General features: G+C 32.9%; 1 protein-coding gene across 6 annotated transcripts; it reads right to left on the reverse strand.

Annotated features, from left to right (window-relative positions):
- Nucleotides 1–13,358: 13,358 nt before the first annotated feature.
- Nucleotides 13,359–36,910, reverse strand: LOC101490785 (uncharacterized). Of its 6 annotated transcripts, XM_012719733.3 has the most exons (20): nt 36,769–36,910; nt 36,446–36,537; nt 35,979–36,344; nt 34,647–34,895; nt 29,767–29,957; nt 29,506–29,677; nt 28,873–29,010; nt 28,605–28,794; nt 27,805–27,950; nt 26,498–26,674; nt 26,214–26,324; nt 18,724–18,843; nt 18,122–18,278; nt 17,155–17,318; nt 16,948–17,034; nt 16,037–16,365; nt 15,729–15,810; nt 15,404–15,543; nt 14,654–14,927; nt 13,359–14,012 (listed from the first exon to the last, which is right to left on the reverse strand). In XM_012719733.3, the coding sequence occupies exons 3-20, from the start codon at nt 36,267–36,269 to the stop codon at nt 13,677–13,679; spliced, it is 3,354 nt and encodes a 1,117-aa protein (XP_012575187.1). In that variant the 5' UTR covers nt 36,270–36,344; nt 36,446–36,537; nt 36,769–36,910; the 3' UTR covers nt 13,359–13,676. The 6 variants fall into 6 exon arrangements, with proteins under 6 accessions (XP_012575187.1, XP_027186182.1, XP_004514117.1 ...); XM_027330381.2 differs by having other exon boundaries at nt 18,128–18,278; nt 35,979–36,537; XM_004514060.4 differs by having other exon boundaries at nt 14,654–14,924; nt 35,979–36,537.
- Nucleotides 36,911–72,089: the final 35,179 nt, after the last annotated feature.

Below are 72,089 nucleotides of genomic sequence, written 5' to 3' on the forward strand. Positions count from 1 at the left end.
AAAAAATACAAGGATACCCGAACCCATTATATATAATTTTCTTTACGATTAAATAGACTTTAGACATTATAACAAATTTATACACCAGTCAAAATATTTCCAATCCAAATTACTCGTGACCCTTGATATGAATGTATTCCAATATAAAGTTTTTACTTCGGTCCAAATTATTAGGTTATCTGCTACTATTCAAAAAAAATTAGGCACAATTATTCTTGTGATCCCTTAACTTAATTTTATATAACACTTCAATTTTTTATCTTTTTTTTCTTCGAATTGATTCTTTATTTAATTTTATTACAAAAATTGAAAAATATAAAGAATGAAAATATGAGTTTATTTGAAGATTTGAGTTATAAATTTGATGAAATTTGCATTATATTGAAGATGATAATTAATTTTATGAGTTTTGTTTGAAAATTTTGATGAAGTTTTATAAAAAAAAAAAATGATAACATTCTTAACAATTTTTATAACATAAAAGATCAAATTATTTACTTAAAATTAAAAAAAGAACTAAATCGAGAAAAAAAAATACTGTACTAAACTGCCATATGAAATTAAATTAAAGGACCGCATGAACAATTATGTCAAAAAATTATTTTGTTACACATACCCCACAACACACCACACCACACTCCAAATAAAATCTTTGACCTGGTAATCCTTTCTGCCTTTCACCACCATTCCTTGTTAAAAAACAAAATTATCAACCATATCCACTCCCCACACACTAAACACACCCAACCAATCGTAAATTGAGTGCCAAATATTACATGAGAAATAACAATAAAAAAAGACGTGACTTACTTATTTCAAAAACAAAACTTGAACAATTATCTCCATTAATAATCTCTAGCCTCAACAAAGCTTCCTTAAATCCAACAACATTCTTCACACAAAAACAATTATTTTTTATGGAATTGTTGTTTGTCAAATTTTGTAGTGCCTTAGTTACAATAGGATTACCACCTACATGGTTTAAGAAGTAGAGGTAAGCATATAGAATAGAAAAAGTTTCCAAATAATTTTCTCCAAATCCACTTATCATTACCGTCACTTGAATGTACCACCTCATGTAATAACAAAAACAAATGACTTAAAAATTTCTCTTTAAATTCCGTCAACTGACGAATCCACAATCAAATTTCTTAGTATTCCAATTAGGACAAATACAAAAATGTGTTCAATATGGAGACCAATGGTGAATCTTATGAAAAATGTCTAACTTCTTAGGGTGATTTTGATAAACTCAATATTAAATAATTTGTCAGTGTATTTTTTTCTCCTTCTTCAAAGCACCAAAAAAACACTCTCATAAGTTTGCAATGAAATTTTCTATAAAATGGTGCAAATGATACTCATAAAATTTGTCAGTTCGAATGAAATAATATTTGTTTACCAAAAGAGAAAAGTGTTTAAAGATCTTTAATGTGAATTTTTTTAGCTAAATGGAAGTGGCGTTGCCTTTCTAACACATGCGTCGTGCCCCTTAGTTTGATTTGTTATATATCTTATAAATATATCATTTATTATATCTGAGATGGTCTTATTGATTCTTAGTTTGATTCTTAGTTTGATTCTTTGTGATAAAGAGATTTGCTAAATTCAAATCTCATTGATTTTGTTTTAAAGTTGAGCAAGATAGCTAGACTTTAGGAGGATAAATAATTTTATTTGAATATATTTTTGTGATTTTGTCTAGAATGAAATACCGCTTTTAAATAAATAAAAAATTTACTTGTTTTATGAAAAAAACTTGAATCATATTACCTATGATTCCAATCCATATCCGGAATTCATTTCTAACCCGACCCATTAACTAGTAACTAGATTCAATAAATTTTGATAGAATAATATAACACATACAAATAGAATTTTTGTCTTAAAAATCTTAAACTATAATTAGATAATAAGAAGAAATTACGTTCTAAACATCTTGAAATTTTTCTAAAATAACATAATACTCACAATCTCGATAATAAAATGATATTTAAAGAATTAAAAATCATTATAAATATTTTAATAATTCAATCAAAATTAAAATTTATAATATTAAATTATTTAATAACATTTAATTATTTTCATAATGTCTGCATAATTTATAAAATAATATTAATTTTAGTTATTATTGTTACATCTATTAAGACATATTGTTCTAACTTTGAAATTAGAGTTTTGTACCTCCCCCCCCCCCTCGGAAAATATCATATTGCCCGTAATATTATCTATAAAAATCCTCAAAAAAATTCCCTTCTCTTTTTTTCACCAATTTTCTTTGAAAGTTTGAATTGTCCGAATCACATATTTGCAAACATTCGAACCTTTGAAATATTCGAAATTCAAAAGTAAGATAAACTTCAAAACTTTAAAATTTTCAAAAGATTCATTTTTCAAATCTTTGAAAGTCTCCATGAACATGAAACTTTAAAAGATTATTTTATCCCAAAATTTTGAAACTTTCAAAATGCAGAAACCTTCGAAACTTTCTAACAATCTGAAAGTTTCGAATTGTAAAATTCAGAAACATGAAGTTTTTCAGTTTCGAAACTTTGAAATTCATGAAAAGTTCAGAAATTGTTTCGAAAGTTTGGTATTTAATGAAACTTCTGAAACAAGCTTTGAAAGTTTGGGAACAATACGAAAGTTCAGAAATGCATTTTTTTTAGTAATAAATAGTAATAAATTTATAGTAATAAATAATAACAAATTTATAGTAATAAATTTATAGTAATAGATTAATAGTAATAAATTTCATACCTAATTACAAAAATAGTAATAAATTTAATGAATAATAATATTATATATTTATTTTTAAAATAAAATTTTAATTATAAAAGACAACATGTATTTTTTGAAATAAATTGAAAATTCCGAAAGTTATGAATTTTTTGAAATTTTCGAAATTGAATTACTTCAAAAATTTGGAAATTTCGAAAGTTATGTGTTTCGAAAGATTGAAAATTTCGACCATTGCGTTTCGAAAGTTTTGATGATTTCTGGAAAAACACACTTCGAAACTTTCAAAAGTTTCATAACATCCTGGAAAATTACATTTGGGAACTTCGACATTTATCAAAAGTTTCAAAATTTGTTAAAATTTCTAAAAATTTAAGTTTCGAAAGTTTCATTTTCAAAAAAACTTTCGAAAATATCAACAAAATTCACTTGTTTATATTTCGAAAGTTTAAAATTTTTGAATGTTTAGCAAGATTTTGTAATTTTCGAAAGTGGAGGTGAGAAATAAAGTGGTAAATTTTTTTTAATGGTTTTATACATAGTAAAAACTGACAATATGGTATTTTTCATTAAGATGGAGGGGTGGGACGTATAGGTGGGGGTGCACGGTACAAAACTCTTGAAATTATTAAAATCCTATTAACCCCATTGGAGAGATTGAGAGTTTCTGATTTGAAAGTAATTTTTTAAAATAAAACATGTTTGTTTAAAACAAGGTTGAAATTGTTTTTTAACTTAATTTGAAATCGTATTAAAACTAAAAACAATATAAGAAGGTTTTTGTTTCTGATTTTACGCTCACTTCAATCGACTCCTACTATTCCATCTTTCCTTTCACCGAAAACTCCAAAACCATCCTGAAGTTGCCATCACCCAAGACCACCGACCTTCCACATAACGGGAACGTTTTCCGGTAACCCGACACTGTCCTTCTTTCTTTATCAATCGTTTAGTTTTGGTTCATTTCTTATTTATTCTCCTTTTATGTTGTTTCAATCGTTGTTTTTCATTATTATTTTGAACATTTTAGTTTTGTTTTGATTGTTTTTTTGGTGTGTTGTTTCATTGAATTATTGTTCTTCTATTATGTCGATTTTTTTCAAACATCATGCCTATTTTATGAAGGAGAAGGGGTTGTTTTCAAAAATTGTGACCTGATGTTTTTCTCTTATTTGAGATTGATTTTAATGTTATTTTTGCATTGTAGCCTTGAAATCGCAACCTCCAAATGATTTTTTAAAAGAAACAAGGAAATACTTGTCGCACAAGGCTACAATCAACAAAAGGACATTGATTACACTGAGACATTTGCTCTAGTGGACACATTAGAAGCTATTCGTATTCTACTTTCTTTTGCTGCAAATAATAACATTATATTATTTCAAATGGATGTTAAAAGTGCTTTTCTAAATGGTTATATAAGTGATGAAGTCTATGTTAAATATCCCTCAGGTTTTGAAAGTTCTTATTTTCCAAATCATATTTTTAAACTTAAGAAATCTTTGTATGGTCTAAAACAAGCACCTAGGGTATGGTATGATAGACTCGGTAACTTCTTGCTTAAAAATAACTTTGAAAGAGGACAAGTAGATAATACACTTTTTAGAATATCCATAGGAGATAACATTCTTACTATTCAAATTTATGTTGATGACATTATTTTTGGATCTACTAATGAGTATGATGGGAGAACTTATGTTCTTCTTAGGGATACAAATTCAGCAAAGTAAAAATGGTATATACATTCATCAAACTAAATATACTAAAGATTTTCTTAGGAAGTTTAAGATGATTGATTTCAATCCTATCGCTACACCAATGCACCCTACTTGTTCACTTGAAAAAGATGATTCAAGCGAAAAAGTTGACCAAAAAACCTATAGAGGAATGATAGGATCCCTACCTGACCGCATCCAGACCTGACATCACGTTTAGTGTATGTGTATGTGCCACATTTCAATCTAACCATAGAGAATCACATTTAACTGCTATTAACAAAATCTTTAGATACCTAAAAGGCACTACCAACCTTACCTTGTTCTACAAGAAATCTAATACGTACAAACTTAGTGGATACTATGATTCTGATTATGTTGGAGATAAACTTTGAGAAAGAGCACTAGTGGCAACTGCACATTTTTAGGTGATAACTTAATATCTTGGTCAAGTAAGAGACAAAACACAATTGCAATGTCAACAACAGAGGTTGAATACATTTCAGCAGCTGGTTGCAATTCTCAACTACTTTGGATGAAACATCAACTTGAAGACTACAAAATCCTAAAATCAAATATTCCCATCTACGGCGACAACACTTCTTCCATTTGTCTAACCAAAAACTCTATCTTACGTTCTAGAGCTAAACACATATAGATCAAACACCACTTCATTATGGACTTTGCTCAAAAAGGGGTATTAAACATTCAGTTTGTAGACACTGAACATCAATGGATTGACATTTTTCCCAAACTACTGCATGAAGATAGGTTTGATTTCATCAAGAAAAACCTAAATCTTACCTTCATACTTGACTGATGTTGTGATCACTTCAAAGTAGTTTAGTTTTACACTAGATATTATATTTTCTTGTATTATGTTATATTTATGTTATTCCAAAAAAAAAAAAGGAGAGAGACAAAGTTTCACTTTCAAGTTCTTTTGTTTGATGACAAAAGGTGGAGAAATATATTTGATAATGTGGGGAGAAAAAGATACTAAGACTTAGGGGGAGCCCTAAGTTTGGGGGAGTCAAAGAAATATAAAGAAACATTATTATAAAAAATACAAATTTTGTCATCACAAAAAGGGGAAGATTTTTAGAACCAAGTTGGTTTTACATTTAGAGTTTTGATGTTAGCAAAAGTATTTTATGAAAACAATATATTTGACTTCGAAGAGTATGAAAGAAGATTCATGTTTTTGAAGAAAATCTAAAATAAGATTTTATTCAAATTTATAATTGAAGAAAATTTAAAATAAAATTCGATTCAAATTTATAATTGATGAAAATCTAAAACAAGATTTGATTCATATTTATAATTGAAGAAAATCCTTGACCAAGTTTAAAAGAAGATATGGTAAAGATTTGAAGAATATTTGATCAACATTTGATGAAGATTTAAAGAAGATTTTATTTGAAGAATGTACAAAGTCAATCTACACAAAATAGGAACATAATCAATATGAAGACTTTACAAACTCAATCTACACAAAATAGGAACAAAATCAATCTAAAGAATTTATAAACTCAATCTGAACAAGATACAATTCTGAATTAAAAAAAGACTAAATTGAAGCCTAAATTTTTACTATAAATAGACACTCAAGGTTGAAGGAAAATAGCATTGAAAAGCAGAAAATAGTAGAACTCAAGTTCAAAGTTCTCAATTCTTCTTAGAGTTCAAAGAGAGAAACATTTGTTCAGGTTAAAAATATTTTCTGAGTGTTCTTTTCTTAGAGTGTGAGAGTTATTATTATTATCAACTTTGTTAGAAGCAACTACTCAAGTTCCAATCTTTTGTATTCAACCCGATAGTGGTTTAGTTCCTTCTTCAATTTTGAGTTGTCAAGTTGTTAGGAGAAGACTTGACTTGTAGGGTCAAGGTGGTTAGTTCCTCAAAAGTTTGGGGTTGCCAGGTTGTTTGAGAAGACTGACTTGAAGGGTCAGGTGCTTTGTATTTCATGATATTTGAATTAGTGGATTAAAGCCTTCTAAATGAGGGAACTAGATGTAGCCAAGTTAGTGGTGAACCAGGATAAATATTTGTGTCAAATTATTTATGCATTCATCGCTTGTTATCTCTGAATCCAATTGTTTATACTTCAAGTAAGTCACCAAAACCAAACCAGTTTTTTATTTATTTATAAATTATCAAAAAGTTGTCACATTTGGCAAACACAATTCAACCTCCCTTCTCATGTTTGCACCTTCAGTTGTTCCCTCACTAAGTATTTGTGACTTACCTCTTCTTGTTGTTTATTTTTTCAGATTCATAGGCAGTTGAATAGCAAGCTGTTAGTAGATTCAAGTTTCGATCATTTTTTTTTGTAGGTCTCTTTGATCGATGATCTTTTTTTTGTAAAGTCTATTGATTCATAATGTAATTTGCAGCTATTTTGAGTCTAGAAATTCTTTTGGAAGATGTACTAATATTTAGATTATGCTCTTTGAATTATGACTGAATTGAGAGTTTAAACAAGAATTTTACAAATTTGGAAATGTTGAAGTTGTGGAGGATACTTTGTCGAAATTTCGAGAAAAATTATATATATATATATTTAAATAGTTATTGAGAATAATTTAGTTGTTTAATTGTTTAGTTAATAGGTTTATCAGACTAGGAGTATATCTTGTGCGCCAGTCACGGCGTTTAGTTTTTGGGTCGTGACAGTTTGCAACTACATTTCTCACTCTTCAAAGGTTGATAAACAAAAGAATAACCTAAGAAGGATGTTTGCATGAGAAAAGTGGGTGTACACAAATGCATCAAAAGATCCTAAGGAAAAAGGACATATAGTATTATTAAGAGTGGGTGTACACAAATGCATCAAACGATCCTAAGGAAAAAAGACATATAGTATTATTATCAATGTATCATTTTGGAAGGATGTTATTTTCCCTCTCAAGGTGATGGGGTCGTTGGTGCATGTTTTAAGACTGGTTGATAACGAGAAAAAACCGACAATGAGTTACATACATGAGGCAATGGATAGGGCGAAGGAGTATATTACAACAACGTTCAATGAAAGTGAGAATAAATACTCTGAAATTTATGCAACTATAGATAATAGATGGGAGTGTCAACTTCATTGTCTATTGCATGCAGCAAGACATTTCCTTAACCCCCATCACTTCTACAGTAACCCAAATGTTGGAAAAGATCCGAAAGTGACACATGGACTTTATGCTTGCATTATGTAGCTGTCTAAAGATTATGATGATAATGATGAAGCTTTAAAGGAGATTATAGAAAAGTACATGGCATGTTTGGTATATCTTATGCAATTAGAATGAGGTTTACTGTGTCCCTTGATAAGTTAAAGTATAATGTTTTATTAATTTAAAACAACATTATCGTGTATGGAAACTGTTGAATAAGAGAAAATGAGAGAGACATATGGTGAAACCGTGTGTCTGAACTACACAACGGAGTCTGTTTTATATAGGCTCAAGGCAATAAATACAAAATTAAATATGGGAGATATTATCCCTATTTACATGATATGTAATAAATATAAATATATTTTCAACACTCCCCCTCAAGCTGGAGCATATAAATCATATGCACCAAGCTTGTTACATATATAACTGATTCGAGGACCTCTCAGAGACTTAGTGAATACATCTGCCAATTGATCATTGGAATTAACAAAACTAGTGGTGATGTCGCCTGATTCGATCTTCTCCCTTACAAAGTGACAATCTATCTCAATATGCTTGGTCCTCTCATGAAAAACTGGATTAGAGGCAATGTGCAATGCTGCTTGATTATCACATATTAATGTCATTTGTGTTGCCTCTTCAAATTGAAGCTCTTTGAGTAACTGTTTCAACCAAATGAGCTCACAAGTCACTAATGCCATAGCCCTGTATTCAGCTTCAGCGCTAGATCTTGCAACTACACTTTGTTTCTTACTCTTCCAAGATATTAAGTTTCCTCCAACAAGTACACAATACCCAGAAGTGGATCGCCTATCAATGGGTGAGCCTGCCCAATCGGCATCTGAATAACCAACTATCTGAGTATGTCCTCTGTTTTCATAAATTAGACCCTTTCCTGGAGCACCTTTAATGTATTTCAAGATTCGTATCACAGCATCCCAGTGTTCTTGACAAGGAGAATTTAAGAATTGACTTACCACACTGACTGCAAAAGAAATGTCTGGACGGGTGACTGTGAGGTAGTTTAATTTACCAACCAATCTTCTGTATCTCCCTGAATCTAAAAATGGCTCCCCATGATTAGGTAGAAGTTTGACGTTTGGATCCATAGGAGTGTCAACCGGTTTGGCATTCAACAAACCTGTCTCTTCAAGAATATCCATAGCATATTTTCTTTGTGAAATTACTAAGCCGTCCTTAGATTGGGCTACCTCAATACCCAAGAAGTAGCGGAGCTTGCCAAGATCTTTAGTTTGAAACTGATGAGATAAATGTTGTTTCAATTGGAGTATGCCCTGTTGATCACTACCAGTTATGACAATATCATCTACATAGACAATCAAGTAAATGCACCCTTGGGTTGAGTGACGATAAAAAAGAGAATGATCAGCTTCACTTCGAATCATGCCAAATTGTTGCACTACTGTGCTAAATCTACCAAACCAAGCTCGAGGAGACTGTTTAAGACCATAGAGAGACCTCTGAAGTCGACAAACCATGGTAGAGGACTCCCCCTGAGCAACAAACCCAGGTGGTTGCTCCATATACACTTCTTCTTCAAGGTCACCATGCAAAAAAGCATTTTTAATGTCAAGTTGATGTAGAGACCAATGTCTGATGGCTGCAATAGAGAGGAGTAGTCTAACAGAGGCCATCTTAGCCACAGGGGAGAAAGTATCACTGTAATCGAGGCCAAAAACTTGAGTGTACCCTTTTGCTACCAAACGAGCTTTAAAACGATCAATCTTACCATCAGGACCAACTTTCACCGTATAAAGCCAACGACATCCTACTAAAGACTTTCCCGACGGTAAAGGAACCAATTCCCATGTACCACTACTCTGAAGTGCACACATCTCGTCAATCATTGCTTGTCTCCACTCTGGGTGAGATAAAGCTTCACCTGGAGATTTAGGAATAGAAACAGAAGACAGGGAAGACAAACAAGTATAATGCAAAGGAGAAAGACGATGGTAACTCAAGCCAATGTAATGAGGGGATGGGTTACGAGTAGGACGTATACCTTTACGAATAGCAATAGGAATATCAAGGGTCGGATCCGATAAAGAAGGAGGTGGCGGTGAAGGAGCGTCTGGAGTGACCTCGGTATCAAGAACAGGTGTAGGGACATGTACAACCGATGGTGGTTGACGACGACGATATGTCTGAAGAGGTTGTACAGTTGGAGGATCAACAAGAGGAGTCTCAAGTGGGACAGTGGGAGGGGCCACAGGAGGTGTCTCAGGTGGGGCATACGTAATAGGCTCTAATGGTAAAAGAGAAGGTGAAATAGACTTTGGTAGGTCCAGAGGAATAGTTGCAGACAAAGGATCAGGAAGCGACTCATAGTATGTAACAGACTCAAAAAATGTGACATCAACCGATATGAGATATCGTCGAAGAGTAGGAGAATAACAACGATAACCTTTTTGGGACCGATGATAACCCAGAAAGACACATTTTAATGATCGAGCTGAAAGTTTGTCAAGACCAGGAGTGAGATTGTGGACAAAACATGTAGATCCGAAGACCCGAGGAGGAAGTGAGTGAAGAGGGGTACCAGGAAAGAGGATCGAGTGAGGGACTTTGTTATCAAGAGCAGACGAAGGCATGCGATTTATAAGATAGCACGCCGTTAGAACAGCATCGCCCCAAAAGCGAGATGGTACATTACCATGAAGAAGGAGAGTACGAGTGGTTTCAATAAGGTGCCGATTTTTGCGTTCGGCTACCCCATTTTGTTGAGGTGTATGAGCACAAGATGTTTGATGAAGAATGCCGTTAGAGGTCATAAAATTTTGAAATTGATGGGACAAATATTCACGGGCATTATCACTGCGCAAAGTGCGAATGGATACACCAAATTGAGTTTTAATTTCCTTATAAAATTGTTCAAAAATAGAAAATAATTCAGACCTATTTTTCATTAAAAATAACCACGTACAACGGGAAAAATCATCGATAAAGGTAACAAAATATCTAGACTCAAGTGTGGAAATAGTACGAGAGGGACCCCAAACATCTGAGTGAACTAAAGCAAATGGGGAGGAAGCTCGTTTATTAGCTCGATCAGTGAAATGACTACGAGTGTGTTTCCCTAATTGACACGACTCACAATTTAAGCTAGATATTTTGGTTAGATTAGGTACTAATTGTTGAAGTTTGGGAAGACTCGGATGACCTAACTGAGCATGTATAGTAAGAGGAGAATATGTGGTAGGGCACGCTGTTGATGGGTTTGAGAGATAATAAAGACCATTAGACTCACATCCGACACCAATTTGTCGTCCTGATATTCGGTCTTGCAAAGTAACATTGCAATTAGTAAATGTGACAACACAGTCATGAGAACGAGTCAATCGACTGATAGAAATTAAATTAAATGGGCATCCAGGCACATAAAGGACAGATTTAACTAACAGAGTAGGGAGGATTTGGACAGTGCCAATCCCTTGAGACTGTGTTTGGGAACCATTGGCTGAGACTATCCTAGGTAAATAACCAGATGTTGTGAGAGAGGAGAAAAGAGTCTTATTACCAGTAATGTGATCAAATGCACCAGAATCGAGAATCCATGGGCTATGAGAAGGTGAGATGCAAATAGGTGAATTACCACTTTGTGCGGCGGAAACAGCGGAACTCGAGTTCTGACAATACTCTCTCCACCGAAGAAAATCTTTATAAGTAGCCATAATCAATAAGTAGTTACCTAAAAACCAGCAGCGAAACAGTGGCAGAATATGGTTTTTTTTTTTTTTTCGATGAACAGTACCGCGCGATGAATAGTGCGTGCGATGAACAGTGTCGCGCGATGAACAGTGGACTGATTTGCTGGAGAAAAAAAAATGAACGAAAAAGCGACAAAGAAAGGGTAAACCGGAATTGAGACACGGTTTACCGAAAAAAAAATCTCACCGAAGGACAGTGGGTCCCGGGGTAATCACGGTATAGGGTTGTCTCTCTTAATAGGCTCTAGATACCATGTTGAATAAGAGAAAATGAGAGAGACATATGGTGAAACCGTGTGTCTGAACTACACAACGGAGTCTGTTTTATATAGGCTCAAGGCAATAAATACAAAATTAAATATGGGAGATATTATCCCTATTTACATGATATGTAATAAATATAAATATATTTTCAACAGAAACCATGATCCAAATTTGCAAGCTATTGCAATCAAAATATTAAGTCTAACATGCAACTCTTCAAGATGTGAACGCAATTGGACTACATTTGAGCAAGTAAGTAAATGTCAATTGGTTTTCTTATATAATTGGATGTAGTGAATGTATTAATTATTTTCTTTTAAAATTGTAATATAGATTCATTCTAAGAAGAGAAACAAACTTGAACACCAAAGGCTACAAGACTTGGTTTTTGTGAAGTACAACCAAGCTCTTAAAGGCCGCTTTGATAACATGGATTTAACCGATCCCATTCTCCTCAATATTGATGAGTGTTATGATTCACTTGAAAAAGAATTGGGTAAAAGCAGTGTATTTGCAATTGGGTTGATCTTGGGAGAAGTTGGCTTGACTTGGGAACCTATTGTGATGCAGCTTGGGTTAATGAATCTGCAAGACTTACTAAACACCAATCAAGACTCGCTGCAACTATGGCTAATGGAGATAAGGAGGTGGAAGAAGAGTTTGAATCAAGTGGTGAACAAGATAATGTTGATGTGGTTGAAATTATAAGTGAAGATGAGAAAAATGATTTTGCATGATTCAAATTGTTTTTTAATTTAGTAGAACTTGGTTACTTTTACAACTTATTTTTTATTACTATTAGATATTGATTTTGATGTTACATTTTGGTTAAGAAATATGAAGTACTATGATTTATCCCTTTTTCCGATGATTACCAGATCTAATTCTTTTCATTATAAAATTCGTTTGTTGTTTCAGATTCAAACTTTAGTTCATTTCCAAGTGTGGATGACCGTAAGCAATACATATTTGTTATATTGCACATTTTTCTTCATGATGTTGTTCACCGATTTATTCACACAATATTGACTATGGAATTGATGATAGATTCATTTTATCTAAAAATGAATAGAGTTATTATGTTAACTATTATACCAAAATCAGAAAATATAAGAATTAAAATAATGAAATGGTGAAAGAAAGAAAAACTGTAACGAGGAAAAATAATTTAATTCGTGAAGAAGAAAAATCCTATAACCACAAGAAGAAGAAACCAAACTAAATGGGGTTGCACCAAGACAAGCTTCCTCAAGAAGAAAAACAAGTTTCAGCAAAATAAAAAAGAACATGTAAGAGGAAAAAAGAAAAGAGCACATGAACGAAAAATTGTAATAGTGCTGACCGCATCGCAGCAAACAGTAAAGGCAGCACAGTGTTGTGGTGTGTTATTATAACAACATTATTTATTATTAACATCTTTTAGAAACCAAGTTTTATAAGACTTGATTTTGATTTACTTGTATGTACTAAGACTAGGGTGATAGATGCATGGTTGTATCCTATTGCATTGACATTGTTGGCTATTAAGGTGATAACGGAGACTAATTTGAACTTTACACAATTAAGTTGAAAGTTACAAACAAACTTAATTAATTCTTTTAATGAGTGAAACTGTCTTATAAATATCCTAACTTACTGTTTCAAAAAAATTAAATAATAACTTACAGTAGTTTGTGATTGTTTTTCGTTTTATTATTAGTTCGTTTCCAAAGTAATTCACATCAAATGTATGATCACTTCAACAGTAAGAAAAAACCTTTCATCACATTCAGACAATTGCAAAACAATATTCTCGTTAATATGTGAAAAGGCCTAGTTGGCTAAATAAAAACACCCTAAGCCTAACCATCTAAATGTTATTACGACAGTTCCCAATGCTGGGTAACACATTACACAGGAAAACAAGTTCGTATTACATGAAATATCAATTAAATATGTGACAGTAATGACCTATGGTGGAACACCATCTCCGTGGTACACATCACTCATCAACAAAACTATTACACATAGTTTACACATGGCATCCTATTATCTGATTCTACAAAATGTGGTTTCTGAAAGTTTCAGTGCCGGTGAGAATGCTTTCGGCCTCTGTAAGTAACCTCTTTCTTTTCCCCGCTACTTCTTCTTTGAATCATTCTTAAAGCAAAGGAAATGCCACCCACAGCAGCCATAGCATAAAATGCTATGTCCGGAGCCAAAGCTAGACCAGAAAGATAGGACCAGTATCCAGCTATGAGATATACAAAGGATAGTCTAACATTGCAGAAAGGGACCCCGGGAAGAGACAAGAAGAACGAATTGAACTCGGGCTTTGAGTTGCAGATGCCATGAAGTATGACACCAATGCAAAGTAGTGAATCCAAGAACCATGGGAGGCTCTCACCCATGGCTAGTCTCTACAAAATTGATTATTAAAAATTTTAAAAACAAAAGAGAGAATCTAGATATTGCAATCATAAAGGACCTCTATTTTCCATGCAATATTAAAAATCATAAAAAAGGAGTTTAAACTTTTCACATATAGCTTGTGTTCAACAATAAAATGCATACATAATTCATACCCAAAATTATGAAAAATGCTATGCAAGTCATCATCAAAGGATTGCAATTTGTCTTTTCAATAGGGAAAAGGCATTACCGAAATAAAAAGAAAGGGAAAGTAAGGTCTCATTATTTTGTAAAACATTGTGTTTTCAATATTTACTTTGTTTATCAATGGTTGGAATGACATGTTATTAAAATTTTCTTTTTAATTGTGATAAGAGAGAAGATGGAAGTTAACTAGAGAGCGCATTTTCGAAAACAATGATGACATTTTTCAGAATTTTTAGATATATTCAATCTATTTTTAAAGTGAACTTTCAAAAAATTTCATAATTTCTTCTCTAATATTTCTTTTAATCATGTTTCTTTACGAGTGTCAGTATCTAAGTATCTAACCACAGAGAGAAACCAAATCATACGTTGAAGAGAGAAGCCCATACATAAAATCCTGAGTTTTAGAATGTTAATTTGAAAAAATTGATGTATCTTATACCTGGAACCAAGCTATGACAGATGGGGCAAACATCATTGTTGCAAGAAGATGCAATATCACCAAACCATGGCGATGGTGAAACACATCTAATTGTGCTTCCCCAAAACTTTTTGATAAATCTGGACTGTTGGAGTTTTCTTCTGAAGGAAAAGTCCGGTTAAAACTACCATCAAAATTGTACTTCAGTCTTTCAGACACCTTGTAATCATCACTGTTACAATCGAAAGTTTCATTATTTTGTTCATTACTGCGACATGATGCTGCCAGGAAACTGCTACAAAAACAAGAAAATTCAGTGTCAAAGTGGTCATACATAATACATGTTCAAGACATACAAACAGGAATTTCCACTAAACCCTGAGCTTTTAACACTACTATAGTTAGCTTGGCAATTTCCTACAATCATGCTAGCTAAATTAAAATTTTCATATGCAAATTGACTAATCCATTCTTCATTCCTCAAAGAATAAAATGATATTAAAACATTTTGAACTAATACTGCAATAGAACAGAAGAAGTACAGTGGCACAGGAAACAGAAAAGAACTAAGCAGTAAATAACAGATTCTCTAAACTACCAACACATAGAAAACAAGTACAAGAAAAAGTATACTATTCGCATACATGCACATTTAAGAAACACAGATTAGCACACTAACAAACACTTAATTTGTTAAAAACTATCAAAGGTGATTACATCTACACACTTTGCAGCAACAACTAAAAACAAATGTGATAAATGTGGATATACCTGCATAATGCATTGTGACAGCAGAAAAGATGAGCGAAGAGAAGTATAAGGAGACCAAACGATGGATGAACCAAACATGCCAAGATCATTGCTGTAAACAATGTAACAAGAACTGGATTTGCTCTTAGAACCCGAATGGCCTGTTTAATATACGCACACATGTGTAATGGTTAATGTGATGAACTTGAAATACATTATAAAACAAATGGTGGAGCAAGAATCTTCACCAAATCTACTACTAGTATAAGTACCCTTCCCTCTTCTACATTCGATTATCCCTTCACTCAAAAAGAAGATGGTGTTCAAATATAAGGTAGCACTTCACCTTTAGAGAAAAGAAGCAGGACGAACGGTTAAAAAACCTTTGGAGAAATGTAAATTGAACATTTTGTCCCCACATTTGCCACCTGCAAAAGAAATATCCATGACATTTATCATTCAAGATCCGGAATCCCTATTATTGATTAGCAAACTTATAAAGCTGTACTAAGTGATAAGAAAATAATTCTTGATATTCGCCGGAAATGTGATTCACTAAATCAGATTGCTATTAAAATCATGGCTACTCCGCTCGACTTTAGAAGACATGTATCAGTATGCACAATTTGAGGTGGTAACTACCAGTCTACTAACCTTGTCTTGATGCGAATATGTATAACAGCAGCCACAAAGAATACCAAGTGAGATATCAAAATTAGAATGGCTATAAATCCGTTTGCAATGATATAACAAATTAGAGAGATGCTAGTGAAGCTAGCAAATGGAGGGAATGGTTGAGATATAGAGAAGGAAATGAATAAGGCAATGATAATGGGTACAACAGCTAGGGGAAACAAACGAGACATTAATGTCAAATTGAACTCGACAGCAGTCAACATTGATGGAATCCGTTGATTAAGATCCCAAGAATGTGCTTGCTGCATTAGAGCAAAGAAAACAACGGCAATAGAGAGACCAACAATCTGCATGAACAACATTAAATAAACAATTAGTCAGCATGAATTAGCACATATGTAAAAAGCATAGATATGGAGACACGAAGAAACAAGAAAATTTTAAGTTTGAATATTATAAAATATCTTATAATATCCTATATATTATATTAGAGTATCTTGAGTTATTTCCTATGATCAATTTAAAATCATAGAAATAACTTCAAACATCTCTCATTATTATTATGATTTGTTCCTGATTCAGGATTTAGTCTATGTATCTCTATAAATAGAGAATACTATTGAGTCGTTCGTATAAATTTAGCATAAAGTTATTATCAATATTATTCAAGCTCTTATTATTTTATTTCCTCCTTATATCTAAAGTTCCACAACTTCAACATATTATGTCTTGGATCATATGCATGAAGAGACAACTTACATTCATAAAGTAATAAAAAAACACATATTATACAAATATAATTAATAATAAATTACCAATGGAAATATAACAATGTAGGTTCTAGAAAGGCATCAGAATGTTGAAGTAAAAGTCATTGAATAAAATGCAATATAAGCAATTTTGGAAAGAAGGTTTATAGAAGTTTATACCTTTGAATTATACAATAGTATAAGCCTACTTGCAGCAGCACTAACAGATATCGAAATGCTACTTTTATAAGAACAATGTGGGTCAACCTACAAAATAGTGAAGAAATTTTGTATGTTGTCATCCCTTACATGTTACACTTTGTTGTTTTTTTGTTCAAGAATTAAAGGGGAAAAACAGTTCACTTTAGTTTATTGGGTGATTCGTACCAGCAGAAGAACAACGGTTTTTTCAGATTGCTGAGGGGAACTCCACTGTGCTGGTGAGGAATCAACAATAATGGTTTCACTGTTCAAATTTGGATATATATGAAGTCCAGCTATATCATCCCAAGCAAGTGCAACAGGTGGAAAACAACGCAATTTGCAGAGCCCTGAAATACCAAGCTATATCTGTCAACAAATGCCTTGCATGAAAAATAAATAATAATCACAAATGCATAATCCTACAAGGTTAGATTGATTGATAACCTAGATCAAGTATGAGTTTGAAATTAACATAGACCTAATATGAATAGTGTGATTACAAATTTATGTTGTTAATTGTTTATTGAACCTTAGGTGATAGCCAAGTAAAATTTTAGAATTAAAAAGTTCAATTGCAGTTCAATGATCCACTTCAGTGTTGCAACTTGAATAGGTTCCATGGATTAATTGCATTTGTATTTCGTTTTCCATTTTCTGCAAGTTGGAGCTTATAGAACCCAATAATATATTAGTCAATTCAAAAACACCAAAGCTCCAATTTAAGCAAATAATAAGGTCTAGCACTGTGGTGTACAATAGGTACGATGCTAAACCCTCTAACATAACAAGACTAGTGACCTAATAAATCTAATATCCTAATCCTAACATTATTGAAGCGTCACTGATTGATGAGCTTTTAAATTGTTAATATTATTATTATTATTATTATTATTATTATTATTATTATTATTATTATTATTATTATTATTATTATTATTATTATTATTATTATTATTTTATTACTATAAATTATTTCAACTCATGTGAAATCTTACTATAAAATGCACTACTATTAATTACGTATCTATCCATATATTATGTGTAATATATAAAAAAAACTCAAAAAAGCTAAAGGGGCCCTGGCCCCAAGCATAAAACATCATTCCATCCCTAATCATCACAAAAAAAATTCTAAGATTAGAATTCTTACTACTACTTTCAATGTCTCCAGCTTCTTCTTCAGGAAGTCCAGAGTTTCTAATTCCACAACTGACAGTATTCATAGACAAAGTAACAGGAAGAAGGCCCAAGCTAATGGAAAATGATAATTTAACTGCTAGAGGATGAGCTTCCTCCAACAGCAACTCCTGCACAACATGCCAAAATTAAACTTAAAGACAGCAAAAATGTAACTAATTGTTACATCCATTCGCAAGCAATACACTTGAGATTATGGAACAAATGTTGACATTATAACAGAATATTTCACTACATTTGTAAATAAACTTTTCGTATTAATATCTTTAATTTTATTACATGCAATTTAATAAGACAAAAGGTAGAATATTTGGTTAGCCCAAATAAAATAACAGCACATTGTTGTAATTCTGCAATGCTACTTGTAAGTATCAAACCAGAAGACTTAAGCTAAATAAGGTCTATATCCTATGAACTGCTACGAAATTAAAACAGTTGCTTACAAAACAACATTGATCAGTGGTGTTGCAATGAAAAATACTTCATAAATAAATAGAAGCGAATAAAACTGCAATGAAGTTTATTGGTAAGTCTATTCTACATGAAAATAACAACCTTCTGAGAATAAGTAGATTGAAGCATAAACCATGGAGATAAATCTTGATTTCCTTCCTCAGGGTTAAAGAACTGTCCAACTGCCATGGATGCCGCTGGTGGTGGTCTTCCTGAAACAGTCTGAGCACTAAGTTGTCACTATAGATGCACAAATAAGAATCCTATATTCAACTAGAAACACGACATAGGAAAGTCATCATTTTTCATACAAAGGATGTATTGATTTATTCTATTCTCTACTTATTTCTGAGGTATGATTTAATTTCTTAAATGGAGTAGATTCATAGTATAATTTTTCTCAAACCCTAAGTTATGCCTCCCTATATAATTGACAAATTTGATTTAGATGGCTTCTTTTACAGTCTCCAAAATACAAAAATTGTGTGCTTTTGGATAGGACTTCTTAGAATTTTTGTTGAGCCAAACACCACCTACAAAATCGGCTTGTAAGGTGAGAATTTCTCCCCATTTTTAAACACATTTTCAGACCATGTCTCGTCCAATATAGGTAATAGAGTAAACGATAGAAACAACCCTTTGTGGCCAAACAAGTTCTTACCATTAGTCCTAACAATATAACCAACTGACTGCTGAGTCAGCAGTCAGTTACATCCACCTAATATGATCAAAGAGTTTAGCACTCTAGTATAAATAGGTCTAGCTAATAGCTTGTAACTAAATTTTCAGAAATCAAAATTCTGCTTTCTCTCACTGAAGTTCTAACTGAACTTGATCTTCTACAAATGGTTCCTTCATCATTTATCTTTTTCTAATAATGGGACTCTTAACAAGATAAAAAACACCCTATTTTTGTAATTATAGGGACACAACAAACTGTGTTTTAGGGTGAAGCTAGATTAAAACAAGATATGGAAGGAAAATTTCTTATTATTATTGAAACTGAAACAGTACAAACATATATATATATATATATATATACACAATGCTGTCATCTATCTAATGAATGCAAAGAATAAAGAAAAAATAAATTAGGAAATAAATCAAATCAGAGTGATTTGATTCTTTCCCAAAAATACAAATAAACTTAAATAGAAAATCAACTAATCAACACAATAATATCAGATCTGATTGCTATATGTCAACACCCCCCTCAAGTTTGTGCATATATATCAAGCATGCCCAACTTGTTTACAAGAAATTCAAAATTGGGACTGAACGGACCTTTGGTAAGGATATCAACAACTTCAACTTGTTGTGAAGTAGGGACAAAAGGCATGCAAATTTGACCTGCATCTACTTTCTCTTTTATAAAATGTCTATCAATTTCAACATGTTTGGTTCAACATGTTTGGTTCGGTCATGTTGAACAGGATTTTGAGAAATACTAATTGCTGTCTTGTTGTCGCAATACAACTTCATTAGAAAAGTTATAGGAAGTTTAAGCTCTTTTATGATTCTTTGAAGTCATAAGATTTCACAAACACCTTGGGCCATTGCCCTATATTCTGCTTCGGCACTGCTTCTAGCTACTACATTTTGTTTCTTACTCCTCTAAATAAATAAGTTTCCCCAAATAAATGTGCAGTAACCAGATGTTGACTTTCTATCTGTGATGGACCCTACCCAATTTGCGTTAGTAAATACCTCAATACCTTGTTGATCATTTTTTTTGTAAAAACAGTCCCCTTCCGGGGGAACTTTTGAGATACCTTAGAATGCGGTGAACAACCTCTAAATGTTCTTCGTGAGGTGAGTGCCTAAACTGATTCACTAAGCTAACAGCAAAGGCTATATCTGGACGAGTATTCGATAGATAAATTAGTTTACTTACTAATTTTTAATATTGAGATGTATCTACTGGATCACCACTGCCATCGCTACCAATTTTCTGATTAGGATCTATTGGAGTATCAACTGGCCTACAATCCATCATCCTGGTTTCTTTTAGAAGATCTAAAATATATATTTATGTTGTGATACAACAATCCCTTTCTTTGATCTTGCAACTTCCATTCCCAAAAAATATTTTAAAGACCCAAGATCTTTAATTTCAAACTCAACAGCAAGAGATACCTTCAACTTTTTCATTTCACTACAATCATCCCCAGTCATAACAATATCATCTACATAAACGATCAATATAGTCATTTTACCTTCAGAAGAATGTTTCACAAACATGGTGTGATCGCTTTGACACTGAGAACATCCCTGCTTCTTAACAAATTAGGTGAATCTTCCGAACCACGCTTGAGGTGATTGTTTCAAATCATAAAGAGACTTCTGAAGCTTGCAGACCTTTTGGTTGAATTTAAATTCAAACCCCAGAGGTGAATCCATATATACTCCCTCCTCTAAATCTCCATTTAAAAACACATATTTTACGTCTAGCTACTGTAATGGCCAATCCAAGTTAACGGCAAAAGATAAAAGAACTCTAATGGTGTTAAGTTTTTCAACAGGAGCAAAAGTTTCTGAATAATTAATACCAAAGTTTGTGTAAAGCCTTTGGCAACTAGCTTGGCCTTATACCTCTCTACTGATCCATCAACGTTGTGTTTTATGGTGAACACCCATTTGCACCCCACAGTTTTCTTTCCTCCGGGTAGATCCACCTCTTTCCAAGTTTGATTTTTTATAAGAGCATTCATCTCCTTCAAGGTAGCTTCTTTCCACTTAGGAACCCTTAGAGCTTTTTGTATATCTCTTGGGATCTCTGTTTTTGTTAATTCACAAGTAAAGGCTCTAAAAGTGGGGGGAAAATTTGTCATAAGATATAAAGTTAGAGATAGGATGTTTTGTACATGCTCTTATCCGTTTTCTAACAGCAATGGGTAGACTAGAATCATCAAAGGTAGGTTCTAAAGGGACAAAATCATTGGGAACAGTTTCAGCAAAAACAAGATTATTATGATCAGAAATTTGAAAGGACACAACAGGATTAGAAAGACTCTTACCTGTTGGATCTTTGGATGTTTGGCAGTGTTGAGGTTCTCTTCTCTGAGACACTTTTTTCCTTAAGTATATGTGGTCAAAGGGTTGGATACCTTTGTTACCAATGTCAACTGTCTCATTCTCAACTTCTGGTTCTGTCAAGACATTTTCTTGTATATCATGTTCATGGCTTTCTTGACTAGATTCACCCAAGGATTTTGTTTTGTTACTTTCCTCAATTTCTAGTATTTCAAATAGAATTCTGCTATGTTACTTTTCTCACAATCTGTTTTTTCCAAATTGTTCTGAAAATCCAGATTTGCAATTTTTAAATATTGAACATCATTTTCTTCTATTATTCCCCTTGAAGATGATTACCAAAAAAAGGAGTATTTTCAAAGAATCTAACGTCCATCACAAAAACCTTTTTGGAAATAGGTTTAAAACATTTGTATCCTTTTTTATTCGATGCATAGCCAATAAAAACACATTTTCTAGCTCTAGGCTCAAGTTTTCCTTAATTTGGATCATGAATATGAACAAAAACAGTACATCCAAATATCTTTAGAGGTAAAGTGTATGAAAGTTTATTATTAGGAAATAGACTTGTGAACACATCAAACGGAGTTTTGTAATTTAAAATTTTGGTAGACATCCTATTTATCAAATATGTTCTAGTAAGAATTGCTTCTCCCCAAAGGTACTTGGAACCTTATTTTGAAACAACAATGCCCTAGCAACTTCAAGGAGATGTTTATTTTTTCGTTCAGCCACTCCATTTTGTTGTGGAGTATCCACACATGAACTTTGATGAATGATACCTTGTTGTAGGAAAAACTCATTTAAGAATTTATTAAAATATTCCCCTTCCATTATCACTACGGAGAATTTTGATTTTTACTTGAAATTGGGTCAAAATCATTTGAAAAAAACTTTTGAAGATAATTTAAACTTCAGATTTTGTTTTGATTAAGTAAACCCAAGTTAATTGAGGGTGATCATCTATAAAGGTAATAAACCATCTTCTTCCACTAGGAGTAAGGTCCCTACAAGGTTCTCAGACGTCACTATGGATTAATGTGAATGGACTAGATGGTTTATGCGCCTGAGGAGAATAGGAAGAACGATGTTGCTTTGCAAATTGGTAAACTTCATAGAAAAACTTATCTAGATTTTTATTCTTAAAATACTCGGGGAATAAGTTATTCAAATACAAAAAATTTGGGAATCCTAACCTACAATGCCATAACATTATTTCTTCATTAATATGAACAAAAATTGAGTTGAGACAATTACTACGAAATTCCTCTTTAAAATCAGCCTCATCATCGAAACATAGAGACCATTAACCTCTTAAGCACTGGCAATCATCCTCCCCGATTTCAACTCCTGAAATTGACAATTAACTAGGTTAAAAATAGCTTATACAGGTGCTCTAGTTGTTCCTTAGAGAAAAGAGATGCCTCAGAGTTGACTTTATTTTCCACATTTTCTCCATTTGCAGCTTGGAAGGCCCTACCTTCTCCATTTGGCTTTTTCTTCCAGTTGGGTGGTTTTCCATTAAGTTAAGTGTGCCATGGTCATCTACAATGATCACACCAAGGTCGTTTTTTTCTTTCTCCATCTACTTCGTATCCTTTTACAGTCATAGCAGAACTCCCAATTTCTTGCACCCTTGTACTATAAGAGTTTTGCAGCATAACTTTCCTTTTGGATCCCTCCCTCCTTACTATAAGAGTTTTGCAGCATAACTCTCAATGAAGGCAAAGGTTTTCTGCACAAAATTCGATCATGGACTTCCTCAAGTTATGGATTGAGTACTGCTAGAAACATATAAACTCTATCATTTTCTTCTCTTTTCTTAAATATGTTTGCATCTTTGGAATTCTCCCAATCATCCTCATAACATTGGTCAAACCTAGGTAGTCAATCCCAGATAGCGGCGTGTCGCGGCCAACCCCGGAAATCGGGATAGCGGGATAGCGGGTTGCGGGATACCGGGATTTTTTGAACAAATTATATGAATAATACTATATAAACATGCATAATAAAACAATATTCAAACTCATAAACATTCATTATTAGTAACAAAAATATAAACATTCATAAATTAAAAAACAAAACAGAAAGAAAAAATAAAAATAAAAAAGTAACAAAAAAATAAATTAAATAAAAGAAATAGAAAGAATTAACTAAGTAACAAAAGATAAAAAAATTAAATTAAAATAAAAACAGAAAGAAAAAAACAAGAAAAAAAGAAGTAACAAAAAAATAAATTAAAAAAATGAAACAGAAGAAAGAACTAAAGTTAAAAAAATAAAATAAAATAAAAACAGAAAAAAAGAAGTAACAAAAAAATTAAAGACATAGAGAAAGAGAAAGAAGTAAAAAGAAAAGAAAATTAAATTAAAAAAAAAAAGGAGTAAAACCAGGATGGGACATAGGAACAGAACAGAGAAAGAAGTAAACAGAGAAAGAAGTCAAAACAGAACAGAGAAAGAAGTAAGAGGAAGAGCACCCATGACGAAGAGGAACGGCGCAGAGGAACGAACGAGTGAGGAAGACGAACAAGCGAAGAGGAACGAATGCAGAGGAACGAATGCAGAGGAACGACGAGGAAGGACGAATGCAGAGGAGACAAAACGGACGATGAAACGGCAGTGAGAAGACGAAACGGCTGAGGAAGGAGACAACTAACTCTAAAATTTGAAGGACAATACCAAAATTACCCTTAAAACATTTTAAAAATTTAAGGGCAAAATTGGTTTTTCAAGGAAAAAAAAAGAATTTAAAAAAATTTATGTTTTCTAGGGTTTGAGAACCCACGACCCGGAACGCGACCCGGCCCAGATCGCGCGCGATCTCTTCTTTCCCCGCGACGCACTGCGCCGCCGCGGCCATGTCCTTCACCGCGCCGCTCCGGCGCGATCCCGCCGCGAACCGGCGCTATTGACTACCTAGGGTCAAACTCTTGCCAAAGGACAACCATGAGATTAAAGAATGTTGTGACATCTTTATCTCCTTGTTTGGACTACCACAAACGAGTCATAAGTTTATAAAACTATGAGGAGTTCTCCAAGTCAGAATAACAATCGCGTACACCTTCCCACACCTCTTTTGCAGTGGAAATGGGCTTCCCAATGGAAGATTCCATTGAGTGGATCAACCACCCAATGATCAGGGAGTTCTTTTACTTCTATTTTTGGTAGGCTGGATCGGTCTTCTCTGGTTGAGGAGTGTCTTCAGTCAAGTAGCCTAATTTTCCATTGCCATCAAGAGCTAACTTCACAGTCTGGGCCCAATCAACATAGTTTATGCCATTCAGCTTATGGATTAGAAGCTGTAAACCAAAGTTTATGGATAGTAGATCATTTATGATAGGAGTTGACACGACTTTAGGGTCACCAGAATTTTTTTCTTGTATTGTAGTAGTGGAGGAATCATTTTTTTCAGTTTTCTTGTGAGGACATGGTGAGCTGCCACAGGATCAGAGCCGAGGCTTTGATACCATGTGTTTTAGGGTGCAGCTAGGTTAAAACAAGAGAGGGAAGGAAATTTTCTTATTATTATTGAAATTGAAATAGTACAAACATATATATATTCAATGTTGCCAGCTATCTAATGAATGCAGAGAACAAAGAAAAAATAAATTAGGAAATAAATCAAATCAGAGTGATTTGATTCTTTCCCAAGATACAAATAAACTTAAATAGAACATCAACTAATAAACACAATCATATAAGATCTGATTGTTATATGTCAACACAAACAAACTTCTTATAGGGACCAAAATCAAATTTTGTTGATTTTATGGTGACAAAATCCAAAGAAATATTAAAATTATGATGAATATATAAAAAAAATTCCTAATAATGTTGGGAATTGTTGATGCATCAATGCAAGAAGTTCTCCTTCTATCCTTCTTTAATATGTGTGCATACAATGGAGAGGAAAATTGCAATCAAAAAATCAATTTTTTTTCAATATTAGTAATGGACGCGAAGTATTAAATATGACTTGCTGACATACATTTCTCTATCCATTAAAGATGACATACTGGATATACAATTCTCTTAATTGAATGTTGCCATGGTTGTGTAGCTTATTTTGCAGTCCCTGAGTTTTACAAATTACAAACTCTAATATATACACCAATGGATATGAATCCTAATGATTGGTGGAAAGAGAAAAGGAAATAAAAGCTGGCCTTGAAGCTACAATAACATCACAGTTATATGTTCAAAAGAGATATTGGATGTGGAATATTCTATCTCAAAATAGTGCTATTTGCACTTATTTACAACATATTTATTGATGAATATGCGGTCCATCCATCCTCCTGAGAAGCTTCTTTCTTACTTTATACACAAGTTACTTGCATAATCAAAAGTGAAGTAAAAAAAGTCTTCCACACAAGATTAAATAAGAAATCAGAATTCAAGTTTCATGTCTCAAAATCTTGTCATCAAGCAGATCAAAAAGGTCTTACGGAATAAATAATCATAAACAAACTTAAATAATTTTGAAAACCAATCAGATGATAAGCAATTATGCATTTATTAATATTTAAAGGAAATCATTCAAATTTGATATTGTACCGGACGAGGTGCAACGGAGATAGTTAAAAATCTGAAGCCATGCATATCTTCAGGTCCTAACCAAAATACAGCCGACGGAGGAGGTTGCTCGGTTTGACTGCCAGGTTCAAGCTGTAACAGTATTGCATATTCAAAGTTTTGAGTAAGCATGTAAAATTAACTAAACTTCTTCTCCACAGATAATTTGAAACAAAGATAATGGCCTCAGTAGTTATAATTTTAATAAACTAAAAAAGCTAATTCAAACAGGAAATAAGAAATAATTTGAAAGAGGCATTATATACCTGCCGTGGTGCTGGACCTGAGGGAATACGCATCATCTTTGATGTCACTTCCATAACCCTATCATTGAGAGGCAAACTTGAAGCTGATTTCCCCTTTTCAGGCCACAAATGAAGTCTGATTCCAGAACATGGCTCAAGATTGGTCACTAACACAAAATGACTTTTTCCATTTGAACCCTACATATCCAGATTAAAAGACTAAAAAACTGCACCATGGCATAATTATCTATGATGTAAAACAGACACTTAAAAATATGAAAATCAGGAGTTCTTGGAGCTAGCAAAATAGTTAGAATATGAATTTAATCCAAGTCATCATGCTTAACATAAACCTTTATACCTTCCAGACACAAAATTCAACAAATATCTTCTACTTCAAATTTAGAAATGATCAACAAATCAAAATTAATAATGCTTAATTTGACGTTGAACAACTAATTTAAAGATATATTATGGAGGGAGTTGAGTGCCTAACAAGATATTATTTTTATTAAATATCTCCATTAAGAAATAGAATAGAAATTACAAAAACAAGCAATTACAGGAATATCAATATTTGTATAATTATTACTGAGAACGGGAGTGCTCTGGTTATAACAAAAACAAAAAGAGAACAGTATAGAGAAATTTTACGAATCAGGTCTATCAATTTAGGCATAAATGACGAGAGTGGTAAGAACTTTTATTATCAATCCTTTAAAGCACCTAGTAAACATGGATGTAAGATAGTTGGTGCCACTCACCGCATGACTTTCCATTCTACAACCATTTACTCTTTACAATTGAAGAATGTGGTTCATGTCCGTAAAATTAAAATTACTTGATCTCTATACATAAGTTCCCTAAAGACCAAAATGTAGTAATAATATTTTTCCCTTCTTTTTTAGGATCTTGCCACCAGGGGGAGGAATGGACAAGTTTTGAAATTGTGGTTGCAGTTATGTTGTGTTCCCTGATATTGCAAAAAATTGTTGATAAATGAGGCTGTGATTGCAACCATAACCCCACCATGAACTTACAATCCCTTACACCGTACCCATATCCATACCTAATGTCAATATTGTACCCATGTCTATGCAATGTATATTAGGAGTCTAGTATTTGTATAAATAACGGATAGCATATTGTATTTTGTAACACATCATTTCACATACCTCATACAAATATTATATTTGATTATTCAAAGTTTGTTCTTTCTTTTCTCTTTCTCTACCTTAATATTTATCATTTTGATAGTGGTTTTCCTCTTTATATGTTGAATACTTTTGGTATTGTATTATAAAAAACAATATAGACTAAACAAATACCAATTTTTGTATGTCCAACCACCGCCTCCGACCATCCATTGCTAATACAGTCACCTCATTTATCTGAATGTATAAGTCTCTGTCAAGGCCCCCATCATTCCAATGAATATTGGAAGGACATGTAACTGACCTGTGCACTTGAGATCCTGCAGACATTACACGATTTAAATGTATAAATTTTTCACAATGTAGTACTACTCTGGAATGGAATATGAGCAAAAAAGGTAATTGAAAAGTTGATATATCTGATCTTAATTTTTAACCAAATACATCAACTTTCAGCTACCATTTTTGTTTATATTTCATTCCAAATGGGGTAGGTTGTAACCAAAATTACCAAGATATGCCAAAGATTTAGATTGAAAAAAAAAATTAATGAAACATATAATAGAAACCACCAAGTGACAATAGTAATTATTTTGATATGGAATAAAATATTTCAAATGTTTGTACATTGTATTTTTAGTTATGACAAAATCACAAACAGTAAACATTCATTCGAGACTAAAAGTCATACTAGTATAAACCAAGCTGATTTGTTGCAGAAGAAAGTACATAGAAACAACAGAATGATATCTTCTTTATCCAGTACCGACAGATACAGCATAATTTAACTTTTATATATTATGAGCATATGCTTCAACAGCCATATGAAATATAATGGTACCAGAATAATTATGAGATGATTCCAGAAAGGTAGTTAATGGTTTTAAGCCAGGTTAGATACAAGAATCCAAAAATAGATTAGAAGTAATCATAGGAGACATGATAACAAAATTACAAACAGCAGCATATATTACCAGAGGCGTCTTTTGTATTCTGGACAGGAATGTTTATCGACTGTTTAAAAGAGGGCAATTGCATCATACGGTTGAAATTATGTGATATTCCACTATGCAACATTCTCGCAAAAACTGCAAGTCTCTTTGGAGAATCAGAAAAAGGTTGTCCAGTTTTGGCATCTATCAAACTAAGAAGTGTGTGTGATACCTAGATAAGAATGTAAATGATAAAGAGCACATGGGAGAGCCAAATTTTAGTCCTTGAAAACTGAAAAAACTCACTTACTTGGGCAACTAATTGATTACACCACAATATAGCCTGATGTTCCATTGACAGCCACACATTATTCATGGCTGTACTGCTGATCATGAAGCCATGTGTTGGTGGTACAATATTATAAAGCGACGCTAACTTTGATCGTACCTAAAGAAAAGAAAGAACAAAAAATAAGCTACCATGCCAAGGTTCATATTTAGCAGTCATGTATGTTAAAATGTGAAGACATTAGAATAGAAAAATGGAAATATGGTTTTGTGAAACTGCGTACAACTTGGACATGATTCCAAAAGACGAATTTCCATAAAAACCAACTAATCCAAGGTAGAGATAGTACACTAAGACTCAAATTAAAGTTTGACAAAGTTTACTTCAAGACATTACATTAGATGGGAAATTAGAAAGTTTTGCACTAACTCAAATTAGGGATACAGAGGTTGTTCTGAATAGAGACAACAGTTGGGCTGGATATCTGTGCACCGTTTTGTTGAAAAGTAGAACATTTTTTATATAATTATTTATCCTAACTCTTGAGATAATTTTGTGTAGTTGGTAAAATAAAACTTCAAACTTTAATTTTACAAATTTTGTTTTATTATTTATTAATAGTAATCTACGAGTACTGCATATAAGGTTAAATACCTGGTAATCATTATATGCACCAGAAATAGATACAACAACAACATCAGAGAGTACGGGACCAGACACATATCTCCCTGTGTTAGTGGTTTGAACCTCGTATCCTTCTCTCCATTCTGAATTTACACGTGCAAAATAATGACCCAAGGAAGGCTGCAATGCCACAGGAGGTGATCTGAATAAAATACAAGTGTCTCGTCAAATATTTAAGCAGATCATAAAAATACAAGAGTAACCGAAACCAAAAGAGGAGGAGCACCATACTGATGTGGGGATGAAAGTGTAAGAATAGTTTGAACTGCTGATTTCCTAAGATGGGGATGAATAACAGCAGCTCTAGCAACAAAACCACCCATAGAATGACCAACCAATATCACACTTTTTGGCGAACTCCCAGAATTTGCAGCACCGTCTCTTGTTCGAGCATCATAAGACACATTATATTGGTCCAAAATCTGCAAATGATGTTGCATCACAAGTATTGAGCAAAGTGATAAATTCACAAATCATTGTCTCAAGCAATGAAAAGCAAGATAGTCAGATAAGTACAAACTTAAGAGATAGCACCAAATGAGGAGAGAAAGTAGTGCATTGCACAAGTGACGAGCCTGATAAGGTCTAAGCTAAACAACTTCAAACCAGAGAAGAATGTTATTCAAAGTAACAACATAGCCATCCAGTTATTTCCTACCACAAGATGATAAAAAACTGGAACCAATAAATAAAGTTTGCTTGCACTAGGACATAGAATGACTGGAGGTCAGAGGAACATTTTCAGAGTTGACCATTTAACCAAAATCAGTCTAACATGAGGCATAATTCGTTGATTTAGTCCACTGGTACACGATAACAAATGCACATTAATGATGAAAAGCACAATTCAAAACAAATAATCCATCTACAAACTACAAATAAACAATTTATATTCTCAATATTACTAGCATGACATATTAATCCAATATTCATTAGCTTCCCAGGGATATAGCTGTTGGTTACGATTCTGTCCATTATGGAACAGCTGTACAGCTTTCATTAGCTGTATCGTAGGAATATTCTATTACCATTGATAGTCATATAATATCTTTCCTTTCTTGTAAATAATTGAGTTAATTAGGATTTAATTAGCTTTCTGATTTACTTGTACTCCTTAGGCTATTTATACCATATTGTAATCTGTACAAAATCAATAAGAAATACAACGTTTTCACGTGGTATCAGAGCTACAGTTCTGATCCAAGAAAAAAAAAATTAGGGTTTTCTCATGGAAGAAAAACAGAGTCGCCCAAGCATCCTAGATGCTGACCCTAAGGCAGCAGCTACTGGAAACACCACCAGTCATCATGAAACAATTATCGTTACTAGCTACAAACTCAATCGACAGAACTACGCACAATGGTCAAGATCTGTCTGCATCTTCCTCCAAGGAAAAGGAAAGGAAGACTACATTACTGGCGAGGCTAAGCAGCCAAAAAAGACTGATCCAAGCCCTGAAAAATGGAAACATGAAAGCAGTCTTGTTATGACATGGTTGCTCCACCAGAAAGTGGAAGTGCACAGATGATGAAAAAATCTACAAGAAATTGGTCGAGAAGGACAAAATCATTCAGTTCCTATTGGGACTGAATAAAAATTTGGATGAAGTGAGAGGGAGGATTCTTGGAACTAAGCCTCTCCCTAGCATTCATGAAGCATTTGCAAAAGTGAGAAGGGAAAAAAGCAGAAGGAAAATCATGTTGGGAAGTCAAAGTGCAAGTTCAAACATTGAAGACACTCTGCACTTGCAGCAAGAGGTCCACCAAAGATAGGTAGAGGATGGTGCATCACTAAAAGCGACCTGGACATGCAAAGGAGATGTTGGGTGCTTCATGGAAATAACACGGATCTAAAATGATTCAAGGACGCACGCGCATATGCTGCTGCTGATGAAAGTAAGTCCAAAAACATTGCAGAGGTCAACCTTTTCAACAAAGAACAAATAGAGATGTTGTAGAAACTGATGCAACAGGCACTGCAAAACACTAGTACCTCTTCTTCCACTACTACTCTTGCCCAAAAAGGTAATTTTTCTACTGCCCTTAATGTAAATCAAAACAAAAAATAAACTCTTGGATTGTTGATTCTAGTGCCTCGGATCACATGACTGGGGACATCAATGTATTTAGATGTCAAGATTGATCTTTTGTTCGGATAGCAGATGGTACCACCTCCAAAGTGGCTGGTAAAGGTTCAGTGGCTATCTCAAAAGATATTACTCTTGATTCAATTTTACATGTTCCTAAACTAGAGTGCAGTTTATCGTCTATCTGTAAATTAACCAAAAACTTAGGATGTGTTGCTAAGTTCTCACCACATTTGCGTGACTTTCAGGATATGAATTCGGGGAAGATGATTGACAATGTTGAGGAGAGTGCAGACCTTTACTTCCGTAGAGTTGAAGACCAAAATAAGAAATCCTACAAGGTTGCCCTTATGTGTTCATCAAAGAATGATAATGATGTAATGTTATGGCATTATCGCCTAGGACACCCAAATTTTATGTATTTGAAGACAATGCTTCCGTCTTTATTTGATAAAGATTCTGGTTCTTTCAAATGCAAAGTGTGCGAACTAGCCAAACACACCAAATCCCATTATTCCATACAATCGTATAAGTCATCTAAACCTTTCATTCATTCATAGTGATGTGTGGGGACCTTCAAGAGTAAGCAATTTTACTGGATCAAGGTAGTTTGTCACTTTTATTGACGACCATACAAGAGTCACTTGGGTGTTCCTCATGAAAAAATAATCAAAAGTTGAGAGTATATTTCAGGACTTCCACCACACTCTTGGTAGTTACCTTACCAAAAATGGCATTATACCCCAAACATCATGCCCATACTCTCCACAACAGAATGGGACAGCATAGAGAAAAAATAGCCATCTATTGGAAGTCACTCGAGCCTTCATGTTGTTCATGAACGTACCTAACCCTTTTTAGGGAGATGCAGTCCGCTCTTCATCCTATCTAATAAATAGAATGCCCACCAAAACACTCAACCTAAACACACCACACCAAACCCTCTTGTCCCTTTATCCTTCAAGCAAACTCCTCACAAATCTTCCACGAAAGATTATTAGATGGCCTGCCTTTGTACATGACCAAAATTCTAACCTCAATAAGTTGGACCTGAAAGCCATAAGTGTATCTTCTTAGGACACTCTCCTACCAAGAATGGATACAAATGCTACTGCCCTTTAAAAAGACGAATCTATCACACTATGGATGTTACCTTTTTTGAAGACATGGCTTTTTATCCCATAGTTGGCATTCAGGGGGAGAAAGTTACATTTGATGAACACCAACCTTGGGAAATTACAATACCAGAATTTGTCCCTCATGAACCTGTCTTAACCATCCCACTAGAACCTGTCCAAATCCCACCTGAACCTGTCCAAATCACTCAAATCCCATAATTTGTCCCAATAATTGTTGATCCTGAACTGGACCAGCAAACAACCACTCTTGAGGTTACCAAGCCAACAAATGGTCTAAAAGAAAAACCAAATGGATGAAAAGAACTGCAAATATACATAAGAAAGAAGAACAAGCAGTAAACTCTTGAGGAAGTAGAAGCATGCATTCTTCCAAAGCAGAACCATGACTCTGCCCAGAATTCGGATCTTAAACTACTCACAAAGGTAACATATTGTGCATTAACTCTTCCTCTAATTTATCCGATAATGCCACTAATGGCCAAGACCTAGATTTACCTATAGTTGTGAGAAAGGGAGTAAGGTCTTGTACCAAACACCCAATTGCAAACTATATTTGTAGTGAAAAATTATTGCATGGGTATAGGAACTTCATCAGCTCTGTGGACAGCATCGACATTCCTCAAAAATTTCATGAGGTTATCCTAGTTCCAAAATGGAAGGCTTGTTATAATGGAAGAAATCAAGGCACTTGAAAAGAATAGTACATGGCAGCTCTCCCACCTACCAGAGTGGAAGAAGGCAGTTGGATGCAAGTAGATATTCTCGGTAAAATATAATGCAGATGGGAGTGTAAACAGGTATAAAGCTTGGCTGGTGGCAAAAGGATTCACCCAATCCTATGGGCTAGATTATGAAGAAACCTTTGCACTTGTAGCAAAGTTGAATTCAGCTCGTGTACTCTTTTCCCTGGCAATAAATTTGGACTGACTATTTCACTAGTTAGATATAAAAAATGTCTTCCTAAATGGTGGACTTGGAGAAGATGTCTACATGAGAATACCACTTGGACTTGAAACATCAAAAAATTCAGGCAAGGTATGTAAACTCAAAAGATCACTATACAGACTCAAGCAACCCCCTTGGGCTTGGTTTGATACCATCACACGAATGGTTAGGATGCATGGCTTCTCTCAATGTCAAACTAACCACACAAAGTTCTTACAGGTGATGATTATACTGGAATTGAAGAACTGAAAAAATGATCCTAGCTAAGGAATTTGAAGTCAAAGATCTTGGTCAATTAAGGTATGTCTTGGGAATGGAAGTGGCACAGTCCAAACATGGAATCTATTTATCTCAAAGGAAATACATAACTGACTTCAAGAAACACAGATGTTAGGATGCATGCAAATAGACACTCCTATGGAATCCAATGTAAAAATTGGAGAGGAAAAGGAGAGTCCACCTACTGACAAAGAAAGGTATCAAAGGCTCGTTGGAAAACTTATCTACCTAACCCACACACGACCAGATATTGGTTTTTTTATTAACATGGTTAGCCGCTACATGAATGACCCTAGGGAGGTTCACGTAAAAGCAGTTAACCGCATCCTACAGTATCTTAAAAAGGCACCAGGGAAGAGGTTGCATTTCAAGTTGGGCATGATTGACATCTATGACCCAACTTGAGGGTGAGAGTTGGTTACGATTCTATCCATAAAGGGACAGTTGTACAACTTTCATTAGATGTATCATAGGAAAATTCTATTACCACTTATAGCCATATAATATCTTTCTTTTCTTGTAAATAATTGAGTTAATTAGGATTTAATTAGCTTCCTGATTTACTTTTTACTCCCTAGGCTATTGATACTATATTGTATTATGTACAAAATCAATAAGAAATACAACGTTTTCACATACAGTCTAGGATAAAAGGGAGATACCTTGTGTATAGCATATACAACATATTCAGTGTGTTCTTCAAGAATTGCAGCATCCATGGCGGAATGTTCACATTCAAGATCAACAGTAAACCAGTCTAACCTGCTAGTATACTGGTTAGCTAATTCGAAACTGGACAAACTGATATCTACATCTCCTTCTTTGGGTATTAGGGAGGCTTCTTGGTAAAATGTATGCTCAAGAGGACCATTTTGATATGCCCTAACAGATTCTGCTGCCAAAGACCGCACCTATTAGGTGGATAAAAGCAGAAGAAAATGTTCATAAATATATATAATTTCGGGAAAAAGTAGTACCAAGAGTGTTGTACTAATAAACAAAAACAATTATAGAAACAACTGAACCAAACAGTCATAATCAATGTAAGCTTCATAACTTGTATACCAATATCATATTTCTCCACTTCCAGAGAAATTTTTAAACTTTTCTTCTTTTCACGGATTCTCAAATTTACTAATAAAAAGGACAGCAAATTCTACTGCAATAAGGAAATTAAAAATATCCAGATAAAAAATCCTTCAAAAATGAATATAACCCTGGTTTCAATCAAAGACCTTGGCCGGCAAGCAAGCAAACCCAAGGCTTTGAAAATAGCTAGCTAAGAGATGCATATTTGTGTCTACATGTTATCACACTACCTAACAAATTAACCACTCTAGAATCAATCTCTTACAGCTAAATTAAATAGGACCATAGGAGTTAGAATAATGAATAAATACCACAAATTTCCAAGTAATCTTAAGATCATTAATTAAATGAATGGTTTTAAAATTGTGGTCCTCAACCGCGATTGCGATTACAGCAACAGCCACGTGTGCTGTACTTCTCATCGATTTCAAGAATCGCAAAGTAACTGGAGCCACTATTTTAAATATTGTCATAAATGACCTGGGCAATAATAAGTTCCCTAGTTTCAGCTTCTGCTATCTATAACAATATATAAAGGCTATTGCCTTTTTTGGAGTGGTTTTTTCTTCTTCCTATTCTACCCTTTATTGAAAATTAATCTGATACAAAAACTGATTGCTTAACCCCTTTACTATTACACGTTGGTACTAAATCACTAATTGCATTTTCAAAAGAAAAAACTCAATAATCGCATAGAAAAGAAAAACTTATACACACGTTAGCACAATAAAAACAGCTGACAGACAGACACACGTTTGGACGCCAGTTATTCGTTAACATAACATAAATACCAAATAGTGCAATATTTCCTAAACGGGTGGAAATAATTTCACCAGGAACCATAAAGCCAAACTAACTAACTACAGCTAAATCCAAATTCAAAAAAAGAAGAAAGAGGACCTTGCCTGTTTGTAGCTTCCACCATTGCCTGGGATGAAAAGAACAGGCACACCACTAAGCTTTTTCATATGCTCCTTATAATCTATCTTTTTCCAACCTTCATGATACAAATACAATGCATACTTCACCGGTGTAACACTATCCGACGATGTGATAGGAATGTAGGTCGGATACATGTAGGTCATAATACATCCATTCGAAATAGGATTCAATAAACCATACAAAGCAGCAAGACATATCCCTATCACCACAACAATCAAAATTCCAACCCTAACTTTTCCTCTAAACGTTGCCATTGTTGAACAAAGCTTCAAAACTCCGGAATCTCAAAATCAATGCACACTTTCATTTCACCTCAACTAATTAACTAACTGGAAATCAAAAAAAAAAAGTGCAAGTGCTTCCAATCAGAACAAAGCTTCGAGTTCAACGAAAATTAAAAACAACGACGTAGCTTGAATAAGTCACAGACACTTTCAACGCCAGAACCATATCACGAGTTTACTATTCAATTGAACTCTAGTTTCAACTTGAGATTCATACAGTTCATGGATCCAACAGATTCTGCGGGATAAAAAAACAATATCAATTTTCAACAGTTAAAAATGAGATCTAAAATTAGTAATTAAACTAGAAACGAAAAATTATAAATAAATAAAAAACGAACTGAAGAAAAATCTACAAACACAAAGTCAAAATTAGCAAGAAATCAAACGGTAATAGAAATAAGACGAAGAAGAAACTTCATAGATCTGAAACAACTCGAAGTAGAAGAGAGAGAGAGAGAAAGATTACTGAGTTGTTGTGAAGAGGAGAGAGTGAAAATGAAAGCAGGAAATGGCGTGGGAGTTGCGGGGACGGAGAGTGCAAATGAATTTGTTATTTATATTATTACAGCTTAATTGCAGTTTTGCTTTTTTTTTACCGTTTTTGTATTATTTTGTTTTTTTTCGGTTTTTAATTCAAAATTTGATTAAATTTCATTTTATAAAGTTATATTATATCATATATTTCAGGTACAATTGTTGTAAATGAGATCTTAAGACATAGGCATGGTGTGACTTAAATAAATGCAAAAAAATAAAATTTCATCAAATTTTGGAACAAAATTATGTTTGAGGGACCAAAACTGAAGAGAAATAAAATAGAAGACTACTTTCGCGATTCAACTAAAACAGGTGAATCAAAACTATAATTAAGCCAATTATTATTAAAAATAAAAGTTGAAAGATGAGAAAAAGAAGGAAGGAGCAGAGGTCATAGTGAGAGTGAGAGAGTTGATGTTTTTGTTTAAACTCATTCCCACAAAGGTGCTAGTATGAATATGCACACTACGAGACACTAATTGAGATCTATCTGGCTGGGTTTATTTAATTAATGTATCTATATACATCTATCTATCTCGCTTCTATGGGTATGGCATTAATGTGCATTAGCAACAAATTTTACGTGATTTGGATTGGTGCATCAACAACTCCACACATTCTTCTTCATATATTAATCATCAATCACCGTTAGATGGATATCGGATGTTTCATAACTAGAACTCGAATTTCAATTTTATAAAAAATCAAAATTATGTTGCTATACAATTATACATTTTTTAAGCAAAAAATTACGCAAGTTGAAAACAAAAATCTTTATTTAATAAGAAATTAATTAATTAAGAATTTGTCTGTAGTTTTATCTTGTCTTAATTGATTTTTTATAAGAACTTTTTTAGTATTTTTTGTTTCTATAATAATCATTTTATTTAGTTTTTATTCAATGGCGGTCTACTGATTAGGTCAACAAGATAATAACTTTTTAAAAAAAAATATTTAAAAAGATTTGTTAAGAAATAAAAAAACTTATATAATTTTGAAAGTTGTATATTTAATGTACTATTTCATTTAACGTCTAGAAATTTTAAAAAGTGATTTTCTTTATAAAATTTTGTTTTGCCTTTTAATAAGTGATCTTATCACACTTGTTAACATAACTTTAAGAATATGTTTAACAAGATAATTTATATTATCGATTTTTCTTACATATAATTTATATTAATTTGAACTTTCACAATATCCATTTTAAGAATATGTTTAACAAGATAATTTATATTATTGACTATTTGTCAAAGCAATGAACGAAAATACATTCGTACATTAAATTTAGAGTTAGAAATTTAGGAATGGCAAAACGAGTTGACCCACTTTGTTTCACGGCGCCACTTCATTACCCGTTTAAAAAAGGGTGAAGCGGAACACGCCAACTACAGGTGTAAGGTTGAAATATTCAAAAAAAAAAACATATTAAAATTGTAAAAATAAAAAATAAATAGGCAATTTAAGGAAAACAAAAAATGTAACCATTGAGTCTACTAAAAATATGAAAATCATCATTCCAACATCTATATTTTATCATCTAAAAATCTATAATAAATCAACAAGACATTAAAAATAAATTGTTTATGAGTTCACCAATTGACAAATTATTAGAAACATGAGGTTAAAGGCATGAAACTAAAGCGATTAATTAAAATGACTTTACTATCTCTACTTTATGGAGAAGAAAATTGAAAAATGAATTGTGGCTTATAAATAAAAAGAAGTGTAAAAATATTATTTATTTTACTCCGACCGACCAATCCACCCCACCTCGTCATCGCCCATTTTTTAGTGGTTAGACGGAACCTACCAAATAATAGTGATGTATTCAAAATCGATACATATTCTGCTAAAAAAGACGGGCTAAACGAGGCGACCCCACAGGTCACACTTGTTTTTCCATCATTGGCCAAAATGTTTAGCTTCATAAAATTACGGTAAAATTCACATTCTACTATTTTTTTCAAAAATTAAATTAATAAATTATTATATAAAATTAATATTTTCTCAATAAATACTACATCAATTAAATTTAAGGCTAAATAAATTTTTAATCTATATAAAATTGTGTATTTTACCTTCGGTCTCTATAAAAAAAATTCTACTTTTTAGTCCTTAAAAAATTGTGAATTTAGTCTCACCCATGACACCAATGTGGTTTGAATAACATAATGTCACGCGGTAGTGTCATGTGATCTATTTTAATTAAGCTGACAAATGATTATGTGTTGACTAGTCATTATCATTTTTTTACTAGTTCTTTAAATTTTTTACAACAAATATTTTTCTTTTACTTCAAAACCATTAAAAAAAACTAACATATGAAGAATCTATTATATCTATTTAAAACAAACTCCCTCACTTTATTGTTACCACCTCAGAGTAATTCATTCTACGTGTACAAATATATCTCACCTTGGTAAAAAAACAGATATGTATGCCCATGTTAGAGGGTTCTCTTGTCTGTTGTGCTTCACCTCATTTTCCTCCACTTTGTTTCTAAATTATTTTCCCTTTTTTTAATCCTTCTAATCCTTTTTTTAAACGCTTCCTCCTTGATCTTAATGTCCTCCAACAGTTTCTTCTTCTCGATTTAATTTGTTGACTTCGTCGGTCAAATTTTCCAACTATTTATGTTTCCTCATCCTCAACCTCTCACTGATTCATGATTCAAAATCATCTTCTTTGACGTTCCTCTGTGGTCCGCTACCCGGTGTATTATTCTTGTAACTCTTTTGAATCATCTCAATTGAAGGATGAGCTTAGAGTTGACATGTTTTTTGAATACATTAATTAGGATTAGTATAATGATTGCAGAGATCAAATCTTCGGAAGTTGTATTACATAACTTGAGGAACATGGGTGAAAATCCTCCATCTTTAAATTTTGTTGTTGACTCTGGTGTTATTAATATTGTCGGTGTTCACTCAAGTAACAAGGAAACAAATCTTGCAATAAGTAGTGAGGAAGTCGTTGCTCCTGGTATTGATTGGGATATTTCAACGAAAAGTTCACAAATTGATTGGGACATTGGAACCGTAGAAGAAACCGAGGATACTTGTAATGGTTTTGTGTATAACCATTGTGGCCCCAAAATGTAACATCCTATTTATTTATTTATTTATTTTTAAAACAAAATATATAATTTCCCATGTAATTTCAAAGAAGCAAACAAATAATCTATTATTAATTTAAAATTCATCAGTATCACAATTAGATACTTAATACTCAAATTATAAGATTCAGAAATGTAGTACTAAAATAATAATAATTGGCATAGACTAGAGTTCAACATAAATAAATTTCCTAAAGCTGACCACTACTACCCCTAGAATTAAATAAGATGTTCCATCTATTCTTCCTAAAATTTCCCCAGATGTGCAAGTAGATTAGAAATGTCATATGTCCAAAAGTAAGGGTCATCTCCAAAATACTTACCAATAAATAATAAATAAATAACAATAAAATAAAACAGTACAATGTTTACGTAATTAATAACATTAATTTACCCAAACGATCATGAGGTACATTTATCAATATAATATCTACATCATTACTAACATTCATTACTAACATTGTTTCATCATACAATCGTATAAAAATTTATCAGTATAATATTTACATCATTAATAACATTGTTTCAACCAAACTATCAATAAGTACAATGTATCATTTATCTTTATAAAGCACTAATCACACTTAAATTAATGCATACCCAAACAAACCTTATTACTTAATCTATTTGTCAATGTAATGATTCCGGAATATGTGGGCTCCAACCAATTATGGACGCACCACCACACGACTATGAATAAATGCATGAATGTGGACACTTTAATAAATCATTAATATAATGCGAGACTAACTCATTAACGACATTTCACATAACATTTATTCTTCACACTTTGAATATGTTCAACACAATCATTATAACAACATATCACATAACATTTATTCTTCACATTTTGGTAATGTTTAACTCAACCATTATAACAACATATCATATAACATTTATTCTTCACACTTTGAATATGTTCAACACAACCATTATAACAACACATCACACCATATTTATTTTCCAACATTTGATAAAAGCATTTCAGCATAGTATATATTTCATCTCCCAGATTCTAAAATAAATACAATCATACATAAATATAATTGGAGTGATGCCCTTACCGATATGAGTGTCGTTATTAAATTCTCACGCAATGGTCTTTTTGCTCCAATTGTGTTACACTTGATGGGACGAATCGCTAACTCCTTCTTGAATTCCTTACCTTTTCTCTCATAAACTCTTTTTTTCTATATCGCATAGCGTTTTTGAATGGAGGACGTCCATTTTGTTTTTTTTTCCTTTTTATCAACAGAACACAAGTGAGGAACGTTAAGGCAAACGTGGGGAACATTAAGCCAGAAGTGGGGAACGTTAAGCCAGAAGTGGGGAACGTGGCATTTCCACCCAAGCCATGAAACTTGTTTTTTAACGGTTGCCATTTGCTGCTTTTATTATTATTATTACCAAAAATTAAAATAATATCATCAACAATTATTTCTACTCCTAAGGTAAAATATAAAAATAAAATAAAATGACTGGGCGTTACATTCCATGTACCTTAAATAGTTTCGTCCTCGAAACTGGCATTGGAGAAAAGTTTTGGGTATTGCTCTCTCATTTTGTCTTCTAGTTCCCAAGTGGTGTCTCCAGTGGCTTGATTCCAAACTACTTTCACCAAAGGAATTTCTTTGTTGCGAAGCAAGTTGACTTTTCTATCTTCAATTCTTGCTGGAAGTACTTCAAAAGATAAATCCTCCTTCAAATGCACTACATCTGACTCAATGACATGTGATGGATTAGGAACATACTTCCGTAGCTGAGAAACATGGAACACATCATGAATGTGTGAAAGAATAGGTAGTAACACAACTTTATATGCTACGAGTTAGATTCTTTTGAGGATTTGGTAAGGTCCAATGAACTTTGGTGTGAGTTTCTTTGACTTGATAACCCTACCAACTCCTGTAGTAGGTGTTACACGAAGGAACACATGTTCGCCTTCTTCAAATTATAAGGGCCTACGACGTGTATCAGCATAACTTTTCTGGCGACTTTGGGAAGTTCTCATCCTCTCTCTAATTTTCCTGATCTTTTATGTGGTCTGCTGCACCATTTCAGGCCCCACTATGGTACTCTCACCATCATGATACCAACACAATGGTGTCTGACGTTTTCGTCCGTAAAGAGCTTTCTATGGCGCCATCCCAATGCTTGCATGAAAAATATTATTGTAAGTGAATTCCACTAACGGTAAACATTCATCCCATCTCCTACGATCGTCTAAGGCGCGTGCTCTTAGAAGATCCTATAAAGTTTGATTAGTTCTCTATGTTTGTACGTCGGTTTGCAGGTGATAAGCAGAACATAATCTCAACTTCGTCCCTAATGCTTCATGTAAGGCTCCCCAAAAGTGCGAGGTAAACTTTGGATCCCGATCTGAGACGATGCTGGAAGGAACTCCATGAAGTCTCACAATCTTTGTGATATAGATCTCTGTCAATTTAGTCACATTATGAGTGGTCCTCACAGGTAGGAAATGAGCTGACTTAGTTAGACGATCGACTATCACCCAAATCGAATCATTCTTCCTCTGCGTCTTGGGCAATCCTATGATGAAATCCATAGAAATACTATCCCATTTCCATTTAGGCACGTCTAAGGGCAGCAACATTCTGGCGGGTCTCTGATGTTCTACTTTAGCTTTATGGCATGTCAGGCAAGCTGTCACAAACTCGACCACCCGTTTCTTCATTTTAGGCCACCAATAGTTTTGCTTCAAATCTTGGTACATCTTGGTCACTCTTGGATGAAAACTCAGTTTACTCTTGTGTGCCTCCTCAAGAATAATCTCTTTTATCTTGTCCACTACCGGGATGCAAATGCGTCTGTTGCAGCGCATAATATTGTTTGGCCCAACTTTGAATTCTGGTGCATTCCCTTGCACAATCAAGTGCCTCTTCTGCTGAAGTAGTTCGTCGTCAAATTGATGTTTCCGAATGTCCTCAATTAACCCATTAGAGAGGGTTATAATGCTAAATTTTAATTCTCATGGTGAAAACTCCACATTCAATTTAAGATCACGAAACTTCTTCAGTAATTCTTATTCTTTTACCATTAAGGATGATACATGTATATTTTGTCTACTTAAGGCATCCGCAACTACGTTGGCCGAGTGATATTGCAATTTAAAGTCGTAATCCTTCAAGGTTTCCATCCACCTTCTTTGCCTCATATTGAGCTCTTTTTGATCGAACAGGTATTGCAAGCTTTTATGGTCACTAAAAATTTTAAATGTACTTCCATACAAGTGGTGTCTCCAAATTTTTAGGGAAAATATTATCGCAGTCAGTTCCAAATCATGTGTGGGATAGTTTCTTTCATGTGTTTTTAGTTGTCGTGACACATAGGCTACTGCCTTCTTATTCTGCATGAGGACACTTCCCAATCCTTGATGAGAGGCATCACAATAAACTTCGTATGGTTCACCTGGTTGTGGCAAAGTTAGTATCGGAGAGGTCGTCAAACGTTCCTTTAATAGTCTAAAACTCACCTCACACTCTTCTATCCACGCAAACGGTTGATCTTTTCTTGTAAGTTGGGTCAGTGGGGATACAATCTTAGCAAAACCTTCAATAAATCTCCAGTAATAGCCAGCTAATCCAACACAGCTTTTAATGTCTGTAACAGTCCTTGGCTGCTTCCAATCTACAACGGTTTTTACCTTGCATGGGTCGACAACAATTCTTTCATTCGAGATCGCATGCCCTAAAAAATTAACTTCCTCCAACCAAAATTCACACTTCGCTTGGTTGGCATACAATTGTTTCTCTCGCAACACTGGTAGAACTTGTCGTAATTGCTTCTCATGCTCCTCTAGACTTTTAGAATAAATGAGAACGTCATCTATAAATACCACTACAAATTTGTCCAAAAATGGGTGGAAGATACGATTCATGTAATCCATAAATATTGCAGGTGAATTAGTAACTCCGAATGGCATTACAAGATACTCATAATGCCCGTAACGAGTCCAAAATGCAGTCTTGGGAATGCCTTCTGCCTTAACTCGTATTTGGTGATACTCAGATTTCAAATCTATCTTGGAGAACACTACAGCCCCTCAGAGTTGATCCATAAGGTCCTCGATGCGCGACAATGGATATCGATTCTTGATAGTGGCCTTCTTGAGTTGCCTGTAATCTACACAAAGTCGTGAACGTCCATCCTTTTTCTTTACTAAAAAGACATGAGCTCCCCACGGTGAAACACTAGGTCGAATAAATTGTTTTGATATTAATTCTTCCAATTGTTCTTTAAGTTTAGTTAGTTCAGAAGGCGACATCCGATAGGGTGCAATTGAGATGGGTCCAATACCTGAGTGTAAGTCAATAGAAAACTCAGTCTCTCGCACTGGCAGTAGTCCTGGTACATCAGTCGGAAACACATCGGAGAAATCTCTAACCACTAGTACATCCTCTATCTTGGCATCATGAGTAACTCCCATACTAGCTAGGGACAAAATCTCCATATCTCATTCCTTAATAGCAACCTTGATTTCGTGCGCGGCTAAGAATTTAGAAAGCTCTGGGTCAGGGAAAATTACAGTCTTACGACCACAATCTAATAAAATATAATGGTATGACAACCAATCCATACCAAGGATAACATCGAGGTTCTTAAGAGGTAGACAAATGAGATTCACATTAAACTTCCTACTCAACACAACTATAGGACAATGCATACATGTCGTATTTGCAGTTAAAGTCTTATCAGTAGCAGTGGTAACAGACAAATCAAACAATAAGGTTGTGACATGCAATTCTAATAGCTTCACACAGTCCATAGAGATAAATGAATGTGTTGCACCAGAGTCAAAAAGGACCGTTTAAATATTACCTGAGATTTCACACTCCCCTTGGAAGGACTCATTCGGGCGAGAGGTCCCCTGACCATTTATATTGTAAACTCGTCCTTGAGCTGTTGGGTGTGTGACTTTAGTCGCCTTCAGTAAGGCTTCTGCCTTTGGTTCCTTGCAATCTCTGGCTAAATGTTCGGGCTTCTGGCATTTAAAACATACATTGTCATTGAGTGTGCACTTATCCGCAAAGTGTCTTGGGTCTCCACAACGATAACAATATGGCTTTGATTCTGAAGTCCTCCGTCAATCATCTGAAATGGAGGTCATTGAATGATATGATCCCTTATTTGACCCTTGGGGACGATGATATGGGTTTTGATTTGGTCTACTACGACCCTGGTTCTGATTACTCGATCGTGTTGGTCCCCCATGGTTACTAGTACCCCCACGATTTAGCCTGCATTTCTTCATAGCCTCTACTTCTCTGCACTTTTCCACTAGGGGTTGGAACCGCGTGATTCCCAGAGGTAGTACCGAATCTTGAATTTCATACTTCAGCCCATCTTGGAAACGGTGACACAAAAAGTCTTCATCAACGGTCTGACGAAAAAACTTGAAATATCGCGATAAGGATTCAAACTTCGCCGCATATTCTCCCACAATCATGCTACCCTGACGGACCTTCAGAAAGTCGTCTCCCAATTTTGTTCTAGCACTTACCGGAAAGTACTTGTCCAAAAACTTCATCTGAAAAGACTCCCAGTTAATCTCTTCTTGAGCTGTTTGGTGCTCCTCCACCAATATTCAGTTTGGTGCTCCTCCACCAATATTCAGCATCACCAAGTAGCAGATAAGTGGCATAATTCACTTTAACTCCAGGTGGGCATCGAATCAGTTCAAAGATCTTTTCCACTTCCTGTAACCACTTGTCAGCCTTTTTAGGATCCACATCTCCATGAAACTTGGGAGGGTCATGCCTACGGAAGTCTGCTAAACCTCTAGATTCGGCCGCTCTTTCTTCACTTTCCTCCCTTCGCATTTCACGTTGATTCTGAGCAGCGATGGTCGTAGCCATTTGTACCATAGCTTGAGCCATCTCAGCCATTCCCGATTCATTAGTCTCACTAGCACCAAGAGTACGTCAAGGAGGCATCGTTCCTGCGATGCTCAATCCAGTTAGTGTCAAGCACCTGCCTTAAAATCAATAAAGATATTGTCTAGAAGAATCATGCGTAAAGGATAACGCTAACTACCATATCCATACCAACAAATGGAAAAAGTCACAAGGAGGTATACTACAACTACACTATTATTCGACGCTGGTCAGCTTACTCCTAACTCACAGTCCAATCAAGACCGAACTGTACTACTACCAAAATATAACATCCTATTTATTTTTATTTTATTTTTAAAAAAAAACAAAATATATAATTTCCCATGTAATTTCAAACAAACAAACAAATAATCCATTATTAATTTAAAATCCATCAGTATCACAATTAGATACTTAATACTCAAATTATAAAGTTCAAAAATGCAATACTAAAATGATAATTGGCATATACTAGAGTTCAACATAAATAAATTTCCTAAAGCTGGCCACTACTACCCCTAGAATTAAATAAAATGTTCCATCTATTCTTCTGAAAACTTCCCCGGATGTGCAAGTAGATTAGGAATTTCATCTGTCCAAAAGTAAGGGTCATCTCCAAAATACTTACCAATAAATAATAAATAAATAAATAACAATAAAATAAAATAGTACAATCTTTACGTAATTAATAACATTAATTCACCCAAACGATCACAAGGTACATTTATCAATATAATATCTACATCATTACTAACATTGTTTCATCATACAATCGTATACAAATTTATCAGTATAATATTTACATCATTAATAACATTGTTTCAATCAAACGATCAAGAGGTACAATATATCATTTATCTTTATAAAGCACTAATCACACTTAAATCAATGCATACCCAAACAGACCTTGTTACTTAATCTATATGCCAATGTAATGATTCCGGAATATGTGGGCTCCAACCAATTATGGACACACCATCACACGACTATGAATGAATGCATGAATGTGGACACTTTAATAAATCATATTAATATAATGCGAGACTAACTCATTAACGACATTTCACATAACATTTATTCTTCACACTTTGAATATGTTCAACACAACCATTCTAACAACATATCACATAACATTTATTCTTCACATTTTGGTACTGTTTAACACAACCATTATAACAACATATCACATAATATTTATTCTTCACACTTTGAATATGTTCAACACAACCATTATAACAACATATCACACCATATTTATTTTCCAACATTTGATAAAAACATTTCAGCATAATATACATTTCAGCATAATAAATACAATCATACATAGATATAGTTGGAGTGATGCCCTTACCGATATGAGTGTAGTTATTAAATTATCACGCAGTGGTCTTTTTGCTCCAATTGTGCTACACTTGATGGGACGAATCTCTAACTCCTTCTTGAATTCCTTCATTTTTCTCTCCTAAACTCTTTTTTTCTATATCGCATAGCGTTTTTGAATGGAGGACGTCCGTTTTTTTTTTCTTCCTTTTTATCAACAGAACAGAAGTGAGGAACGTTAAGCCAAAAGTGGAGAACCTTAAGCTAGAAGTGGGGGGAACGTTAAGCCAGAAGTGGAGAACGTGGCATTTCCCCCCAAGCCATGAAACTTGTTTATTAACGGTTGCCATGTGATGCTTTTATTATTATTATTATTATTATTATTATTATTATTATTATTATTATTATTATTATTATTATTATTGTTACTATTATTATTATTGTTACTATTATTATTATTATTATTATTATTATTATTATTATTATTAATATTATCGCCAAAAATTAAAATAATATCATCAACAATTATTTCTACTCCTAGGGTAAAATATAAAAATAAAATAAAATGACAGGGCATCACATAAAATATCGCAATCGCATTTCGTGGATAATCGACGTTGCTCCAATGATACTCCAAAAGAGGTATATGTTTGTTCGTTGCAACATAATTGTTTCTTCTCTTTGTCCATGTTTGATTTTGCAGATAACCTACTTCTCAAATTTTGACTGGCATAAATTCAATTGGAGGACATGCATCACTCTACTCCCCAACTTTGATTGCAAGTGTTCTTGTTTTCTCAACATTCATTTCACTTCTTCTTATCAGACAAATGATCACTTTTCAGGTAAGAAAAAGTCTGACTCAAGTAAATTCTTATTATGTTTAAAGATATGTGCCATTGAATTAGGAAATTATTAAAGTTTAATAGCTTAGGGTAAGCTAAAATATGAACAAAAAAGACAAATCAATCTTAGTATGTCATTTCTTTTTAAAAAATCCCTCTAATTATTGTTGATTTCATTCTATAATTATATTTATATTATATATGCGATATATGATATGACTTTCAAATCTTACATTCTCATTTTCACTATTTTGTGCCCTTATACTAATGTTTTTTATTTTATTTTTAATTTTAGAAGCTCAAGAACAATGTCTCGAACATTGTGTTAGTTCTGATAAGCTAGGTTTTGAAGGAAACAATTAATTCATATAAGAAGACTCTCCACCTTCTCCTACAATAGTATAACAATTGGTATTTATTTACTGTTATTCTATTTTGTTCCTATGGTTTCAATTTAAATATACATTAATTTTCTATTTCTTTGGGCAGTTTGATTGTCAATTCTATGGTTATGTGTTGTCCAAGGTTTCAATTTTCATTAGTGTATCTTTGTAAAATATGTTTTTAAACTCCATGGTTATGTGTCGAACAAAGTATTGATATTCACATGAGCTATGACACTATTTACTATAAAATATTCATTGCTAGATCAAGATCTCTTTAAACATATTCACAAGAGACAACTTATATTTTATATTAAAAGTCATATTTCACTATATCATGACTATACATTGTGACACCGGTCTCATATCTAACTTTCATTTTTATTTTATCTAACACACATGCGAAGGTGATGAAACATTGTGATAAACTTGATTATTTCATTAACTATGCACATATTGGGTGATTTAATTTCTATGTTTGCATTGCATTATTTGTAACAACCTATTTATTTTGTTAATTTAAAAAAAAAAATTAGTTTATTTGTTTAATAAAAATAAAAGAAGGGGCATTATTGTAATATTTAGACCAATGAAGGGCAATGACATATTTTTCACTATACATCTTAAGTATGTTGTGGTTTTGTTTTAGAAAAACACATTCCCGTTCCTTCTTCTTCTCTTGTTACCGTGAACCACCTCTTTCATCTTCTCAATCTTCAACCTCTCTTTTTCATTCATTTTTTTCAAATCAGTTAAACCCAAAAGCTTGATTATCAAGCTCCTTAAACCCTTTTTTAAACCTTGCATGTCCTAATTTGTAACTAACCAGCTTCAATCAAAGCAAGGAAGGATAATAATTGTAAAACCCTTAATTTTCTAAATTCTAATTTATGTGATTTTAGGGTATTTTGTGTTAAATTGCTTAGGCATTTAGCACAATTGAATTTAATTTTGAGAATAAAATATTAAAATCATATTTTATTAGAGTTAATAATATGTTTAATATTTATATATATATTGAAACCCAATTAAAATTACTCGTCGATAAATAATTTAGTTTAATTACAGTGAATCCTTCGTCGAAGAATTTTTTTTCTGAGATGCAGCGTTTTTCAGAAAAATTCATCTGTCAATTGAATTGCAGCGAAGGAGGATATTTGTGTGAAAAAGGTGGTTTGTGATGTGATGTGAGGTGACGTTCGTAATGATGATTTTTATAAAAAATATCTAGATATTTATTTTGGAATTAGCTTTATTATATATATATATATGTATAAAAGGCAAAGAAAGGAAGCAAATCAGAAAGCATTCTCGTGCAGCTCACCTTTCCCTTTTCTTCCTTCCTTCTCTGTTTCAAGAAAACAAAACACAAGTGTTAGTTTTAAAAAAAAAAAAAAAACTCAAAAACAAACCTCCACATTTCTTAGATTTCTAAGCTTCCTTTCGAGAAGTGATATAAGGAAAAGGTGCTCATCTCTACGCTACGGTGCTAGTGAGCCAACTTTAAAAGTGACGACGCGAACTAAAATTTTACCGGAGTTAATCGCGGTGCTGTAATCGCTTGTTAAAGCTACCGTTAAGGTAAGGACTCCTTCTAAACTTTTAGTTTGCATTTAGGACATTATTTGTGATTTTGTGGAATAGAAATTTGATGTATTTGAGGTGTAAATTTGTGGAAAATGAATTTAATGTGATTATGTGTAATTTAGTGGAATTTAAATTTGAGGTGTGGTTTGTGGTGATTCAAGTTTGGTGTGATTTATGTGTTCATTATTAATATTATGAATTTTTGAGATGTGATTTATGTGTGATGACTAAATTTGAAGTGTTTGAGTTACGTAATGAGTTATTTTCAAATAAATGAGTTTGAACTGAAATTGAAATTTTACAAAAAAATTAGACTTGTTAAAGTTGTGAAAAAGTTAAAATTTTAACTAAGTTAAAGAGTTTGAGCAAAAAGATAGATTGAAATTAAAAATGGTTAGAGTTTAAAATGTGACTCTTTTAATTACTCTTGGACCGAGTTTAAAAAGAAAAAAAAATTTAGAGTATTTTATTAACTCAAAAATTTCGGTGCTTTAATAGTCGAGTGTGTGTATGCGAAATTTGGACAATATTTATTTTTTTAGTTTTAACTAAATAATATAGATTATTTGGTTTTAAAAGTTTGGTGTGTGAGAAAGATTTAATTTTGGGAATTTTATTGTGTGTGGATTAATTTTATTGTAAACAAATTGTTATAAATATTTATGTTTATATAGTTAACTCCTTGAGTCTCGAAAAAGAATCGAGACAGTTGGCACCGAGTTAGCGGTGGGGAGAACTCTGATATATTAATGTTGTTGTGGTGATTTATGGTTGAAAATTTTGGAGATTGAATATGGGTGATTAATGTTTGGAAATTTTGGTGATTCATGTTTGGTGAAATTGATGTGTTCATAATTAATATTATGAATTTTTTAGAAGAAACTTATGTGTGACTTGGTGGAAAATGAATTTAATTCAATTTAGGTGTGGATGGAATTTGGAGATGTGATTTATGTGTGGTTGTGGAAATTTAAATTGGTGTGAATAAATATGTTTGAGTATGCTTTGTGTTGCATTTGAAAAATCATTAGTGTTAAATGAGTATTAAAATCGGGGAATCTTTAAATAGTTGCATTTACTTAATGATTGTGATGAAAAGAGTCAGAGTATGCTCATGTATTTCGTAGTACATGATGACCGCAATGGGGCCATGGTGATAGTGGTGACCGTGATGGGCCACAAGATGATGCCATGTGAATTGTTGGTTCATCTTATCCTTGCGGGGATTGTCGCGCCGTGCTGATCTGTGAGAGATTGCACTCTAGAATGTACTGATCAGTGAGCGATTGCACTCTAGAAAATTGTGTTGGTCTGTGAATGACTACACTCTTGTATGTCGTGTTGGTCTGTGAGCGACTGTACGCTAGTAAATCGTGCTGGTCTGTGAGCGACTGCACTCTTGTATGTCGTGCTGGTCTGTGAGAGACTGTACGCTAGTAAATCGTGTTGGTCTGTGAGCGACTGCACTCTTGTATGTCGTGCTGGTATGTGAGAGATTGCACGCTAGTAAATCGTGCTAATCCGTGAGAGATTGCACCTTGGTAATTAGTACTGGTATGTGAGAGGTTGTACCATTATGATTTACTCCCTTCGAGTAGGGTTTTGGCTTTGAATTCCAGAATCATGCATTCTGACATATACACATTGCATTAGAGTGTTTGGCACGCGAGTTGTGTTTGTTATACTATGAAGATTGAATATACATATTCGGTTGTTGTTGTGATTTGCCTTAATTGCTTTGAGGTGTAAAGTTGGGTTGGTTAAGTTTCGATGCAATTATGTGTTCATAATTGATAATATTAATGTTTGAAGTGTTGATTGATTCATAGCCATTTTAGAATTGGAAATCTGCATTTTCGCAGTTGTATTTGGCTACGACACTGCAGTTTGTCAAAACTTCATTTTTCAACATTGTTATGTATTTTTGGACATATGAAAACACTTTCAAGGAGTATGCTAAGTTGAAAGGTTATTTTGTGCATTTGAAATTTAAATGTTATGTGATATTTATTAATTTCGGTTGGTGACCCTTTACAATTATTGTGGAAATCTGGGCTTTGCCCTCAGATGAGAACCAGTATCGTCCTACCGGTTAGTACTTTGGAGATGGGCATGTATGTTAGACATACCTGACCGAAGCCGTGTCAGGAGGATCTTGCGAGGCATGTGGAGATCACCCAGGTTTTATAGTGTTTGTAGCATGATCAGATTAGGGGGTTGTATAGGGACTAAATGTCTTTCTTTTGTGGTTGTATTGATTTCATTTTGGAAGATTGTATCTAGGCTTAAACTGTCTGATGACTTTTCTTTTGATGGGTCCATGTTTCACTTTTTGATGTGACGTGGGGAAAGTAGAGATTCTTGGGGCAATGCTTTTTTTCAGGTGTCTGTCGAGAATACCCCAGGGGTATGCGCTATGTCTGATAGGTCTCATAGTTCCGACCTATTTTATATTTGGATATTTTGTTTTATCGCCTCAAAACTATTTCAGTTTGTTATAATTATGATGTAATTACTTATGACAGTTGCGTTGTGCTATGCTTTGGTATTTTATAAGTGGTTTTTTTAAATAAAAAAATATAGTCGCGCTGTTAAAAATCGGGGTGCTACGTTGTGGTATCATAGCTTTGGTTAGATTGTAGGTTGACCTGTAGGTTGGAAGACGTTATCTGATCATGCATCGGGTTAAGTTGTCTGAGTTGTCAGGTCCGGTGTAGTTGTTATATATTGATGTAGTTGGAAGTTATTTTTGGAATTATTCGAAGGGGTGTTGAGACTTCTTTTTTATGTTGGTTTTGAGGAAACAATGCCTCCAAGAAAGGATGACGTTTCAAGAGTGAACGTCAATGGGGATGATCAAATGGGTGAAGCTATCAATAACATGGTTGCTTATGTTGTTGCACAAACTGCTGCAAAGACTCTGCGGGATCTAGATAAGAGGGAAAAAGAGATTCGTGCTACTGAGTCAAGGGGATTGAAAGATTTTCGTCGTTACAATCCTCCAAAGTTCAAGGGTGATGAGGGCCTAGAAAAAGCTGATCAGTGGATTAAAGAAGTGGAAAAGATCTTTGAAATGATTGATTGTCAGGAAGGGTTGAGGCGAATCATGACAACATTGGATTTATGAAGTGGTTCCAAGGACACAAATGCTATGTTGTTGATGGTTACTCAAAGATGATAGGCATGGATGGATTAAAGTTAGACTAATAGGCGATTTCATGTAATGATCTAAGTGGAGAACTTTTTAAGAAGAGTATTAGATGTTCGCCTGGTAGATTTCTGGATGAGACTGGATGAAGTTTGATAACTGCCAAAAGGGTGTGAACACCATGGAATTATTGAGAAGACATGGATTCCATTTGGAATAGCATTTGATGCTTAGGTGTCAACGAAAGAGACTTGTATTGACGTTAAAGGGTGCTTCACGTTAGGGGTAAATACTACCTTGGTTAGATAAAGTACACATTGAGGAATAGTCGATACCTTTAGGGGTAAAATCGAGCACTCCAGTCAAACTAGATCCGCGACTCAGATTATTAAGTATGAATCTCATGAAGATTATAGGAGTGAGAATATTTATTTCTTCGGTAAGTGACAAATCTTTGTGTGGATTTGGAGATGGTAAGTATGGATAGTGATTTTAGATGAAACTATAGACGCGTAAGTGTGAATTTTGGGTGAAGTCTGGATAAACACAAGGAGTTAAGCCTTGATGTATTGAACCGCATGTTACAATTAAGTGACATTGGAAGTATAGAGTACAAGAATACTTAAAGATTGTTGCAATGTAAGCTTTGAGTGTCTATTAAAGGATGTTAATTACTAGGAGAGTGTGAATATTTTGATAAGTCGGGGGGATTATTCGAGATTTGATTTTGGACACTAAGATGGTTGATCTTTAAGTCGATGATTTAAAATCCCCAACGTTGGATGGAGGACCAAGTGACGCCTTAAACTTGTATAATTGAGGTAGTTGAGGTAGGCAAGGGATAAATAATTCAGGTTATGGATGAAAGTGTTTGAAGATCTACTAAAAATGTTGTGTTATGATTAGAAGAGTTTTTAATTAGTGAGATTACCAAGACGATTAGAGTCAATGATGAATAAGACCTTGTATTGTATCTTAAGATGAAATGCATGAAATTAGAAGGTGTGATGAGTATTTGGAGATTTTGAGGATCAGATTTTAGAATTTTATTTAATGATAGAAAGTGAAAAGGAAGAAATGTAACAAATGATTTATGGTTTAGATGTTGGTCTTGGGAAGTCAAACGTTAAGATTTAAGATGAGTGTTTCAGTGACTAGATGGACGATGAAAAATATGTGGGTCTTTGAGATATTTTACTGCAAAGTTATGAGGATGAGGTTATAGCTAATTACTCCATAGGAAATGCTTATTGGTAACATTTGATAAATAGTTCTTTAGGACGTTCGATTGTTTGATTTTTTCAGGTTGCATCTCGGTGAAGGTTGAGAAGGAATAAGAATCCAGAGAATGAACCAAATTTTGGAAAATATGCCAATAAAGCTTGTTGAAGCAGCACATAAAGATGTAGCATATGTCAATTAAAGATTCATGAAAGGAATTATCTCATCTGTAATTCAAACATTGTTATTATAAAGGTATGTCAATGATACAAAGACACTACTTGAGTACATGTCATGGGGGTTGCTATTGTGTTTGGTAGGGAAGAATTGAACATGAAATGGAAACGTTTTGTGGGAACTAGTAAGGCTTGATTTATTGAAATCACAATAATGAAGATGTATCAAGATTCAAGGTAGAAATTTAAGGTTTGTATAAATGGAAAAGTGATGAGTGAATACAATATGTTTGACCTGTCATAATGAAAAGATAATCATCAAGCTGCAAATAAAGGACGTGATGGAATTGAGAAGTATCAAAATGAATGTTGGTAGTAGATGTAGGAAATTATTTTCGGGTTTGTTCATAATTGCGACGTATGTAGGAAATAGATTAGTGAAGCGTAAATTTGAGGTGTTAAGGCATGAGACAAATGTAGGTCTTAATCAGGAATGAAATTCAAGTTGGATTTTGTTGGAGACGTGACTTTTGAAATGAAGCACTAAACCTTAAGGAAGTTTGTGTGTTGTAGGTGGTATAGTTCTGGCATATTGTCGAAAATATTTGAGGAAACTTTGATCACCAACTGGTTGTTGGGATGTAATTATTAAAGTTGAAATTAGACAAACATTTTGATAAGGACGTTGTGGTTTGATGTAGTTGTGCGCCTAAAGAAATCGAGGATTTGTGGGCAATGGAGAAATTAGGGAGTTCTCGGCGGTAATGATTGTTTTGTGCTTAGTATATTAGTGTCATACTTAGTGTTTTGGTTTGATACCTAATGGATGTTTCGTACCAAGTAGACGTATATGAGGCTATGTGACATAGCTATGGGCGATTATACTTCGTCGATAGGATCAAAGTTATAGGAAAATAAGGGAAACTCAGTGGATGCTGAGAAGATTGTTTGACCGCTTGTGCATTAGAATAACCTTAAGTGCAAGTCGCAAAGAGTGCTATTACAGTTCGGTTAAGATAGTCTAAGCCACCATCATGGTTGTTGGCTACTTATTAACAAATTGAGGAGCTGGTCATCCTTAATCTCTTGTTGATAGTAGAGAAAATCATGTTGAATGGAACGGGTGAGTCTTACCGACTATGAAAGTGCGTAATGTTATTAAGCATTCTATGAAAAGGGATAGATGACACTTTCTTCACGGAGGCATGACGAAACAAGTTCTATCATGTATGTTGAGTTTGAGTGCAAACCTAGTATGATTATTATTCTTACCTTAAGTTTCGAGGACGAAACTTCTTTTAGGAGAGTAGTAATGTAAGACCCTTAATTTTCTAAATTCTAATTTATGCGATTTTAGGGTATTTTGTGTTAAATATCTTAGGCATTTAGCACAATTGAATTTAATATATATATATATATATATATATATAACTAGTGGGATTTTTGTGGAAGAGTTAAATTTTAACCATATAATCATATATGAATGATCAAGATTAGAAGAAAAAGTCACATTTTAAGTGATCATGTTTTGTTTAAATAATTTTTAATCATGATCATTTATATATGCTTGTAAGATTAAAAGTTAACTCTAAACTCATCTCATTTAATATATTTTATGCATATATTGTAAAAAATCTAACTTAGAGAGTGTGAATTACACTAATACCCATTCACTTAAGCAAATAAATAGATGTGTTTATGATCCAAAATTAAAAGGTACAAGTGATTATAACTTTCACCTTCATGAAATAGGTTAAGGTAAGGGCTCCTTCCAAACTTTTAGTTTGCATTTAGGACATTATTTGTGATTTTGTGGAATAGAAATTTGATGTATTTGAGGTGTAGATTTGTGGAAAATGAATTTAATGTGATTATGTGTAATTTAGTGGAATTTAAATTTGAGGTGTGGTTTGTGGTGATTCATGTTTGGTGTGATTTATGTGTTCATTATTAATCTTATGAATTTTTGAGATGTCATTTATGTGTGGTGACTAAATTTGAAGTGTTTGAGTTATGTAATGAGTTTTTTTCAAATAAATGAGTTTGAACTGAAATTGAAATTTTACAAAAAAATTAGAGTTGTTAAAGTTGTGAAAAGGTTAAAATTTTAACTAAGTTAAAGAGTTTGAGCAAAAAGATAGATTGAAATTAAAAATGGTTAGAGTTTAAAATGTTACTCTTTTAGTTACTCTTGGACCGAGTTTAAAAAGAAAAAAAAAGTGTTTAGAGTATTTTATTAACTCAAAAATTTTGGTGCTTTAATAGTCGAGTGTGTGTATGTGAAATTTGGACAATATTTATTTTTTTAGTTCTAACTAAATAATATAGATTATTTGGTTTTAAAAGTTTGGTGTGTGAGAAAGATTTAATTTTGGGAATTTTGTTGTGTGTGGATTAATTTTATTGTGAAAAAATTGTTATAAATATTTATGTTTATGTAGTTAGCTCCTTGAGTCTCGAAAAGGAATCGAGACCGTTGGCACCGAGTTAGCGGTGGGGAGAACTCTGATATATTAATGTTGTTGTGTTGATTTATGTTTGAAAATTTTAGAGATTGAATATGGGTGATTAATGTTTGGAAATTTTGGTGATTCATGTTTGGTGAAATTGATGTGTTCATAATTAATATTATGAATTTTTTAGAAGAAATTTATGTGTGACTGGGTGGAAAATGAATTTAATTCAATTTAGGTGTGGATGAAATTTGGAGATGTGATTTATGTGTGGTTGTGGAAATTTAAATTGGTGTGAATAAATATGTTTGAGTATGCTCTGTGTTGTATTTGAAAAATCATTAGTGTTAAATGAGTATTAAAAATGGAGAATCTTTTAATAGTTGCATTTACTTAATGATTGTGGTGAAAAGAGTCAGAGTATGCTCATGCATTTCATAGTACATGGTGAACGCAATGGGACCATGGTGATAGTGGTGACCGTGATGGGCCACAAGATGATGCCATGTGAATTATTGGTTCATCTTATCCTTGCGGGGATTGTCGCGTTGTGCTGATATGTGAGATATTGCACTCTAGAATATGTTGATCAGTGAGCGATTGCACTCTTGAAAATTGTGTTGGTCTGTGAGCGACTACACTCTTGTATGTCGTACTGGTCTGTGAGCGACTGCACTCTTGTATGTCATGCTGGTATGTGAGTGACTACACCCTAGTAAATCATGCTGATCCGTGAGAGATTGCACCTTGGTAATTAGTACTGGTCTGTGAGAGGCTGTACAATTATGATTTAGGCCCTTCGAGGAGGGTTTTGGCTTTGAATTACGGAATCATGCATTCTGACATATACGTATTGCATTAGAGTGCTTGGTACGCGAGTTTTATTTGTTATACTATGAAGATTGTATATACATATTCAGTTGTTGTTGTGATTTGCCTTAATTGCTTTGAGGTGTTAAGTTGGGTTGGTTAAGTTTCGATGTAATTATGTGTTCATAGTTGATAATACTAATGTTTGAAGTGTTGATTGATTCAGAGCCATTTTAGAACTGAAAATCTGCATTTTCTCAGTTGTATTCGGCTACGACAGTGCAGTTTGTCAAAACTTCATTTTTCAACATTGTTATGCATTTTTGGACATATGAAAACCCTTTCAAGGAGTATGCTAAGTTGAAAGGTTATTTTGTACATTTGAAATTTAAATGCTATGTGATATTTGTTAATTTCGATTGGTGACCCTTTACAATTATTGTGGACATATGGGCTTTTCCCTCAGATGAGAACCAGGATCGTCCTACCGGTTAGTACTTTGGAAATGGGCATGTATGTTAGACGTACATTACCTGAGTTTTATAGTGTTTGTAGCATGATCAGATTAGGTGATTGTATAGGGACTAGACGCCTTTCTTTTGTGGTTGTATTTATTTTATTTTGGAAGATTGTATCTAGGATTAAATTGTCTGATGACTTTTCTTTTGATGGGTCCATGTTCCACTTTTTGATGTGAGGTGGAGAAAGTATAGATTCTTGGGGCAGTGCTTTTGTGCAGGTGTCTGCCGAGAATACCTCAAGGGTATGAGCTATGTCTGATAGGTCTCATAGCCCTGACGTATTTTATATTTGGATATTTTGGTTTATTGACTCAAAACTATTTCAGTTTGTTATAATTATGATGTAATTAATTATGACAATTGTCGTTGTGCTGCGCTTTGGTATTTTATAAATGGTTTTTTTTTTTTAAAAAAAAAATACACTCGCACGGTTAAAAATCTGGTGTTACAATAACCAACAAACGAAGAAGATTCAAAGTGGCCGTTCAAGAAAAAGGGGAGCTCAACAATCAATTTAATCAGAACCTCGTCTTCTCCCTTATCCGTGAGTTCTTTTTTATTAAATTTTTTTGTTATGATTATGGATTTAATTTTTTTTGAAGTTGTTTGAAAAAAAAAAGAGGAATGGAAGAAAACAACTCACAGATTAACCCTTAGGGATTTCATTGAAAATAAGTTAGAACGTGCATGTTGTTTGTACATGGTTGTGATGTTGGTGAATGAATTATATATTATGAAAAATTTAATTATATGTGCATCACTAGATTTAAGGTGATTATGCTTGTCGAGCACGATTTATGCTCGTTACTGTTGTTGTTGTCTCTAATATGTTTGTGAAATTGTGTTATGTTACGTTAATTTCTTTTAGTATGATGATTTTAGGTGCTGAAATTTATTGAATAAACTGTTTTGGGTTATTACGGATTAGGAGAATTAAAGTGTGATGAAATGAAATTTTTGCATATAGGTGTTTTTTTAAAAACTACATCCAAATGATTTTTTCATGACTTTTATGTTGTTATTAATTTCATGACTTTTATATGTTTACTATTTTCCATGACTTTGATGTTGTTACTATTTTCATGACTCCAATGTTGTTTCTATTTTCTGACTATGATTTTCGTTTTGAATTAAGGACTTATGATTAAATTATTATGAGTTTCGTATATCGCCTAAAGTTATTTATAATTGTTGTGGATGAATGATGCATTTTATATATGACATAATAAGGGCATTTTATACAAAACATTTCAAGTTTTGTACAATATCATTAATCAGATCATGGCTTTATTCACGGTGGGACATTTAGGTTATTCCAGACATGGAATAACAGGTAAAGGAGAACAATCAGGACGCTAATGGGGGGTTTGGCCAGACCACCTTTACCAATCAGGACTCAATATCTTGGTGACCTACATTAAGATATTGGGCGACTTTTTCCTTATTCCAAAGGAAAAGGTTTGAGGTCGTGCATATGTTTTTCATAATAATATATATATATATATATATATATATATATATATATATATAGACATATATAATAATAATAATAATAATTTTTTTCTTGAGATGTATAATTTTTTATTTATTTATGTTTTATACACTTTTACGAAAGAAACTCTTTGAGACTGTTTTTTTCCTTTATTTTTAGAGCTCACTGAGGTATTTTATCTCATCCCAATTATTATTATTTTTATTTAGCAGCTGGAGGAACATGAGACATGCAATTAGCACCAGAAGATCAGTTCCAAATTCGTGGAATTATAATTTAATATTTTGTTTTATGATGTAATCAGTCAATAGTAGTTTGTTTTCAAGATGTAATATTTTATGAATCTACTAAACAAGTTGTAAAATATATTTATGAATGTAGTTTTCAGTTATGATGGTGATTCTAATTTATTATTTATTGTTAATTACCTCTGTTTTATTAAGGTGTGTGAGTCAAATTATCATATTTTAGACAAATGATAATTGGACTTACATTATTCCTCTCCTAAGCTAGATTCAGGAAAAAAGTTTCTTTCGACTCTTTATGTTATTGATTTTTCTAAATTTATTGTCAAAATAATGCATTTCATGGTCTATTGTTATTTCCACCATTAGCATTGTTTTTCTTAGCAGGAACTAGCTCAACCATATATTTAGTAGGAGACATTAACCACTCCATTTCTCTTTTCCATTTGATCTTCCTTTCTTTAGATAAAGGTTCTGATTTCCACAACTCACCAAAAATAGTAACTGCATATGATCATAGAAGTACAAATATTGACCTATAAAATAAACCAGAAGAAAAAAATGATATGAACGAAAATTGTCCATGTACTTTTGCAAGTGAAATTATATGATTCTATTAGTTTAAAAGATTTTTATATTTTTGACATTTGGAGATAATTTTTTTTGTAAGTTTCATATATTAAATAGTAAATTTTATAAGCTTCAAATGATAAATAGTAAATTTTATTAGTTTCATGTAGTTAGAGAGATAAGGAGGTTTTGTGATTTCAAGGAAGTAAGATATGAGAGTTAAGGTGGTGTAGATTTCAATTTTTTTAGAACAATATATCTGGTTTAAAAGAGAATTGATACGAAAAATATAAACAAAGAGCACACAAAATTTGATCATGGAGTTCGGCCAATTATATCTCTGTCTTTGACTGTAGAGTGGCTGCAATCTATTAATCAAATTTAGAATTACAGATTAAAACTTATGTTTTAAAACTATGGCCAAAATTACAAAACTACCTTTAAATTGTACCCACTTATTAGTAAGTTATGAGCTAAACACCAACGCAATCTCTCTACTAGCATTACTAACAATTAATTACCAACATTTGGTATTGAAAAAAGGAAAGTTTCATGTAATTATGAAACGAAACAAGACATGACAGTAATATGGGTAAGAGCATACCGGCTAAGTTTGTGATGGCATTAAACAGTGCCAAAGTTGTAGCAATGCCCTTACTTCCACATGTAATATCTTCACCAAGTAAGAGCTTTAAAAACTTTTTCTTAATGGCTTCTATATTTGAATGTTTGATGGCATAAGAAGCATTCTCTTTAACGTAAAAATATTTGAGGTGTGGTTATTTAAAATGAGGTGCATTTCATAAAGCACGAAGAATTACTTAGTCGAAATCTGTTACTTTTTGGTGTAGACTTGCCTTTTAGACTTTTTGTAACTTCTCATCTCCATCTTCTTGTACATAGTATATCACTACAAGTTACAAGGAAGTTCTTTTTTTACACATTTGTTTCTATTTTTTCGTTATTTATTTTGTCTAAATCTTTTGAGAAATTGACTCATAGGTGTTACAAGGATGAATTTTTAGATAATGCATTTTGGAATGGTCGTGATAGATTTCGTAACATAATGAAAATTTTGCTAAGAATTAGTTATAGTTTTCAAGAGTTTGTCTTAAAATAATTAGCCTTTCTTATAGAAGTTGAGGGATGGATACATGATTCCTTTTAAGAATCCAGTCACCTACTATTTCGAGTTTTCTTCCTTAGCATTGATGAAATGTAATAAATTTTGTAGAGGTTGATCAAGACCGCTTGGAAAAACTTATTCGGTGTTGCATTGCAAGGTTTACAATAAAACAATTGCTTTATTTTAAAAGGAATTTTGTCTGTGTCGAAAATAAAGGTGTGCATAATATATTTTCTAAATATGATTCCTACATTTTATTTAGTTTATTTGAGATTATAGTAATTGATCATTTCATCGACTGGCTTCATGTAGAAGTTGAGCACTCTATTTCATCACAACATGCCCAGTCTCAACAAGCAAGATGTAAAAGAAAGAAATTACTGTATTTGCATAGGAATATGATTTCAAATTTCATTTCAAGTCCTTACTCAAAAATTATACCGAGAATTGAAATTATTTACCTCCAAAAGATTATGTAATTTGTTCCATTTATACCTTTTTACAGTCCCCGTTAGACAAGCTTCGCAATCTAATTTATGAGCATCTACAATTTCCAATGTCACTCGTAGACAAACAGGTAACTTCAAAAATATTTTAATCATTATTTTAAACAAAAAGATTGCTAATATTTATTTTCTTTCTTAGCTTCCATCATTGAAGCTTGGAATTTTGGAAGGCCGACATGTGTTTGTGAATTTTGCGGAGCTCTTCACTAGTATGAAGAAATAACGGAAAAGAGTAAACACCCTCAACATCCAAGTTTTTCTATATGTTGCATGGAAGGTCGGGTGCAACTTCCATTACTAAAATGTCCACCAACTTTGCTCTATGACTTGCTTGATTATGATGGAAATAGTGCAACAAAATATTTCCATTGTAACACTAGAATTTATAATGCGGCTTTTGCTTTTACATCTATTAATGGAAAAGTTAACTATGAAATCAACAAACATGGCGACCCTTATGTCTTTCGAATCAATGGACATACCTACCACGTACTTGGGTCTTTATGCTATGAGAATGGAGAAAAGCCAAAGTTTTCCCAACTGTATATACATGACACCGAAAAGGAGATCTCAAATAAATTAGAATTCAAATAGATTAGGCTTTATTCAAGGTGATAACGAAAATAGTCCTCTTCAAAATAAACTTGTAACAAACATTTTGCATATGCTGGACAATCACAATGTCATAGTAAAATCATTTAGGAAGGTCAGAGATAAATATGATTAGCATGACGTTGGAGAGTTGAAACTAAGATTGCTTAGCAATATGTTGACTTATGGGAGACAAAATAATACGCCCTTTTGCTCAGAAGTTGCAGCGCTTTTAGTTTATCATAGCTCAAATGAAGAAAGTCATTGGGATATAATTTTTGAACACAAAACAACTGGTCTGTAGAGAGTTACATAGTTGCACCCATGTTTCATGACACTACCATACCCATTATTATTTCCATACGCAGAAGATGGTTATAGGATTGAAATAAGTCATCGAAATTCAGAAACAGGTAAATGCTATAGGCGAAAAACAATTACTATAAGAAAATGTTATTCTTTTTGCTTGCAACAACGAGTTGGAGAGGCACAAACACTGTTATGGAGTGGGCATTTGTTCCAAAAATACACGGTGGATGCTTATGCTTCCATCGAAGAAGTTAGAATCAATTGGATTGGAAAGAATCAAAAGCAATTGCGTGTAGAACTATATAGTGGTTTGAGAGATGCTATAAATCAAGGAGATGTCATGACAAAATTCGTTGGTAGAATGATAATCCTTTCTTCGTCTTATATTGGTGGGTCGTGGTATCATGTTCAAAAGTACCAGATAAATAATTATTTCACTATTTATATATAGTCATGCATTAAATACATACCCAACAAATCTTTGTGACTTCCAATATATTTTGCTTTGTAAATAAATCCCCTTTAATGCAATTCTTCGACTACACATAGGCTGCCTATATCTAAATTTTATCAATGTCTCTCTAAATTGACGGTCATTTTTCATAGACGTATTTTTTAAGTCAGTAACTAACAATTAAATCATACTTAGAATGCAATGGCTATATGTCAATATGTTGGATATCCCGATCTATTTTTAACATTCAGATGCAACCCAAAATGGCCAGAAATACGATTTTTCCTTGAAACCATTGAAGGACAAAAAAGTGACGACAGACCCGACATTATTAGTCGTGTTTTCTCTATTAAATTATGGAAGCTGATCAATGATATTAAACGTCAACAAATATTTAGTAAAGTCACAACAGGTAATGTACTTTGTCACAATTTTAATTTATTTTAGTCTTTGATTAATCTACAAACTAAAGAAATATCAAAATTTATCTACACTACCTATTATTGTATGTAACACTATTGATATGCAACTAAAATATATGAATATTAAAATAAAAATATCCGATAATATTTTTATTTATTTCATTCCTTTTAATTTTGTTTCATTTTTTGAATAGTTTATGCCTTCCAATATATTTTGCTTTGTAAATAAATCCCCTTTCATGTTATTTTTCGACTACATTTATGCTTTCTATATCTAACTTTTATCAATGTCTCTCTAAATTGATGGTCATTTTTCATAGACGTATTTTTAATGAAATATCGAAATTTATCTACATTGCCTATTATTGAATGTAACACTATTGATGTGCTACTAAAATATATGAATATTAAAATAAAAATATCATATATTATTTTTATTTATTTCATTCCTTGTAATTATGTGTTTCATTTTTTGAACAATTATGTACACCGTTGAATTTCAAAAAAGAGGTTTTCCCGATGCCCGTGTATTAGTGTTCTTATATTTTGAAGATAAAATACAAACACCATCTAAGATTGATGACACCATATCGACATAAATTCTAGATAAAGATATTGATCCTCTTACTTTTAGTGCAATTGAGTGATTTATGATACATGGACCATGTGAGAATTTAAATAAAAAAATCTCCATGTATGGTCAATGGAAAATGTGGGAAGCATTATCCAAAGAGATTTCATGATAAAAACATCAATAAATGAAGATGGATTGTGTACACCGTTGAATTTCAAAAAAGACGTTTTCCTCATGCCCACATATTAGTGTTCTTACATTCCAAAGATAAAATACAAACACCATCTAAGATTGATGACACCATATCGACAGAAATTCCAGACAAATATATTGACCCTCTTACTTTTAGTGCAGTTGAGTGATTTATGATACACGGACCATGTGGTATTTTAAATAAAAAATCTCCATGTATGGTTAATGGAAAATGTGGGAACCAATATCCAAAGAGATTTCATGACAAAACATCAATAAATGAAGACGGGTTCCCTATATATATGTGACAAAATGGTGGTCATACATCTTGAAGAATGGCAACCAACTTGATAGATGTTACGTGGTCACATACAATAGAAATCTTTTGATCAAATATGATGCCCATATTAATGTGAAACTTTGCAATCGTTCTAGATCAATTAAATATATTTTCAAATATACCGGCAACGGTCTTGATCGAGTTAGAGCAGTTATCTCTAATGTAGAAAACTTGATAACATATCAACAAGTTCAATGCACTTTCGTGATGAAATTAAAAAGTATCTTGATTATAGACACATTTCTCCATCAGAGGCTTCGTGGATAATTTTTTAGTTTAATATGTTTTTTAGAGAACCAATAGTTGAACGCATTTCCTTTCACCTCCATAGACAACAAACAATATATTTCCCAGAATCTATGCATATTTCTACCAATTTTAAATAGAGAAAGAATTGAAATTGCGATCTTCATAGAGTGGATGAAAATGAACTCTGAAGACATGGAAGCTCGACAACTAACATATGCAGAATTTCGTACTAAATATGTTTTGGAATAAGACTAGTAAAAAGTGGTCAAGATGGAAAAATGGAAGGTGTGTTGAAGAATATATTATGTTCTTCCCAAAATTGGAGAAAAATCCTATTTACGAATGCTCTTAAACAAAGTATGAGGCAGTTTTTCATTCGAAGAAATGAAAATTGTGATAGGTTTTTATATCTAATTTATAAGGATGTATGTTATACACTTGGTTTACTAAAGGATAATAAAGAATTTGATGATTGTTTTAAAGAAGTAGAGACATGGGATATTGGAATTCAACTACGCCACTCTTCTCAACAATTTTAGTGAATTGTACACTTATTAATTGCTTTGGGAATCTAATTGGAAGGTTCTTTATGAAGATATTTTATATAGGCAACACTGATTACTAAATTTCCCTGACTTTTTTTTTTTGTCATATTGACCAATTAAAAAATTTTGCGCTTTCAAAGATGGAAAAATATCTTAGAAAGGTTCAGAATTCTTTGGAAGATTACAAATGAATGACCATTCTCAATAGCAATGTAATTGAGGAAACAAACAATTGTCTTATTACGAAGGAGCTAAATTATGATATGTTAAAAATGCATGAAGAATACTTTCAGTTGCTGCACAGTCTTAATTCATATCATAAGGCAATTCATGATTTTGTGCTTCAATCAATTACCTTGAACTTTGAAAAGTTATTATTTGTGTATGATTCTAGTGGAATGGGAAAAACTTACCTTTGGTGATCATTACTTGCAAAATTAATATCGAAAGGTAAGATTGCTCTAGCTGTTGCAACTTTTGGTATGCTGCTCTAATATTAGTAGTTGACCGAACTGTACATTCTAGATTTCAATTACATTTAAATCCAAATGAGGCTTCAACATGTTCAATCTATAAAGGCCCATCTTGGTAAATTAATTATACAAACATTTTCAATTATTTGGGATGCGACACCAACGGCCAAAAAATATCGTTTTGAGGTAGTAGATCGATCACTTTGTGATATTATGAAAGGAATCAAGGAAGACTACAATTTGAAACATTTGGTGGAATAACTAATGAATTGGGTGGTGACTTTCATCTGAATTTACTTGTAGTTCGAAAAGGTGATATGCATGATATGATCCAAGTTTGCAGAAAAAAATCATACATTTGGAAATCATGTGAGGTTCATTTGCTACGGAAAAACACGCGTCTACAACCAAATGAGTTGGGCTCAATCTCAAAATATGCAATGCAAAAGTTCGCATATTGGATACTTGATGTAGGTGATGGAAAATAATGCTAGAGAATCATGGATATCAACAAAACAAAATTTGATGCTCCAAAATCAAATGATGGTATTTAATCTATAGTTGACACTATTTATCCAAATTTAAATGGACACATTAGGGACACAAGTTACCTTGTATCGCTAGCTAATTTTACACCTAAAAATGAAATAGTTGATAATATAAATCACCACATTTTGAATAACTTCACATGCGAAGAAATGATATATTTATCATCATACTCAATTTATAACACTCAAATATCCAGGTTTGCCATCACACATTCTAAGGCTTAAAAAAGGATCAGTAGATATGCTAATGATAAATTTGAATCAAGGAGTTGGGCTATGTAATGGTACAAGAACGAAAACTACACAGCTTGGAAAATGGTTTGTGGAAGGAGAAGTGTTGAGTGGATATGCCATTGGAGATAAAGTTCTCATTCTAAGAATATATGTCGCGTTTAGAATCCAATTAGTCTTTTATCCTTAATCAAAGACAATATCCATGATTTTTTAAACACTACTTTAGCAAGCACCTCTTCAAATTAACTTATTAAAAATATTATTTTATTTTAGAATTATGTTAGTGTCTTCATACTTTTCTTTTTAATTAGGCGTCTCTATTAATCGTTTCTCCTCAATAATCTCTGTTTCTCTCGTAAATATCATTAATATTATCTCATTTATATACAATTTTGGATTAATTCAAACTTTTAAATTATACACAAACTTTTAAATTTGTGTTTCATATTTTTAGGGTGATAAATTTCAATGGTCGAAGTATTTTCCTGATATCTAGCAAATATTTCTGTTGGTAGTAAAAACCCACTGATGGTCAAAGCAGTTGGACACATGAGTGTTGCCCTACCAAAATTATCAGATGTTGAAACGAGATATACAATGATAGACCAATTAAATTTAATTAGTTTCAGTAAAATAAAATTGACCAGAATTCAAAGAGACATCACTTTATCTAACATTTCTAAATATTTATATAATATATATTTATTTACCAATATTCAAAGTAGAAAATCAAATAAAAATATTTTTGTTCTCTCACTCGCTTTACGAACAAAAAAACTCCACATCTCTGAAATACAAACTTTGCAAAACAAATTCAGATGGACTATACTTTTCTTGAACATGTTAATGATCAGGGCAATAATCGAAATATTAAAATTCGAGTTGTTCGCATGTGTATTGTCTACACCATACAAATTGAGGATGAACCAATCTCTTTGGACATGATTTTTCTTTGCATTCAATTCTATATATATATATATATATATATTTGTTTCCACATGTTATTGAGTGTAAATGCCTTTACACTTTGTATTGTTTATATAAACAATATTCACTTTTACTCACATGAAACACCTTTGTGTGCAATAATCAAGAAATAACTTCTCCCAACTTTTAAAAATAGTATACAAGAAGATGATATATAAAATATCATAAGTCTAAAAATATCACCGGCAAATGATTCTTATAGACCTACCATAGAAACAAAGAAGGTATTGTTTTTGATACCAACTATTGTAACCAAAATTCAAGACCCAAAAATTACCATTCAAAACCATTACTTTGAGTTTACGTCATTCAAATCACTAGCACAATGATTGAGAGATAAAGTAAATTTAACAGGTAATAATTCTTGTAGTAGAAAATTCAAGTTCTAAACTCTCAAAGAAACATCATTTGGTACTAACTATTTTTTGGACCGTAGACATCATTTGAACAGTGTATGCTATTGGACATTAAGAGAAATTTTATGTTGTTGACAAACCTACAAAAATACTCAGACTAGAATTCAAAATGCATGGGTAACAAATTTTTATATCAAATACAAAACAATCTAAATTAAAAACATAATAACATTATTATAATTTCATTGCTTAATAACATTTGACATTTTTTTACTTTTAGCTTTAATTTTTAGGGATGAAATTATGAAAGTAACTTTATGGAGGAACATAGTTGCTGATTTTTAAAATGTATTTGTCCATCACAAGATTGTTGAAGTAACATCAACAACAGTTAAAAAGTTTAGAGGTCTCAAAATTAAAATATTTCATTTTTTTTTCAACAAAATTCTAATACATTTTATTTTTTATTTTTTATACCACAATTGTTAGTGCACATTAACTTATTTACTGTAATTACAGATGACTACTCTATTAACTCAACTTCAACAACAAGATTTTATATTAACTTAAACATATTGGAATTCAACATTTTTTCACAAAGGTGTGTCATTTACATCTTTTTGTCTTCTTTTTTTCTCACTTAATCTCTACTTTCAATATCATTCTATAAGACCTCATAAACATTAATAAAAAAATTACAAAAACAATTTTCAAAACATATCTATGTACATGGAATCCAGTAAATGAAAAGAAGATGAAGTTAGAGAAAGACCACTACATGATTTTGCCCACAATACACTAGAGAAAAGAACGATGAGGAATTGAACAACATTGAAACATATAATGACCGTTAAGTGGGAATTTAATGTTCAAGTGCACTTACAATTTTTTAACTTTTCCGTAACTCATAATTCCATGATCATATACTAATATGTATGTAGTTACCTACCTATCTACTTACCTAGCACCACCACATATGTACATGCAATCACATGATTTTGCAAAATTATAGTTTATAGATCAAATTGAGATTATATACATGATATATTTACATTTGGATTGTTTAATTATTTATCCACTATTGAATATAAAAAATAATATATAATTTCAAATTTGGACAACAATTGAAAAAATTTAGAACATTATATTATGGGTTTGAACTCAAAATTTTATAAATGTGTTTGTGAACTATAGTTGCTGCTCTAATATCATTGTGATCATCATCATTAGATTTAAACTCTACGTGACTAATGGAATACTCACCCTTAAAACCTTTTACCTATCGATTTTCATATGTATATATATTGTTTTCCACCTGTTCAAATTCCAAATATTTATGGATCAAATGTTTACATCTATAGAATATAGAATTTATATAATTTCAAAATTTACATATAATTTACCAAAAATATAGAATTTATATAATTTCAACAATTTACATATGATCTACCAAAAGTCCTGGAAAAGAATATTCACAATCTATGCAACCACCAATGACATTGATTACAAATTTAGATGGAATTACATTAAATGTAAAACTGTCTCTCAAAATTAACTCAACAAAGACAACAATACAATTGTCCCTCGTTTTACATGACATCAAAGTACCCTACACCAAGGTACCACATAAAATTTTAACTTCTCCACCTTCATTTTATTTAACTATAGCTATGACATAAGTTGGTTTTTGATAGGTTCAAGTTTCAAATGAGAGTGTTAAATGAAATGTCAACAACAACATTCACTATGTTTGATAAAGAAGCTCAAAAAATCATCAACACAACAAAAACTCAATTTTTGGAGAAATGAGGCAACATAGAAAGACCATCCACTCTACAAAATTCATGTAACAGCGATCTCATCTTTGAAATAAGGTTGTCGGATAAAAACTTTAAAGAAGGATTCCAAACATACACAATCATAAGAACTTTTGTCCCGACCAATATTTTCCTCGACCCGATAAATAGTACCCACATGAAACATGTATAATATGTATAATATGTACACAATTTAAAAACAAACCCATTTTTATGGACAATTAATGACATTTTATTCGCTTCTAATGACTAAGAACCCAAGTCACCGCAACCGACAAAGTCTAGCTCAAATGACGAAGGAGATATAAAACAAAAATGCAAAATATAGGAAGAGGTGAAGTATGGAGATGATGATAATGATGAGGAGAAAGATGACAACTCGTTATCCAAACAAAAAATCAAGGTACAATGTAACACCCCGATTTTCAAAGCGAGGGTGTATTTTTTTTTTCAAAAGAAATTAAAATAAATCAGAGAATTAAATAAGGTAATACCTTTGGATAAATAATTGAGTCATTATAATTTACAAGCAGCAGAATAGTTTTTGAAATATGAATCCAAAGTATTTACACAACAGCCAGTGATACATGGAATCCATTAACATAAGATGTCGTGCTGACAATATTAGTAAAGATACAATCTTCTAATTTAAAATAAACACAATCCAAAATAAAGACATTTGTTCCCTCTATGTCAACCTAATCTAATCATTCTACCAAAAAACTATACACCCTGAGTAATCTCCACGCCCCCCGTAGGATCCTCCTAACATAGCTCCAGTCAGGCGTTCCCGTCTATATTCCCATAACGAACCGGTAGGATTGTCTTGACTCTCATCTGAGGGCAAAGCCTAGATTTCCACAATAGTTGTAAATGGTCACCAACCGAAATTAACAGTTAACACATAACATTTAAGTTTTTGAATGCACAAAATATATAACCTTTCCACTAAGCATGCACCTCAAAAGGATTTTCCATATGCTAAAAGTTCATATAATGCTTGCCAAATGAAAATGAAGTCAAAATAAGTCTTAAATCAATCAAGTAATAAACAACTGGCCAATCCATTGATGAACCAATTGAGCAATCAATCATCTAACTCAAAACAAGAATTTCCACTAAGCCAATCGATTGGGAAATCGATTTGGATGAAGGGTTTTAGTGAAAACTGAACTCTAGGCTTAAATCAATCGATTGGGAAATCGACTGATGAATAATTGAGCCCCTGTGTTAAAGCCAATCGATTGGGAAATCGATTTGGATGAAGGGTTTTAGTGAAAACTGAACTCTAGGCTTAAATCAATCGATTGGGAAATCGACTGATGAATAATTGAGCCCCTGTGTTAAATCCAATCGATTGGGAAATCGATTGAATGAATAATTGAGCCCCTGTATTAAAGCCAATCGATTTCCGAATCAATTTTGTCAAAATGGCTGAGCTCCTATAATGGCCCAAATCGATTGGCAAATCGATTTTGTCAAAATGGCTGAGCTCCTGTAATAAAGCCAATAGATTGCCAAATCGATTTTGAGGATTAGCTTTTAAAAGAATCGATTTGGGAATCAATTTCCCTGCATGTTTTTTCTTAAAACTACATAAACTAACTCAATCACATTCACACACAACTCCAAAACATAACACTTAGCAATTTCCACACACTCGCCACGACAACTTGACAACTTTACAGTCAATTTCACTTACACACAATTTGTTCCAAAACATAGACACTTAGTACAATCATCACAA

Source organism: Cicer arietinum, chromosome 3 (genome assembly GCF_000331145.2).
Source record: "Cicer arietinum cultivar CDC Frontier isolate Library 1 chromosome 3, Cicar.CDCFrontier_v2.0, whole genome shotgun sequence".
Taxonomy (NCBI): domain Eukaryota; kingdom Viridiplantae; phylum Streptophyta; class Magnoliopsida; order Fabales; family Fabaceae; genus Cicer; species Cicer arietinum.

Excerpts from the sequence above, each read along its gene's own strand:
- LOC101490785 (XM_012719733.3), bottom strand. The coding sequence starts at position 36,269 with ATGGCAACGTTTAGAGGAAAAGTTAGGGTTGGAATTTTGATTGTTGTG. Across the intron at positions 27,951-28,604 it reads GAATACAAAAGACGCCTCTG|GATCTCAAGTGCACAGGTCA; the intron begins GTAATATATGCT and ends TAATGTCTGCAG. Across the intron at positions 17,319-18,121 it reads TGGAGACATTGAAAGTAGTA|GGCTCTGCAAATTGCGTTGT; the intron begins GTAAGAATTCTA and ends TTGGTATTTCAG.